This window comes from Aplidium turbinatum, chromosome 6 (genome assembly GCF_918807975.1).
Source record: "Aplidium turbinatum chromosome 6, kaAplTurb1.1, whole genome shotgun sequence".
In the NCBI taxonomy this organism is placed as follows: Eukaryota; Metazoa; Chordata; class Ascidiacea; order Aplousobranchia; family Polyclinidae; genus Aplidium; species Aplidium turbinatum.
The window spans coordinates 32,757,988-32,820,875 of NC_137477.1; the positions used below are offsets into that span (position 1 = coordinate 32,757,988).

A 62,888-nucleotide genomic window follows, 5' to 3' on the forward strand; every position below is an offset into this window, starting at 1 on the left:
GGTCCAACTGCGAAGTATAGGCTGCTGTTGAAAATTGAATGAGTCTGTTCACCAGGCATTTAGTTAAATAACATGATGCGTTCTAGTGGTGCAAATTAAGATAAACTACCACACGATGACGATGTATAAAGTGACAATCTGCTTTTCTTCCGACGTTTCGTCAATCAGACACGACTGACTTCTTTAGGGAGCGAGACCAGGTAGTGGCTACCTGTCTAACATGGCAAAACACAGGACCATGTTGCTGAAATCAACTAAACACGCAAGAAATATATATAGGATACTGTGCAGTACTTGCATATTGTGTGAAAATGTTATCTAAAATTTTAAGTCGAGTAAAAACACAAGATTGTCCTTAGACTAGATAGCCACGACCTCAACTCTGCATTGCAATGTATATACCAAAATCATGTCAATCATACACAAGATGCAACCATTGCCTTTGAGGCTACATTTTTACACTTCTAAGGACATACAGTCACCAAACTAAGTAGACCTAAGCATTGAGAAAGCTGTTACTGTTGACACAGAAGTGAAAAGGCTTATGAAATTTCATTATTTTTTTTATCAACGCTTTACTGATTTGTGTTTGAAACCGATTAGTTTTGCCCAGGAGACATGACAGATCTGTCATATACTCTCCAGAAAACGGTTGTGAACGCTTAGGTAATGATAAAGGTGTAACAGAGGATACTAGACAAGAACTTGCACTTTTCGATGACAGCATTGTCAGCACCGATATTATCTGGAATAGCCTTCAACTCCGACTGAAATTGCTGAAGGATTATTTTTTCTGGCGATAACGGACGAAGTATTATTAGCAACCGCCAACCCCTCCTTCGATGGAAAACACGTTTTCAAAAATATTTCAACAAAGTTTATACTGGTTTGGTCTGTGATGAAAGTAAAGATGAGGATCGGATCCAACGCTTAGATTCATGAATTATAAGCAATGGGTCCATAAAGAATTTCCAGAGACAACCATGGCCATGAGACAACAAAGTCCAACTCCTAACTTTATGAAAGATATGTGTAACAAGCTTATTGCATGTTGACAATAGCATTGACAGGGGGGTCCAGAAAATACTTTTGGACGCCCGAGATGATTTTAGGGGCCTGTAACCTACCTAAGGGCCTGAGAACTTGAAGAAACCACCGAGATTTGTTCGGATACAGTGCATTTTGTTTCTTAGAAGTGTCCTGATTTGGGGATTAAGGATCTCATTGGTACCAGGCCTCAATTATCCTCTCAACGGCCCTGCAGTTGATGTCAGTTTTTGTTTTATTTCTACTTTTTGTTTTGCATGCGATGTGTTGTTCTGTCGCAGGCTATTACTTATATTTGTGAATGCAGTTATACAAATATTATCCAATACTACCTATATAATGCAATATTACCTATATTAGCTTCACAATTTGTTGTTTGTAAGCTAACTGGGGCTATTAGAAACAAAACTACAACATTTCAAGAAACGTTAGATCAAGCAAAATTTGTTTCCTCTCCCCTACTATATTATGTACGAAAAACGCAAACAAGTCCAACCAAGCTATTTCGTTTTGTCAAGTTATCAGTTCGAAACGATAATGCAAATCATGAGAAAGGTCTGAAAATTACGAAATCGTTGTAAATTGTGATTTGTTGTTTTTGGAGACCCCTGATGTCGAAGTAAGTAAAAACAACTGAACAGAACTGATGTTAAAACAACAGCCTTCCAAGCCATCTGTGATTACCAGCTAGCTCAATACGACGATACAATTAAAACACGTTATAAAACGTAATTACTTTGTATACGAGCCTTACTCTGTATACGAGCGAACAGAAAATAAGGAAAAGCAGAAAGCAAAAGAGATTATAATGATCACGCCCCAGATAGCAAAATCCGTCGTTTTTACATTCCACGTTTACAGACTTTGAATCAATGTAAAAACGACGGATTTTGCTGTCTGGGGCAAGAGCTGTTTCGGCGGAAAGCTGATAAATCGATTCGCTCCGGGAGGGTTCTCAGTGTGTTATGAAAACAATGAATTAGCTAAAATGATTACAAAGTCTACCAATCCTTTGTAAAAACATGAAAAGAATCCAGTAGTCAAATATCGAAAAAGAAATGAGGTCCACTTTTGAATGAAAAGTAGGGTAGGAGGTATTATTAAAGTTAATCGTGACGCTGTTGGCATGCTTTGTAGGATTTCGTCTCATTGAAAACTTAATCGTTATTCCTTTTTTCGAAATTTCATTTCGTTTTAGAAGAATGTCGTTTTCAGGTATTCTGAAAATACTCTGTTCAAAATCAATTCTTTGAAGCGATGTTTATCAAAATGTTGATGGTTCAAATCAAAATTTTCATGTTGCAGATAGAAACATTAACTTGTAGTATTTCTCGCAACACATAAAGCTCGACTAACATAAATCTGTTTCAGTCTGATTGTATCTTATGCAGTGTGCGTGAAGAATTCAATAAGGTGATATGTCATGACCTTCTTCTTTTTGCAAGTAGTAAACCTAATAAATTCTTGGGTATGGATTAACGTTTAGAGTCGTTTTTTTTTCGATTCTTTCAAATTTACGAGAGATCTCGTGTTTCGGAGTTTGTAATCGCTGATCGTCATTTTGCAAATGAAAAATTGTTCGCAACATCATTCTTCATGTCGTGCATGTCCTATGGGGAAATCGTTATAACAAATGTATATTATTTTCTTTGTAAAAACTTTCTTCCCCAGTCTAAAGGTTGGAGGTCTGCTTCTTTTCATCTTTGTTGCTTGGATTAAATGTCAAGGTAAATGTTTAACAGCTGTTATGTTGTTCTGTGATAAAAATCACGGGCTCTGGGGCAAAAAAGATTACTGACAACATTTTGTAAGATTTGAGCTGATGTGTTTCAGCAGAACATGGTTTTCCATAGGGATGGTGAGCAATAGGCTTTGGTAATCAATATTTGTTTTGGTCTTGATTCTGTAATTTCAAAATTAGTCATTCGATATTTACATAAATTCACAATCCTTATATTTGTTTCTCTAAGTTCGTTTCGATCACTCCTCATTTCTAAAACTATTAAGCTGCCCAGTTTCTACAATTGTTCACAAACGTACAGTAAATTTGAGTACTGCTTAAAACAAACTTATTTTAAAAAGACATTCCAGTGAAAAAAAGTTTTTTCATAGAAAAAAATTTGTTTTGAACATTTCTCATAAATTTGTTATAGTTGAACTCGTTTGTTTGCTCCGACAATACTTTGGAAATAGTTTACCAAACTCAAATTTCTCGAAATCAAAGAGCGATGATTCAGCTGTCGGAACACGTCTTTGAGCATTGCGCTACACGAACAGCTTTCTTTAGCGGCACCAAGAGGATGAAATAATTTACAGGCAACAACACAATAAAAGTGGCAATTCATACTTTTGACCCTGGTGACGTCCTGTCTTTGTGATTGAAAATATCTGTAACTGTGAAGTACTGCTAGGAAGGAGTTTCCAACAAGTTTTCTCACTCAGATAAGATTTTCAATGAAATTATTGCTTGTGTTTGTTTTTGCCAACATTTTGATTGGATATGATTACATTGCATGCCCACTAATTTTTCATTTTGATTACTTTTAGCAAGTTCTTTCTCATTGAATCGTATTTCCAAAACGGTAATTTCGATAAACATGCTTGTTTTTTTTTAAATATTAGTTCAGTCTCAACTGCAAAGCAGTAAACAAGAACTAATATTTTGTTTAAGCAATGCAAAAAGCGTTTGGTGCGGTATATGCCATTATTCATAGTGTTTTACCACTTAGCTATTGTTAACACAATATTTTATAGGGTGACGTTCTGATTAGGACGTCGAAATGAAAAATAAGTTGATATTGTTTGTACATCGTTTTCAACTTTCTGGAAAAAAATCCTTTTTTTGAAATCCATGCCCCAGCCCACAAAACTGGTCTTTTTTACATTGATTCAACATCTGCAGACATTGAATCAATGTGAATAGAACCAGTTTTGCTGGTTGGGTAGGCCTACTTTTGTTATTTGTATTAGTTTGAATTATTAGTGGAACTCATCAGCACCGTTAAACATAGAAAGTACGTCGCTCAATGAAATAGTCTATAAGGTCTTTCATAATCAAACTTTGTTTTAAAATAAATTTTTAATTTTATGTTTTCCCTTTATTCTTTGGTATTAGCCTAATGTTTACAGATATTTCAATTCAAACTGCAGATTATGGAATAAAGCTTCTTTTCATTCAAAGAAATTCATTTCAAATACGCTTTAAGCTTATAAGCTATAGCCTACACCAGCAATCTAAGCATTTTTAACAACACACATGTTATGCCACAGACGCTACAAGTAAATAATCTTTAACCTACAGTACCATCTGTATTTATCTTTGGGTTAATGAGCTGGTTTAGCTTATTGCAGAAACAATGCACTTAATTTGGCTACAAAGGCAATTGAAAAAGCTTTTGCAACTTTTTCAAATTAAACAGTGTAGAAAGCTTCTCTTCCTACCATACCGCAAAGCTACTGATGCTATACGCTAATTATCTCTATTTTGACATTTGAACAAATTTGAGATGGGTGGAACAATCCACCCTTTCCTTCGTTCCACCCTTGCCGCGAGAAATAACCACCCTCAATAATTTCCAACTCAACCTTTCCACCCTCCTTGTTAACAACGTGTGTATTTCCACAGTTTAGGGTGGATTAAATTCTAGATGGTGGAAATATCCACCATTCTTTTCGCTTTCCACCCTTGCCGCGAGAGATTTCCACCCATGGAAATTTCCACCCCAAGGTTTCCACCCTTTTGATTAACAGTGAACCTTCTGAGCTTCGTCGCAAAGAAGTCATACTCTGTCTCTCGGTCAACGGGCACTGGAGTCCAACCATCTTCTTCAAGTTTATTGCTTTCCCAAACGAGCATCCCGTCGAGTGAAATCAAGACACTCATTCGTGCCAGCCACTCAACTCCGGATCAACTAAACTGATGAACATGACATCTCTGCGGCTGATTGGGCGGACCACAAATGGAACTCTTATTGGAATGCTTGGTATCTTCATTGACAAGAACCTTTCTTTTCTTTCTCATATTGATGCTCTATCTTTCAAACTCTCCAAATCTGTTGTTATACTCCCTAAATTGAAACATTGTTTATCAACCAAAGCTATGCTTCAGCTTTACTATTCTCTCGTGCATCCTTACCTAATATACGGACTGACAATTTTGGGGTCGTCATACAAAACACATATAGGAAAGCTTGGTGTTTTGCCAAATAAAGCAGTCAATGCTGTTGCGAAAAGCAAATGGGCTGATGTGTGTATACCAATTTACAGTGTTCTTCTTCTTCTTCTTCTTCGTTTGAACCTTCTTCGCCACTCCAAGGGTCGAGGGGCTCTGCCTTTTACCAGTGTTCTACGGGTCAATGAAACAAATTGACGGCGTCAGCGTCAGCGTAAATTGCCTAAAAACTTTACGGCGTAAAGTACTGCGTAAGCTCTTAGGGAAATTGACGGCATCAGCGTTAGCGCTAATTTATAGCGCTAATTTAGCCAGGGTCTCACAAAATGGAAGTATTTCAACCAAGTTTAGGCGAACAATAGCTATAAATAAAGAGCAGGTTTTATGTTTTGAGACTGTATTGTAACTAGCTGCTTTAGTTTATTAGTTATTTCCTTGTAGAAACACAAGCATTTCAAAACGTTTGTAACAATCTGCTGCATTTGGGACGCATAATGTCCTTTCCAAGTGAAAACATGCGTTCCACAGCAGTGCTGAATGGTATTGGTGTGTTGTATTTCAAAAACAAGTCTTGAAAACGTTTACTCGGAAAGGTATCACTGTTCCAAACGTGCTGTGATGGCTTAGCATATATAAATCTTTTAACGAGGTCCACTGCACCAACATCGCTCTTTTCAAGCGCATAGAGCTCTTGAAATAAAATACCTTCAACCACCCAATACCAACGCGATGAAATTCATTGATTTTTCGCTTTCTCTCTCTGATCCCTCGTTCTCGATACTGATCACGATATGAGTGATCACTGATCACCATTTGGCGAACTTCTTCCGCTTGTATTCCAGGTAGCAATTCCAACCAACGCGAAATCGGGTAGTTCGGATGAGTCGCGCAGGCCAGAATACATTGTGAAACTCTTATTGTGAAACGAGATTTTCCATGAAAACGAAAAATGATGCATGCGCTTGACGCTTAAAATCGGCAAAATAATTGACAGCGCTATCACTTCCGTCAACTAAAAAATAAACTGACGCGCTAGCCTCAGCGTCAACGTACAACACTGCCAATTTAAGTACCAATTTAGTTTTAATTCATTACTCGCCACTTTTCAAAACTACTTTAAAAAATGCAACAAAATTCACAACTTTACTACTCGAAACTCGACTATAACCTATAGATTACTATTATTATCGATACTAAACTATTAAACTACAACGCTCTATAAAACACTTTGGCGCAAAAATTTGGAATAGTATGCCAGTTAAAATTTGCAAATCCTCCTTAACAAGTTTTAAAAGAATGCACAAAAAGAAAATATTGACACATATTAGGAAAATACTAAATTACTAATCAGACTTGCAATTGCAACGTAGGCTACGTTGGCCTACCTAAATTTTGAATTTCTTATTATCTTAGACAGCTTCACAGTTATTCATTTATTTTTATTTATTTGTCTCAATTAGCCAATTATAATTATCATTGATGAGTTTGACACTGGCTGCTTGACTTGAAGACCTTGAACGGTCACTTAGCAGCCTCCCGCTGCTGTGATGCTATTGTCATTTTCTTTTTTTAATTGTAATCTTTTCAACAGTTTTACTGTACACTGTGTTTTGATTTATCGTACATCTTTTTCGCAGCAGCCAATAAACATCTATCTAATAAGCACCACCAGACTCAATTCGTTCATTCGCAACGCCGACACAGCACGTTCCATCAGCCTAACACTGCAGCGACAGGCGTGGGTACGCTTCAACAATCTCCGTACGGGTGTCAGGTTTTTCCGCTCAACCAATTAGGAATGGCCTCTTCCTCCTCTTGTGAATGTGGTGTTGAGGAACAGACCGCAGATCACTTCATCAACGATTGCACTGCCTTCAAGCCAATAAATGGAGTGGGATGATGTCGCGCAGACGTTCTCACCACTCGGCTAAGCAGCCGACTTTAGTAGCCTTTCAGCATAGGCCGAAAACATCGTGAATCTAGGGTGATAAAAGAATAGATCGTCGGCCCCAGAGGCTTGCACGACGACGACGATGGCTGATGCGGTCTTTGATGTACTGGATGCTCATTGCTCAGTTGAGTCAACTTGCAAATTCCAGCGTGTCACAAAGTGTTCTTAGTTGGCTGATTGATTTATTTTGTTAAAAATTATATAAAAATATTATTTGTCGTCTGCAAAGAGCATGTCTCCTAAACGCTATCCAACCGTACTGAAGCCACTAGTAGTCTTTTTATCTGACTTGTTGATGAGCTTCGTTTTGCCTTTTCATTTGTAATTGAACTCGGCTACTCACAGGAGGGACCACGTAAAGGTGCTCATCCCCCCCACGCCGTACTGAAGAATAGACCACACTTAGAGAAAGAACCACACTAATAACCACAGAATAGACCACAGAATAGAACAGAATAGACCACAGAATAGAATAGACCACAAACCACAGAATAGACCACACTTAAACACTTAGAAGTCGCAACTTCAAAGAAATGGAAAGCTTACGATCTAATAGAATAGGTGGTGGTCTGTTAAAAACATTTTTAGCTTGGCCTATTCTTTTGCGCTGATTTCTGAAGTTTCGTCAAATAAAGTCGAATATTGTTTAATGAGATGCCGTTCACTAAAACTTTAAAAATCAATGTCTTCTATTTCTATAAGATTGCTATACAGATTACAAAGATCTGGTGACATTACACAGCCTCCTTCTGACCTTACGCTGAACTTCGAACCGTCTAGATCAGTGTTTCCTAACCTTTTTTGAGCCATTACCCAAAAAGACGTAGCGGTTTTGGCGTATTACCCTCAAAATTTCACTTTGTAAAAGAACCCAACCGTAATGCTCATATTTAAGCTATATCGTTTTATTCATTACTTCTCATTAACAGTTTTTAGAAACAATCTGTGTAAGAAAAAATATCGTTTCTAGTAGGCTACAACGGTTGCGACTGCATATGCGAGGTAGAGAACAGCATATATTTTTTGGGTGGTTGTGATGCCGCGTTGTTCCCGAAGAATTGCGTACTACCTCTAGGTTGTCAACCATAACCTCCCGGTGGGCGGTCTGCAGTTTGTTGTTAGTAATATAAGCTATATTCGTAATTATGCGCCGGCTCCTGTCATTAATGTTACTTTAGTTCAGCATCTCAGAAATGTCCTCATGACGAAATTTGTTAAAGGCTTTTTGAAATATGCATAATGCTAAGTAGAGGTCATGTTTGACTTCAATTACTCTTTTATGGTAAAGTTGGCGTTGATTCTTCCTCTGTCTTTCATGAAGCCAAACTGAAGTGCCTCCTATTTCTGGAAGCAATTGCCTTCTCAAACGTTGAAGGGTGATGATAAATAGTAGTTTTCTATTATGTGACATCGGACTAATTGTGAGTATTTTTGTCGCAAAGCAATCAAGTGTTCCTGAAACTTTGGGCAGTGAGATGAAAACTGATTTCAACATGTCCTCAGGAATCACAACCCTTTTATATTTTATACTCTATCTAAGAGCTCCCATATTGAGCTTCCGTCCGTTTTTCGTCATAAATTTTCCAACGAGTAATTTAAAGGGAAGTTACTAACACAGAGTAATAGCATCTAATAAAAATTACAATACACTCATCTCTTGTTTCTTGTACGCGATTGTTTCCAGAGCTAAACAGCAAACTAACTTCCGGAATGCAAAAATGCGCGCTTGCTCATCTCTGTGCGATGCGGTCACGTTTATGGAGCAAACATAAATGTTCGAGTTGATTCAGCTCTTTTGACAGACGTCATGGGCGGCCAGGTTTAAAAGCACCAATTCATTCGTTTTTCTGTCAGTGTTCGAATGAATGTTGCTAGGGCTTTTTGTAGTTATGTAGCTCTATCTATTATGAAACTAATAAAGGTTAAAAGAGCACAAAGCGATGCAGTAGTTTGCCTGCTTCATGCGATACCATAAATTGTAAACGTCTTCTAGAATAGTGCTACTCAAACTGTGTTATGCGTATCGGTGCCGGTAAGCAAACGTTTGACTGCCGGTACGCGATTACTTTGAAAATAATTTATTGAGTTCTGTTTTGATCTGAATGTGTTTTAACAGGTGCTCAGGTTGTTTTTCTTTCTCGACATAATTTCCCGAACTTTTTTATGCTGTTAAAGTGATATAGTTTATAACAATATTGACAAGCCACTGACCTACGGGTCACGAAGTGACCGACTACCCATGTTCTGTGATCCACTTGTCTTTATCTTTATGAAAATAACAATTAAATATTTCAGAAAAAAAAAATGTTTTACTCTGTGGTTTCACTAAACGTTTGGAATAAGGCCCACTCTATTTTCATCTACAGTGTAGTAGCCTGCAGAATTGCCATATAACAGTCTGACTCAAGTAAGGCCTTTGGTAGTGCATTATATGGGTGCTCATAACGTATTGAAGCTATAACGTTCTTGATCGGTAGCAAATCCTTTTAAAGAGACTGCATGCCTCTCAGCGGGTTAGAATTAGAGTATAGTTTGTAAATAAAAACGAGCTAATAACGGACATGGATGGTTGTAGCTTTCCTTCTGTTGAAACTCGTTCTGAAAATATAATTCTTACAAAGCGGAATTTCCTGTCAACTTTCTTTTAAACCAGTGGTTCCCAACCTGGGGTTCGCGGACCCCTTGGGGGTCCGTGAGAAAGCATTTGGGGGTCCGTGATGACTTTGATGAATTTTGGAAAAAAAAATGTTCAATATGCACGGATAGAGCACCAGCTATGCTCGGGAACAAATCCGGATTTGCTGCTTTAGTAAAAAACAAAGCTCCTCGCGTGGTTGTTACCCATTGTTTTTTGCACAGGTACGCCTTCGCAGCAAAAACTTTACCAGCAAGTCTCAAGAAAATTCTGACGAATTGCGTGAAAGTTGTTAATTTCATCCAAAGCAGAGCTGTAAACCACCGTACTTTTAAAGCACTCTGTCAAGAAGTAGGGTCAGATTACGAAGTACTTTTGTATCATTCTGAGGTACGTTGGTTATCTAGGGAAGTTTTAAAACGATTGCAGCAGCTAAAAAATGAGGTATCAACTCTTTTGAGGTATCAACTCTTTTGAAAGCAATAGGAAGTCCCCTCTTAAAATTGTTTGAGAGTAAAAGTTTTCTATGCGGCATGGCCTACTTAGCCGATATTTTCGGTCATATTTACAATGTTAATCGTGGTATTCAAGGACCAGGTGTGACAATAATTGATGCAGCTGAAAAACTGAAAGCGTTTTTAGCCAAGTTGCCGGTTTGGAAACGCAGATTGAAAGCAGGTAATTACGCTAACTTTTCAATGTTAGAATATCTTGTCTTGATGGATGAAACTCAAAGAAAATGTACTCTTTTGATCTCTACGAGAGAAAAATTTTGCGCACACTTGGAAACCCTGCAAATCTCATTTCAACCTTATTTTAATTTAAAACAGCTGCCGCACGAAGTTGAAACATGGATTCGAAATCCTTTTCTTTTTGACTTGAGCAACATTAGCGATGACGATCTCAGTAAAGATGTCCTACTTGATTTGAGATCAAAAGAGTTATTACGCATTGAATTTCATTCAAAAACTGTGGAAGAATTTTGGTGCTCACAACTGCAAACCTACCCATTCTTGGCTAAGCAAGCTATTGTTATTTTGTTACGATTCATAACCCCTTTCCTTTGCTAGGCAGGATTCTCAGCTCTTGTTACAATAAAAACTAAACATCGAAATCGCCTGGACGTTGAAAATGGCATGCGTGTTGCATTGTCAAAAACTTAACCACAGTTCAGTCGTTTAGTTCAGGAAAGGCAACAACAACCCTCTCATTAAATTTGCTTACGTTGAAAAAGTTTCGACATGGCATCTTCAGTCACCTTAATATTCAAATACTGCTGACATTTCTTGAACAAATCATTCATTTTCTTATTTAAGCAACTGTTTAACCTGATATTTGCCGCAGGAGTCATAGCGGCAATGCAATATGACACAGTACAGTAGTCGAGTAGCATAATTATTACAATAGTCAATAGTAGCCTATGTTAATTGAGTTTCAGGCAAAATGTAGGTAGGGGTCCACAGAATTAATAATTTGTCTAAAGGGGTGCGTGGCTACAAAAAGGTTGGGAACCACTGCTTTAAACCATGAAAAGATTTGCGGTAATTTGTTAAAGTCATTCACATTCGTACGACTTCTTATTTTTACACTTGAATTTTATACAATCAAGCACACCGAACAATCTCACTTCAAATATGAGTGCTGCATGTTGGAAGCTAAAAACTACGCATCAAGTTACCAGCCAAGAATCATAAGACTTGCAAAGAAGATGCAGCAGCAAGTGTTACATTTATAATAAGGTGTCTCAAAAAAACGACCTTCTCTGAATGTGCTGTCAGTGGTTTCAAATTTGCATTTAGGTGAAAAAACAACTCTGTAAATTTTTTTTTTGAATCCGACATCGTTTGACGCCCTAGAAGTGAAGTCATATGTTGGAAAATTTAGAGAAAGACAAAATTAGCTAAAAATTACGTTTCTCGAAAAGTACTCAACATAGAGACTTGGTTGATGACTCATTTGAATCAGAAGATACGACTTAAATACATTTTATAGGTCTAAATGCTCTCATTAACGTGTTTTTGTCAAAAACTGTTTTTTCATTAATTTCTTGTATTTTCAGTCTGTTTTTCAGATATTTTTTCAAGAACCATTGTTATGGTCATTTTCAAAAAGCCATTTTCTTTCAAAGCGCCCGCAGCTGTTCATCATGACGTTGTTGGTCAAGGTGTTTTACACTTTGAAGATAGCTCTTTTTAACCAGCAACTTTTTAACAAAGCCTCTACAAAAATGAGAAACTACCAGGAGTGACCTATCAAGGCTTTGTCAGTCCGAGGGTAAAAATTCAAAATTCAAACCAAAAGCAAAAAAAACTTCTGGCAACTGGGTTTGCAAGTGAAAAATTTTTGACGGAAATGTTATCCTTGGCATCATTTCTTGCACTATTTTATGTAAAACACTGGTGCACAGCATGTCAAATTGCAAATGCCCCAGTTAATGACCTTCAACTCTGGAAGGACTTGGGCATGATCAAAAGCTCTGACCAAAGCACTTTAAAATCACACCCTACCCTGTATTATGATTTTGCTGTATCAGCACAGAAAAAATTACAAAAGCACATGTGGTATCTCTTTGAAAGAAATGTCGTGTTTTTACTTTTCAGCAACCAGGTATCAATATCAGAAAATGTTGCGGCGATATGGAGCAAGCTGAAAGATCACAAAGTGAAGCAAAATAAAGGCACTGTCGGCAAAGGGTTGATCAAAATGCCAGAAATTAGGCACACAACACATTATTGAAGATTTGACTGGTCAAGATTCATATGCAATAGCATAATTAATCCCAAGTGCATCACGTTTCTTTCAAAACCATCTCAAAGAATGGTCTCAAAATCCTGAATACATAACCACGAAAAAGCTTATCGAAAAGTTGCCGTGCATCAATGATGCTGCTGAAAGGGCCTTGTCGCTTGTGACAAACGCACATTTATCACCATCAGCCCCAAACCTAAAAGGCAAACAAGAAATATTATTTACTGTCAAGCATGCACACTTGCACAGGTTACAACCATTCAAAACCGGGATGCTGCTTCTAGTAGTAAAACGTTTCTGCGTAAGTTTAACTTTTAATTGTTTTGCTTCAAAATCAAATTACATTCGGTGATCTATTCTGTAAACTGGGATTGGAGAGGTTAAGAAAAGGGTTGCGATTTACTCTTAAGGAAAAGCGAGAGCAATTACTATTCAATTTTTTAACACAAATTTTATCAATACTGTAGTTTTCATATTTTATCTCAATTTACACCAGAAATTTCGACTAACGGTGTGAGTATTTTGTGAAGTTTTATCTTATTCCTGATCTTGAGCAATCAATTGCTGTCTTTCAGTGCAGGCCGCAGGGTTATCATAACTCAATTTTTAGCTTTGGCTACTCTTTGTTGAAACTTAATAGCTCGGACAGCAACGTAAACTTAATCTTAAATGTGTCAAATCAAAACAGTTAACCGGTACGCCGTGACATTGGTCAGTTAATGGTAAAATGGCGGTACGGGTAACAAGAGATTGATGAGAAATAGTTTTTTTTTTTTTGACAAAAACACGTTAATGAGAGCATTTAGACCTATAAAATGTATTAAAGTCGTATCTTTTGATTCAAATGAGTCATCAACCAGATATCTATGTTCAGCATTTTTCAAGAAACGTAATTTTTAGCTAATTTTGTCTTTCTCTAAATTTTAAAAAGTATGACTTCTTTTTTAGGGCGTCAAACGATGTCGGATTTCACAAAAAAGTTACAGGATCATTTTTTCACCCAAATGCAAATTTGAAACCACTGACAGCACATTTAGAAAAAGTCGGTTTTTTTGTAAGAATTCCTTTGTGCCAAACTAAAGAGTGACGTTTTGAATTTTTGTGGTCGTGTTGCGAGGGAACCCAAGTTTGCTCCCGCTTTTTATGTGAGCCATGATAGAGAACAAAGACAATGATTGTTGGTAGATGAGCTCATGTGACATCATCATCATCGTAGGCAAACTTTTAATATCAACCAGGAGCAGCTCCAGGCTTCATTGGGAAAAAAGTAGAATAGGAACTTATTGACTTGAATATCGAATAAAAAGTATCTGACCGTTAAGAAAAAATGATTTGACGACAATCTTCTTAGACCGGAAAGTTGAGATGTTGACTTATAACTTTTTGTCCTTGAACAAAATTATCTTTGCTTACAGATCCTGCTTTAATTAGTTTTATAGTAATAATATACATATAACAATTTAATGCTTTCAAAAATGAAAATCCCATGGTAAGTAAATATAAATAGAATATTATTTTTATATCAGTGTTGCAAAGTTACTGGTTTGTTTGAACAAAATATTACATGCATCACTTAGTTTGGTAATTTTGTAATTTGTTTGATGTACACATTCTTTACATTACTTATATCAACAATTAATTCGACAATTTGTAAACAACATTTAGATGTATGAATGGCATTTTTATTCAATCATCATGTGCAATTTTAAGTGTTAGTTTCAGTGCGTATGATATATCATACGCTCAGTGACGTACGCGCATACAGAAAATATTGACGCGGTCAGCGTAAACGCAAACGTTCGAAAACCCTACGCCGTATGCGTCAACGTAACTTGTAACAAAAGTTGGCGGCTTCACCGTCAGCGCATACACTAGCGCAAACTCATTTTGTTTGCTAGGTGCCAAACATTCACACGGTATAAACTACTCGAAACAAACAAGTTTTATTTTGAATTTCCACGAAGAAACACAAGCATCTGAAAGTGTTCATCTGACATTTTGCTGCGTTTTGGTTTCAATATGTCTTTGCCCATTGAAAACATTCTTTCAACTGCAGCGCTGAAAGGTATTGGCGTGTTGTAGCGAAAAAAAGACATTAAAAAGTATACGTTGACGCTATACGCTAAAAAACCGCGAAAACTTTACGGCATAGCCTCAAACGACAACTATCCAAAAAAAATGTGGCCGTAAGCGTTAGCGTAAACAAAAAGTCTACGCCACAAGTCTATGGCGTAGAATTTTCCGCTTATACGTACATCTCTGCATACGCTTGAAATTAACATGAACAGTAGCCTAAGCGTATTTATAATCAGCAGGTCGTTGCAGCAGACAGAGTGCTTTGATCGGTAGTCGCTTTACACATAGGGCAATTTTTTTCATGATTCAGCTGACTGCAGTCCTTGTGAGCCTTCCAGCATTCAGCCAGAGAGCTGATTCTTGCTTTGAACTGTGTTTGATATTTACAGAAGAAAAATGAATAATGGCAGCAGTGGGAATCGAACCCTCGCCATCGAAGTAACCATTTCCTAGCCCAAACCCTCTCGGCCACTCTGGCTACGGCGGAACGTTGATTTCATTTCCATTCTAAAGTGCATGAGTCGCATGACTGCAATCAGCTGATCTAAATCTTGCATTCTGATTGGTTGATAAACTTCAGCTGCTGGAGCGACCGGCAGATGACAAACACGCGAAACAGTGAAAATTCACATATGAATCTAAAATACAATTAGGTAGGTAGCCTATAATGATATAAGACTACCTTGTTGCAATCAGCTTATTCAAACGTTATTACATCTTGATGGCTATTGACTATTGACTAGTAGGGTACTTTCAATTATTATAACTTACTGTAGTTGCACTCAGTCAAAACTCAACAGCATTATAGGCCTATAGATACCATTATAAAAAAAATTGCTGTCTGCACCATAGAAAAAGATGCTGAAGAGATTTTTTTAACAATTTATTCCAGCCTCTGTCCAAAACAACTTACCTGATGAAGCAATTGAACTTTAATGTGGCCGTCACTACATGAAGCAGTTCATTAGAGGCAAAACAATTCGATTGGCAAAACTATTCGAAACTTTGGTGCTGGACAAGTTCACAAGGATAGCCTACTTTATAACGATTAGGCTAGCTTTATAATGGTAGTGACAAACTTATTGAAAAGCGAGTGGAAACAAGGGTCACAGAAAGCTTCTGCTTTGGCCTTGTTCCTATACATGGGTAACCCCCACTATTTCACATCACTTTCACTTACCGATACTTTTACAAAGAAAAATCTTTTTGCAATTGGCACTACAAAGACTGATTGCATAATAAAGGTGTTATTGGAAGACCTCAAACGAAAAATTGAGAAGACGTGGATTTGGCTATGTTTAGGGAGAGAGAGATTACACTTGAGAGATTAACAGAGATTACAGAGATTACACTATTACACTTGTGCGATGGAACGACAGCAAGTCATCGATCACTTATAGGCAATAAATAAACAAAGTGTTGTTAAGGACGTCACTATCTCAAACTGCCAATGAAAAGTAGCATTGTGTTTCAAAACTGTTACAACTTTGCAAAATGTATTGAAACAAAGTGTCCACCACTCTGCTCATGCAACATTTGTTTAGGTTTGCCGGTATTCTTGCATTTCTATTCTTTGCTGTTTCAAGCACACGAGGGCAATGCACAGGTGAGTGACCAATTGTCTTTTTTATGAAGACTGCAATGTCAGTTTGCTTCAAGCTCAAGTTTGTCTTTAACTCTATTCATCGGCGATGTAATGTTTCGATGATGACAACTAATGTGTCTCCTGAAATGATCAGCATGAAAAATGAAGCAGTACGCAAGTCTTTGATTGGAGTTTCCGCGATTTCTTTAATTTTATTAAGAAGTATAGGAAAACTTATAAGTTGTCAAAATATATTTGAAATCAATCATTGAAGTGTTGTGAGCCAGCACATATCCTTAACCTAACCCTAACCCAACTTCTCTTCGACAAATAAAAGATTTTCAACTGTTCAAAAACATGAATCCTTTTTTTTGTCTATTTAGGGTCACAATTGCTGTAGGGCATATATTTTGACTGCACAAGAACAGCCACACTGTTGTGTTTGTCTTTATAAAGAAGTTAAGATTGAAAAGAAGCTACCGGACAGCAGCATTTTTTTGTCTTCTGGTGTTTTTTTTCGCGCCAGTATTTCCGTCACGAAACCCGCATTTCACTGTTTACCAGATCATGTGTTTTTATGACAAACTAGTAAAGAATGTGGATATTGTGATTAAAAATGGGATTTACGTATCTCAAAGTAAAAAAGACCGAAGTAAGTTAGTTTTTGTCAAATTTATAAATAATTAGGAAAAAGATTCAGGATCCTTGGTGTTTAGATGTATCAGGTGTGCCTAACTTTTGCTGGGGGCAATGACATATGACATTTGAATCAATTGCATTATAAATCGTGAAATTTTCACATATGATTCAAAATTAGCTGTCAGGGGACCTTTCGGGCATACGTTTTGAAAGGCGTCTGAAAGGTCTCGTCTGCAGGATAAAGAATTTTGCAGTTGTATTAATGCGAAATGAAAGAAATTTGTTTAAAAGGCATTCATGTTCATAAAAAGTTAAGACTTAAACGTTTGATTACACATATGCAGCTTCAGATGAGTATTAAAAGCACATTTTAAAATAGGTAAGCATCACCCACTCACCCAGCATCATCTATTTTCTTTTCAAAATGGACATCATCAGACTTGCTCAAATTCAATTTCACCAAATAAATTTGCAAAAACACAGGTATTGAGTGCGCGACTCTTAATAAAGTTATTAATTTCCCATCACCTTGCACAGAAGTGCAGTAGCCTACTGCAGTACTTTGTGTAAAATTGGTATACTCTCTGCGACCCCTGAAGTTCGTTACGCGACCCCAGTTTGGGAAGCCCTGTCATAGAGTATGCTAGTGGCCTGCCAGACTGTTCTAATTACTGAGATTTTACATCAGAATGCGTCAATAGAGATGAAAATAAAAAATGAAACATTCAGTTGTCATCTCCGCTTGAACCAGATTGCGCATCAACATAGGTTATCTGTTTCGATGAGTCACGATTTTGAACAAGCTCGCCCAGTGTGGTCAAATTGAATTTGATCCATGCCTGGATGTTGTCATGCTATTGTCTTGGTGGTATGCCTCGTTTTTTTTTGGCACCATAAACTCTGCTCTGATAAAAGTTGGAGGTTTATTTTACTACACTAGCAATGTACGTCATATCTCTAATCAGCCCGGTAGCCACTTTAACAAGATATCACCGTCATTAAAAAAAATAATTATTTGCCTCTAATTAGATGTTTAACGATTAAATAAAAGTTAGAGATTTAATTTTGCTGTTCTAGCAATGTAAGCGATTTATCTGAAAAACAATCTCAAAAAAGCTAACCAGTAATAAGGACGACAAAAATAACATTTTTGGTTTAAACGTCAGTGCATAATGAATCAAGTCATTTACTGCCATATTTTTTTCTTGAAACAACATTTTCCAGCTATACCTTGTTTTTATAAATTACTTTGTGCATCTCACGGCATTTGTAGTCTACGTTTACATTTACTTGCAACAGAGATTTTAACTGCCCTTTCATAAAGGCTGTTTGTTCACAACACATGTACCCTACAGGCAGAGACGGGCAAGATCACCAGTATTGGTGATCTTGAAGATCAAGATCAAGGTCACTTTCAAGATCAAGTTTTGTGTGCTTGAAAAAAACGAAGTTTTTAATCAATGATGTTGCAAAAAATAACTTAATTACTATAAGCAACCTGGGTAAAGGTATATAGTTGGTATTGCTAACTTTTGCTTTTAACTACTCGACAGCTGGCCAAAGAATTGTAATAAGTTAGTGACTGTTGCTATTAGGCTTATCAATTGTTGACGTAGTTTGCATAGAGTCGCAACGTCACACCCAAGGCCGAGGTTAACCGCTACATACTCAGACCCTAAACAAGTCTTGGTCTGGTTGATTTGCTGAATGGCAGATTTGCACCGCCATTCTAGACTTTTGAAACATCTAAAATTGGGTCAAAGAAAGCAAGCATTTTTTAAAATTTACACATGGAAATTGTGAACAAAGTTAAATCATTTTTTATAATACGTCAACATAAAGTACACGGAAGTTGACTTCTTTATTATGACCAACACAGAGAACTATTTCAATTTTGAAATGGCAACACTGACCAGATTAGATGAAGTCTTTAAATCGTCTTTTGCTGGACACATATCATATTAACAGTGGCTAAATGTTAGCAGTTGCCACTAACTACTTTGTACAGTACGAGTTTTAAAAAAATGCCTCCATCTAGTAAGTAAACTTCAATTTTAAAGTGATCTTGATCTTATTGTTCTTCAAGATCAAGATCACACAAAAAAGTGATCTTAGATCAAGATCAAGATCACCAAAAAAAAAGTGATCTTGAAGATCAAGATCACTTGTGATCTTCAAGATCAAGATCACGCCCATCTCTGCCTACAGGCCTACACCAGCGGTTTTCAAACTTTTAGCTTTGTGACTGAATATTGCGGTCCGCCCCGATTGCTCAGTTGGTTAGCGCGTGGCTTCGTGAACGAAGAAGCTTCAAGATCAAACGGCGCTGGTTCGACTGTCGAGTCTCGAGGTGTACGCTTGAGCAACGCATTTCAAGACTGCTCTCCATTCAGCTACACTTAATGAATGGAATAATTCCCCGGCAACAACACTTCAACAATGGGAAACTTTACTCGTCAATCTCCATAACTGGCCCTGCGTCAAAAGTTTCTACAAGTACCGTATGCGAAACTACCAGGAATAACCTATCGAGGCTTTGTCAGTCCGAGGTTAAAGATACAAAGCTAACCAACCGCAGGACATTGCGCGTTTTCAATTGTGTCATTTCTTTTTCAGCGTCATTCTCTTGTAGAGATTGTGAGGATTGGTGTGGCAGCTATGAACACCTGTGCTCTTCCCTGTCAATTGTGAGGGACAAGTGCAAGAAAACATGCAACATGTGCTCCACCAACAAAAGTAAGCGCACCTTCATGCACCGTATGACGACAATTCGACCAGCCATCAACAAGGCGTAGCAATGCTTCAATTATAATGTTTCATTCCATAGCCCTTTGAACAGGTTCAGCTTTCTCAACCATCAAAACTATTGTTTTACTATTCTCTAAGCTTAAAATTTTAGTTGGAAGCTCGCTCAACGATTTTGCATAATCACAGCAATGAACTATCCATAGATGATGAAATAGAAACACATTTGTTGAAGAGAGCAGTTATGCTTAGGCATGTAAGAAGCATCCACCACTGACTCAACCTTATACTTGAAGATACTTTGAACAACTGAGCACCTCCGGTAATCGAGGTTGAAAATATAATATTATCGCTTGGAGTTAAAGCAACTGGTGATTGGGCAAGTATTTTGTTTTGAAGCGAGTGAATTACTATGAAGTGGAAAACTTTTTCCGCCGACAAAAACTTTTTCAAACTTTTTCCGCCGCCGAAAAAAACTTTTTCCGCCGCCGAAAAAAACTTTTTCCGTCGGCAGCACGAAGATTACTGCTTTGGTGCAAAAATATTTTATATCGTAACTGACTTGCGAAATCAAAAATTAAGGAAAAAATCATATTTATTTTTTATTGATTGGTAGAACGCCAAGCATGCGTGAAAATAAAATAAAAAAATTTTGCTATATCAATGGTCACTTTCAGTAAAATGAGCGCATTCTTCAAAAATCGCATCATAAGAATTAAAACCAAAATTAAAATTTTAAAATCATGTGTGAAATCAAGTTTAACCTACGGATGCGAATGTGGACGAAAGAACGAAATTAAGAAAAGATTAGAGACTGCTGAGATGTGGTGTCTCAGAAGACTGTTGAAGATCTCTTGGACTCAAAAGAAAAGTACTGTAATGATTAAGTTTTAGAATTACGTAAACAATTACTGGAATATTTGTCACATGTTTATATTTTACACTTCAAGCGGTCTGTTTCCCGCCGTCTTGTTTACCCAGAATCATGCTTGTATCACTTGTTGAGTTTGTGCTTTTAAGTTCGGACTTCGGAGTGTCGTTACAGTAGCTGTTCCAGCCAATTGTTCACCAAATCAAACGTCATATAAAAACCGTTATGGTCTACTTAACCTAGCTGGCATCTTACGTCATGGAAATTGCTAGAAAATGTCCAAATATTGCACCATCGGTCGTAAGACCTGATGAAATATTGCATCACTACCTTTGAACACCGGTTTGAATTGCGTGACAATGGGTTTCACTATTGCGTCACAGTACTGCGTACGTGAGTTTGAGATATTGCTATCTATTCTGGTCATTCGTGAAATGGTTGCTTGAGAGTTAGTCACACATTTAACTGTTGGCTTAGTGCTTGCTAGCTGGACAAAAATTCCGTCTTTTATCCAAGTAATCTGTTCTGTAGTGACAGTTTTAGAGGCGTCCGGTGTTGCGTCCCATTTTCGATAGCCGCGGGCTAATTTTACAGGAATACACTTTTTGAATAGACGTTTCGAGGAGTGTTTCTTTTTCGGTCATTACATGCAGACGAACGGATCCGGGAACTTTATGTTACAATTTTCCCACAAAGAGATTATGGTTTACCGCTGTGACCATAAAAAAATAAAAGACGTGACTTGTTAGCTGGTAGGCCAAGAAGCACTAGAAGCACATAAAAAAATAAAAGACGAAGTTGTTGGTTGGTAGGCTACAGAAGCAAAGAAATAATAAAAGAAGATCTTGTTGGTTGGTAGTCTACAGAAGCAAAAGAAAATTAAAGACATTTCTTCTCAGTTTGGTACTGACGAAAAATAACTTTGACATTCATTGGCAAGAAAGAAGATTAAAGACAATCCATCTGTGCTTGAAGATTCAAGTCGAAGAATCCAAGCAAGTTTTGTGGACTTTTGGACTTCATATACTCGTACAGCTACGGTATCGTGCATTTAAATTCTTTTTTGTATTTTTACGGTCTTTGCAGTTAAGTTTTTTATAACTACTGTAATAATTTTGTGTGTTTGTGTAACTTAATTTTTTAATTGTTAAATTTAGCCCCAACATTTAATATGTCTACACTCGGTGGCGACAGGGACTCGGCCGCCGTCGACTCGACTGAGTTTAAGCCTGATGATGTTCTTTGCGGTCGGGCAGGCCATTCTGGGGGGGGACCCAGTAACGATGAGGCTAAGTCAGTTCGAGAGGCCCGGCATCTTAGAAGGGATATTTTGACTCAAATTGGGGAACTTTCTGTAGCCCTAGGTTCTTTGAGTGATAAGCAGGAACTGTTAATTTTTAGATCTAAGTTTTCTACTTTGGAAGAGGATTTACGGCATTTCCATGCTCTTTTGACTAAAATTTTTAACTCTGCAATCTTGGCAGAACTTCGTGATAGGGTAGATCCCGAATTTAACTCGTTAAAAAATAACTTCGAAGAAAAAGTAAGAGAGTTCTCAGATATGTTGGACGCTGACATACATCCTGAGGATAGCGCCTCAAATGTAAGCACTAGGATGTCTGAGAGCTCGTCTCGGATAGTTGCACAAATTAACCTGCAGCTAAGACGAGAGGAGCTCCAGATACAAGCCGAGGCCGAAGCGAGAGCTGCTGAGGCCACCGCGAGAGCTGAGGCCGAAGCGAGAGCTGCTGAGTTTGCACTCAAAGACGCCCAGTTGAGGGCTGAACAACGTAAGGAGGTAGCTTTAGCTGAATATCGATCAGAGGTGGGCTCCCGGCGTAGCTCTAAGAAGGGCTCTTCTAGCCATTCCAGAAGTGAACATCATTCGCAGTTTAATTTACCTAACCTTTTCCAGACGCCTGTTCAATCTGTAAGTGGACCAGTGCAATCCACACGTTTTCATACTGTTTCAGGAGGTCTCGGGACCGCAGCTAAGGGTCTTCCGAAGGATCTAAAACCAAAGCCTGCGAATTTTAGTCGAACTCTTCCCCCAGAGCGTACAGGTCACGGGGCCGCTGATAGCAGTAATGCTTTGCCCCCTTCACAGTTTTCTGCGCCGCTAGTTTTTGATCGCCCAGCTACACGTAATTTGGGTGGTTGTGAGAGGCGTATCGCGTCTTCTGATTTTAACGTTTGTGAGGATCGTGATCGGGCTGTGCATGTGACTGAGCCCCCTCAGCCCCTTAAGGGATATACCTTGTCTTCTCCCGCTAAATCGAGTTCTCAACAACAGGATTGCTTTTTTGAATACCAAAATAGTAGGACGTTTTTCGATAAGGCGGCCTTGATTGGTTACGATGGTAATAATATGCCATTTATCTTCTTTAAAAATCGTGTTACGGCCTTAATGGCAGCTTCACCCTTTAAAGGAACTCGTTTGACTTTGTTACAAGCAGCTTGTGTTAGAACAGCTGCGCAGACGATTGCTAATTTGGTTTCCGACACTCCTGGCTTGTCAGAAGAAGACAGGATAGAAATGTCGTTAGCTCGCTTGTCCCAGCGTTTTGGGGTTCGTGGATGTCTTTTCGCCGAACCGGAAATTAGAAAGTATCGCTATGGTAGCAAATTGACTTCGATCTTTTCCAGTGATTTGAAAGAGTTTAAAGATGAATTGTCGCAGTGTCTGCTTTACGCGCAAGCTTATGGTCAGCGTGACAAATTGGAAGGACGTTTTGTTTTGGATTTGGCTAAGCGACTCCCGTTTGACGTTAAGCAGCGTTATCTTGACTTTTTAGGTGATCAGTATGGTGGCACTGATGAGCCTACTTTTCAGAGTTTGTTTGAATTTGTAGTACGGGAGGAAACGCGCAAGTCGACTGATTTTAGCATTATGCTAATGGGCGATTCTGGTGAGTCACAGCATTTTAAAAAGTCTGGCAAAGGAAAATTGCCTTCATGTCCGGTTAGGCAGACGTCGGTAAAACCCCACGATAATGTGATTTCAGAGAGTTCGCAGTACTCGACTGCTGTTGGCGCACCGCGCGGTGGTGTGGCCAGACGTAGTGACATACCGGCATGTTTTTATTGTTCGTCACGTGGTCAAGTTGAATATCATTTTTTGTCTAATTGTAAAGAATTTTTGCGCTTGACACCTAAAGATCGGAGAGATGTCATTGTGAAAGCTGGCAAATGCTTGAATTGTTTGCGCCAGCATATGGTTAGAGATTGCGTTCATGCAAATAACTGTCGTAAGTGTGGCCCTAACAACGATAGGAAACACTATTTTCTTCTGCATGATTTTTATGTGACGTCACGTGATTCTCTGGATTCGATTGGCAAAGATGATGCTGGTGCCAGAGTTCCTGTGCGTAATGTTAAGATTGGAAATGTTAAAGCAGCTTTTAACCGCGTTACTGCTGCTCGTGTTTTGAATCCAATAACTGGCAAATCGAAGTTGGTGTATTGTCAGCATGATCCTGGTTCGCAGTTGACGTTTGTTTCGAGTGATTTGGTGTGCGAACTTGGCGTTAAACCGTATGATAAAACGTCGTTTAAAATGGAAACTCTGGCTGGTCAGAAACCTACTTGTGCTAACCTTGTTAAACTCAACATCCAGTCGTTAGAGACGAATGAACTGTTTTGTGATATAACTTCGGTGGTTAACCCAGCTTGGGCTGACGATTATAAAACTTTACCGCACAAGCAGGATTTAAGTGGTTTCCGTCATTTTCATGACGTGAATATGTTTCATTTGAATGATTGTAGTACTGTAGATGTACTGATTGGCAACGACAACGCTTATTTGATGTGGGCCAAAGAGGAGCGTGTTGGTGAAAATCGTAGTGAACCGCATGCTTTGCTCACTCCTCTCGGTTGGTTGGCTTGTGGTGGTAAGTCACCCTTAGATGAAAGCGTTGCTAATGTGTGCAGAGTGCAGACATCTTCAGAGTCGGATGTCATCTCTGGCTTTCAGCGTAAAATTGAGTCTCGTGATATGGAAATAGCAGACCTGAATAAAGTCATTCAGGATTTGACGTTGCAAAATGAAACCTGTGAATTGTCTCGCAATGATAATTTGGCTAGAGAACTTGTTGAACCGAATATTGAGTTGAAAGATGGTCGATTTGAGATACCTGTACCGTTGAAGGAAGATATTGATTTACCTAACAATTTTGTGTTGGCGTCAGATAGAGCTGCTACTTTAAGGAAGAAGGCTTTAAAACAACCTGAACTTTGTGATTTCCTTACTGACATCATGAAGGATCTTAAATCTAATGGCTATATTGAGCGTGCTGGTGAAGCAGAAAATGTAAAGGGATTTGAATGGTATTTACCATACTTTGTGACGTCACAATTAAAAAAGCGTATTGTTTACGATGGCAATTCTGAATTTCGAGGAACTTGTGTTAATGATGTAATGTTTTCGGGTCCTGACTTGTTAAACCCTCTGGTAGATGTCTTGGCTAGATTTCGGCTTGGTAGATTTGGTCTCATGGCTGATGTGACTAAATGCTTCTTTCAAATAAAGTTACCTGAATCGCAGAGGAATTTGTTTCGTATATTGTGGTTTGAAGATGATGACCTTGAAAATGGTAGAATGGTACCCTTTCGTTTTTGTGTACACCCTTGGGGAATAAAGAGTAGCCCATATATCGCTTGCTTGGCTATAAAGAAAATGATCGAGCAGAATCCCAGCGGTGCTGGTGAACTAACTTTCTGCAATATTGCAAATAATATGTACATGGATGATTTTATATTTTCGGCTGATAGCTTAGAGGAAGCTCAGCAAATCACTCATGAATCAATTGCTTTGTTTGATAGCCGTGGGTTTAAACTTGTTAAGTGGAGTGCTAACAAGGAGGCTATGATTGTCTTGTCAAATTTGGATAATGAGATGCTTTCACCTTTGATTCGCGACATTGATTTTCAGACTGAAAATATGACTTTGCCATCAGCGAAGACATTGGGTTGTGTGTGGCAAACCGAGTCTGACGAGATGCGTATCGCATGTTCTTTAAAGCCCTTAGCTAAACACACGCGCAGAAGTATGCTCAGTCAGCTTGGACAAAATTTTGACCCGCTAGGCTTTGGAGCGCCATTTTTTCTAAAAGCACGCCTGATACTTCAGCAATTGGCGATAGACAAGTTTGATTGGGACACCGAGGTCCCTGATAGCTTTCTTAAAGAGTGGGAGTCGTGGCTTCGCTCTTTGGACCTGCTTAAGGATTTTTCGTTACCGAGATGGTATTTTGCAAACTCTGGTGTGTGTAGTCCGGATGATGTTGTTTCATATCAATTGCATGGGTTTAGTGATGCTTCGAATCAAGCTTTCTCTTCTGTTGTTTACTTACGTAGACTGGTTAATGGAGTTCCTAGTGTGTCTTTCGTTTTGGGTAAATCTACCATTGTTGTAAAAAATCAGTTTTCTTGGCCGATAGCTAGGAAAGAGCTTGTTGCCGCTTTGAATACAGCAAGACTCGTGAAGCAGGCCTACGAGGCATTGAAGATGCCCGACTGCCTTAAGTATTTTTGGTGTGATTCTCGGACTGTGTTGCAGTGGGTTAAAAACCCTGATTTACGTTTGAATAAGTTTATCACGCGTCGAGTTGAGCATATTTTATTGTTGTCTGGAGCCCAGGATTGGCGTTTTTGCCCTACCGATATGAACCCAGCTGATGTTGGCACACGACCAAATCTTACTACAAAGAAAGAATTTCGAGAGTTGTGGTTGAATGGTTCTAGTCTTCTCTATCAATGTGAAGAAATTCCATCTGTAGAAAATGTCACTTCAGTACCTATCCATAGCCTATATCTTCGTGACGAAGAGGAGTCGCTTGACGTTGGACAGGGTGGCCTTCACAGATTGATAGAGGCCGCACCTTCTTTGTATGTTATGAAAAAGAGAATCGCTTATTTGGTTGCTTTTGTTGAATTTTTGTGCTGTAAAACGAGAAAGCGTAGCTTTGTGAAGCCAAAACTGGACGCCTCTTATCTTAATAGAGCCTTAGACTTAACTGTGAAGTTTGTTCAGAAAAGCGTGTATGGCGATGTGGTACATTTAATGACCAAACGATCGCCGGATGCCCTTGAGGAAGTGATAAAGCGGGGTAGTGTTGGCGCTTCACAACGTGAGAAGGAACGCTTGAAAGAATTGCGTTCACTTAAAAAATACAGACCTTGTGTAGATGATGCTGGTGTAATCCGCATTGAAGGGCGCTTAAATAATTCTCCCGATATTTCTCTAGAAGCAAAGCATCCGATTGTTTTGCCTTCGAAACACTCCTTCACTAGGCTTGTTGTACTGTCGCATCATATTCGAAATGCGCACTGTGGAGTACAGCACACTTTGTTGTCTACGCGACAGAAGTTTTGGATCGCTAATGGTAATGCCTCCGTGAAGAGGTATCTTAATGATTGTGGTGTATGTGCGATTGAGAAAGCGCGGCCTATAAGGCAGCTCATGTCTGATTTACCTTTGTCTCGCACAACTGCCCATAGGAAACCCTTTTTTGATTGCGGCTTAGACTATCTTGGACCTTTGACCTTTGTTGAAGGTAGAAGTCACAAAAAAGCTTGGGGACTCTTGTTCACATGTATGGCATCTCGCGCTATTCATGTTGAGCTGGTTACGTCATTGTCGCTGAGCGATTTTTTACTTGCCTTTACTAGGTTTACAGATTTACGTCGGCAGGTTAATGCTATCTATTCCGATAATGGAAGTACCTTTCAGGCAGCATCTAAGAAGTTACCCGAGTTGATAGAATCAGCTGAATTTCACAACGCCCTGAGACAGAGAAAGATAAACTGGGAATTTGTACCTCCTTATGCTCCGGCGCAAGGTGGCGCCTGGGAGGCAATGGTAAAACAATTTAAAATTGCATTTTTTCACATTTTGGACTCTTCAGTACGTAAGCCCAATTTTATTGAACTGCTTACGTACACAGGCAGTGCCGTTCGGATCGTGAACGAACGCCCTTTGGTACCTTTGAGTGACGACCCTAGGGATTTTACTGTCATCACCCCTGCCTCACTTTTGACCCCATACTTAGACCCATACTGTGCTGTTGGGCAACCACATGATCGTGACCAACTAAGAAGGGATTATCGGTTCAATTTGTCACTTTCTCAGCAGTTTTGGAGTAAATGGATCGATTTTTACTTGCCAGGGCTTCAGGACCGGAAAAAATGGTTAAAAATGGCCGAGAATTTGGAGCCTGGTCAACTTGTAGTGGTAGGTTCTCTCCAAGACATTGGTAAACGTGGGAAGTATCAACTTGGAAGGGTGCATGAGGTGGTCCCACAAATTAGGAAAGGGAAGCCTGTGGTTCGTAGAGCTAAAGTTGCCATCTGCAACTATGATGAGAGTACGGGGAAAGTGAAAGTAGACTACGTGTTGAGGGATATTTCGTGCCTCGCCCCCGTAAAGAACACCTAAGTGTTAGGGTTTGAGCCTGGTTTTGTCTGCGGTGGCCGACACTTGTCTGAGCCCAGAACAGTCGGTTATTATCGCAACCATTGTACACATAGCGTCATTTTAGCATGTACCTATGGTACCAATTTCATGTATCGTCGTGTATTATTCCGTATTGTTGTTCATTCTTTGCATGCCCTTTGTATTTACGTATTAACTTAAACGTGAATGATTCAAACAATTTGTGTATCGTGTGTTTTTATTCATTGGCTCACAATTGTCGTCAATTCTTTTTTAGTTATGCCATGTCAGACTGTCATAACTAGGGGTCACTATGTTCCAGCCAATTGTTCACCAAATCAAACGTCATATAAAAACCGTTATGGTCTACTTAACCTAGCTGGCATCTTACGTCATGGAAATTGCTAGAAAATGTCCAAATATTGCACCATCGGTCGTAAGACCTGATGAAATATTGCATCACTACCTTTGAACACCGGTTTGAATTGCGTGACAATGGGTTTCACTATTGCGTCACAGTACTGCGTACGTGAGTTTGAGATATTGCTATCTATTCTGGTCATTCGTGAAATGGTTGCTTGAGAGTTAGTCGCACATTTAACTGTTGGCTTAGTGCTTGCTAGCTGGACAAAAATTCCGTCTTTTATCCAAGTAATCTGTTCTGTAGTGACAGTTTTAGAGGCGTACGGTGTTGCGTCTCATTTTCGATAGCCGCGGGCTAATTTTACAGGAATACACTTTTTGAATAGACGTTTCGAGGAGTGTTTCTTTTTCGGTCATTACACGCAGACGAACGGATCCGGGAACTTTATGTTACAATTTTCCCACGAAGAGATTATGGTTTACCGCTGTGACCAGTAGCCTACATAGTCAGATTCATCTTATAATTTTTAATACAAGGACTTATAGTTTTCGACACAAGGACGTGTCGAAAAAGTTGGAGTTTATTTTATTTTAATTATGTTTTTGTTTTTGTGTAACCCGTTAAAGTTAGGCTACTTTGTTTTGTCTGTCTATGGTTCAACAAAGCGAACTCTCTACCAAAGAATTGCCAGTTCTGGAATTGGCAAAAACAGAGAGGAGATTAATAAAAACAGTTAGAAGGCGCCAGATGGAACTTGTGTGTTACATTTACAGATATGGAAATTTGGAAAAAATTAGCTCCATTGGACATGTTACAACAGAAAAGAAGCAGAGGTCGGCAAAGATTTGGACATGTTACAACAAAAAAGAAGCAGAGATCAGCAAAGATTTAAACTTATTTTAACAGCTTGAACTACAGCAATGGGCCACAAACGTAACAATGAAAACTAACGATATACGGTTGTCAAATGACAAAGAAAAATGTGGAAGACCATGATCGCCAACGTCTGAATCAGATCAGGCACATAATCGATCAATCAGTGCCTTGAGAAAGTAGCTTAAGTACTTACTTGAAAACTTTTCCTTAAATAATGTTCAATTTGTTGAAATGGTGACGTCATTATTTGAATTATCTGGAAAATAAAAGCGAAGATTTATGCTTGGTCGGGACGTGTCTAGGGGTCCATGTTATTACAAAAGTCATGGCAGTTGTTAAAGTTTCCTATGGAAGCCCTCTTCAAAACAATTTCTTGCAGAGACAATGTGAAGAGCAGAATGCAAAGAGATTAGACATTAAAACACGTTGGAACTCATTAGCCTACTGTGGTGCAACGATACGTAGAAATGAAGCCAGTAATTGAGCACACGATGGCAGAACGTGATATGGAGAAGAGTCTGAACAAACAAAAGGTCAGAGTTACTCGAGATTTGGCAAAGAGTTTTGATATCATTGAAGTAGGAGCAAAATCCCTTTACCAAAAAGACGTCAAAAGTGAGACGGTGTTTGAATACGTCCTCAGAAACTTACGAAAAAGAAAGGTCCATATCAATAGAATTGGAAGCTGCAGCGACAGAGGGGATCAAAGTAAGTTAAATGAGAAAATGTTTGCCTTGTACTTGAAGTCCACATCACTATTATTACAAGGTGGATTTTTTCTCTTGAACTATCTTGAAAAATTAAGGATCTGTGCGAAATTGCTAAAGATACTGCATATACTTCAGACTTTGCCCAAAAAAGGACATTGGATTTGATGAAAGTGATCATGAGGAACTGAAAGTTTCCACGAGGAGCCCTAGGAGAAAAAATCCTAAGCAAAAAAATGAATGAAATTCTGTGTGCAGGGTTACAAATTCTCTTTCTATCCAGCCCAAGAAAAGCAGATAACTTTTTACAAAGCCACCAAAGAGTTTCAAAAGCTTTTGGAAATCTAAAATCCCACATTTGCCTTTCTCCCCCCATCTTCAGTTGAGGCTGAAAGACGCTTCAATAGAGCTGGATCGTTGTCTTTATCTCTTCTCTTAGTGATAGTAGGAATGATTCTTTTTGTTTTCTGAGAAGTCACTTCCAGAGCTTGTGAGAGAGGTACAACTGTAATCAAACTGGGATTAATGTAGGCTAATTACTAGGGCCTTATATTTTCAATTGTAAAGGTTTTTTATGCTCTTTTTACATTTGACTGATTACTTTTGATACTTAGTAATAACTTTATTATTATTAAGTCAACGTTAAGTTTTCTGCCGGTACTATCAGACATCGCCCCGCAGGTAGACTTCGTACGGAAAACCATGTAGGCCTATGCAGTCTGGTCCTACAAGCTATGCTAAGGGATGACCACCTCTTCAACCAGATTGTCCTAAACTCACACTCCCAAAAGCCCCAGCGCTTGAAATCTCGACGCCCTTTTTCCCAACATGCTGCAGCTATCTGTAAATCCAACTTCCACATTTCCCAAATTTAGAACAGTGAATGGAGAGAAGTTGCGAGACCAACCCAATTCACAGTCCTTCCCAATACCAACACTCCACCTAGAGCAGAACTACTTCGGAAGGAATTGGTGAAGCTCAATTGCCTGCGGACTGGGGTGGGCCGTTTCAACAGCAACATGTTCCAATGGGGTCTCGCCGACTCACCATCTTGTGCATGTGGTTCAGATTCTTAGACTTCACACCATATTACTTACTGTTGTCCTGTATATCGACCTCAGGACAGATATGTGGACCTCACAAAGCTCGATGAACACACAATCCATTGGCTGCTGCGCCTGGATGTAACAACGTGATCTGCGGAGACCTCAAACGCAAGAAGAAAAACGTGATATTGCAATTGTTCATCCTGCCAATACAATATCGGCAAAAAGTGTCATGATGTGAACATTACAAATATCTATGTACGCCTACTTCTTTTGCAGCTAGAAGTTTTTATGCTCGCGTAAATTGCCAATTTTTGTTACTTGAAGTACTTAAGTATCTTAAGTAATTTTTTAATGTTTACTTATTTTGTAAAAAGAATCCTTTACTTGAATCTAGCCCTATTTATTGAACAACAGAAGTATACATTTGCACAGCAAATACGTTTGTGCCTATCCAACCACAAATAAAAGCTACACGAAATCAACATTGGAATTCAAACACTTCGTTTAAAATATTTGCAAAGTATCGCTCGATTTCCAACATACATTTATACAGTGGCTGTGATTGTGTTCGCCCGTTTTCATTATTATTGCTGATGAGAAAAAAAGACTTTTTCACACTCACAACCCAGTCTCATAGGAATCATCGCGTTTACCTCAAAATGTTTTTTTGCAGAGTGTTTGGAGTTGAAGTGCCAGCACCGTTGCTTGCTCGAGAACGTGAACGCGAGCTATGTGGAGGCTTCTTGTCAGTGCTTCCCAGGCTACACTACTACCGATGGTGGAAGGACATGCGAGGGTAAGGACAAACTAATTTCTATGAAATATAACACGAAATATAACTAAATATTTGTTTAGAGCTTTTTTAATAATAATATTAAATTGCGAGAGAAACTCAGCGATTCGCTGTGTTCAACTTTAACTCCCCTGCATAATCACGATCCTAATCCTTCACAATCAGACATTGATGAGTGCGAGCTACCAGATAATCCTTGTACCGAAACCGGACTGACAAATTGTAAGAACACGGATGGGGATTATGTTTGCACTTCCTGCGAAGCAGGGAATGCAAACAGGATACGGCGTTACTACAACAGCGACGAATGCTGCAAACGAGGTATGTAAAAATTTTTGTTAAAAGAATTGACGACAAATTATTTTTAAATAAAAGTAAAGTTGCCCTAAGTTTATAATTTATTTTATAGAAACATCATTAGTAGGCCACTGAAAGTCACATATTTATAAACAATACTATGTTATTTGTTGCTAAAGGTATTTTTCCCAGTGTTTACAAGCTTTAAAGCATGGTGCATTCTGGTTGTGCAAATATTATTTTAATTTACGCCAAAGAATGAAGGTATGATATACTGTACTCATGGGCTCCGGAACGATTTTTGACTGGGGAGCAGGATTATGAAAAAGGGCGCTTTTGCTGCTGAAAGGCCCATTTTTTTTATGTTTTAAGATGATATAGCGATAAATGCTCATCCATCAGCTCATTTAATTATCGAGTAATGATACAAGTGTCCGGTATACAATGAACAATAGACACGGAAGGGCATCATGCTATGTTATAATGATGTAACCTACTGTGATACAGAATTTTGTGTCGTGAATATTATTTTGAGGCAAAAATGAAAGATTAAAATTAGGCTAAAAGCGAAAAGCAGAAATTGTTATATTGCAAAACGTGCAATAGTTTAAACCCTATCTGTAGCGACAGGGTTTTATGAGGACGCCCCACTTTAGTAGTGAAATATTTCACAGAAGAAAATATGCTAGAAATGAGAAATTTCTTGACTTTTAGTTTTTATTCTTTGCAAATTTTCTAAACCTACACTGGTAATTTTTTTACCTTCCTGCCCTTCACAATAAGCATTTCGTCTCAGGTGGCTAGACATTTTCGTGCAGTGCTAGATATATATCCTTTAACGAACTGCAATATAAATGTTAGTGCAATTACTTTGAAATGTAAAAAAGCCCAAAAATGTCTTATATTTATGAACAAAGGTAATTTTTTGTTTAATTTAGCATTAATTTATGCTATAATTCAAAAATTTCAATTTTGAAGCTATTTTTGGGAAAGTAGAATAAAAACCGTCTTTCTGACGTCTTTTTATCTCAAACACTTTATTTGAATAAATTTGTTGGGTAAAAATTTAATTTCTATACGCACAATACACATGGCTATTATCTTGTAAAATATTTTGGCTCTGTGATTTTCATAGCTCCTGCTATTAGCGATTAATTAGCACGGGGCTACGATAGCCCGTGACGTGCTTTTCCCGTACGAAAACAGCTCGTATTAAGATAGGGTTTAAAGGGCACCATTGCCCCCCTTGCCCCTCTATCCACAGAAAAATTGAGGGCAGGAAGAGCATCCGCCCCCTTTTCCCCGCTTCCGGCGCCTCTGAGTGTACTTTTAATTACTGTAGATGCCTTGTGATCAGACAGTCTGTGTTTAAAGTTTTTCTAAAATAATATGTAATGGTTTGAAAAAGTGCCAAGAAAGTATTGTTTCAAATTGACTTGTTTGCTTTTGCATTTTAACCTTTGTGGCGACTGGATTTTCAGTTAATGTGCTGTGTGGTTTTTCGTTGCAGATCGATCAACGACATGTGGTAAAACCTCAACTATGCGAATCAGCAATGGTATGGATGCCAGAGTGAAAAGGTGGCCGTGGACGGTAAGCCACCTTTGCAATCTCGATAATAACAATTCTACAGTTATTCTTGTTGTGGTCGGCATGTCGTGCGCACAAACGGCAAATTTTATGGCAGAACATAATATTATGCTATTGCTACGTTGCATAAATCATATATTAGCGTAGCCTATTACTGAGAGAGAAGAGCGTTCGATATACTGTAATTTGACATTTTTTATTAAGAGTAGCCTAATACTACTTTATAATGTGACCAAGGTTTAAGGCAGACGAGGCTACTTATTGGTGAACTCTCAGTAAATCAACTTGCATTTTGGGTTCGATGTAAATTAGGTTTATGATCTTGATATCAACAGATCCGGAGAGTTATTGATATTCTTAATATCACTGTTCAGTTTGTTCAGAAAAGAATTGTATCCAGGTTTGAACCTAATATTACGAACCATTCTCAAACGGTATTAAAGCATCATTCTTTTAGGGTGAAGCAGGCTGTAGAGGTTTTAGAAAGTGATAACTATATTTGATGCTCTGCTTGGCTTTTTTGCTTGGCATTGAGCACTTTTTGTAGTAGGCTATTAATAGTATCTATTGTTCAAACAAATGGAAATGCAAATTCACTAAAAATTGGTATGATTGATGATTGAATGATCAAACTGATAATTGATCAAACTGACGACGTATAATCAAATTGAAATGATATATAACAAAACTAAAACAACTACAACAAGTTTCCCGAACTATTAGTAACCTCAACAAACAGTTTTTTACTTTTGAAAAGATCAAGAAAACAAAAGCAGGTCTTAAAGCTGCTTACAAAATGTGACATAACTTGCCGTAACTCTGAAGGCCATGTTGTCACTGAAAAGAGTTAGGGGGCTTGTCGTTATTTTTTTTATTAATTGTTTGTCACAGTCAATATGCGTTGTTCGGGCGGCAGGCTGCATTCATGTTTAGAATAGGTGAATTATTTTATTGTGTAATTCTGTTGTGGTATTTCGTCGAATACTGACTTATAATAACCTTTAGTTACGCAACCTTTTATTGTAAAATCTGCTTCTACAAAATTTTGTGTACGTGAGATTCTAGAAACTTCTTGGTCTTGTTCAGGGGTCACCAAACCTGTTATAAAGTGATTGAACCCGCCGAGTGATTTGAGTATGATTAAATAGTTTTTATTATAGATGTGATTTGAGTTGTGTATTATGGCGAGTAAAAGTTGTAACAAAAATATGTTGAAGTTCTAGCCGATATTGAATAGATTGTGAAAATGTAACTTATTGCCAATTGTAAAGTAGCTGATGCAAGTATGTTTATTTTGGAATCGAGAAAGACGTTTGATATTCAAAAATTTGATCTCTTTAAGTATAAGAACTAGAGAAAGAATTGTGACATTGTTGTTTAAAAGTGTATTTAAATTTTGCGTTTTCAGGCTTATATATCAATTGTCGACGCCAATTGTGGTGGAACTTTGATCGACGATATCCACGTACTAACGGCAGCGCATTGCTTGGAGTGAGTAACTTTGCTTGTGCATGAGTTCGTTGCTCTATTTACGCGTAGGCCTACGTGAAAAGCATTAGATTTAACAATTGTGACAAAATTAACATTTAGCATCTGAAAAATTACAAAATGAGCATCTAGTTCATCAAAGGTCACTTCGGCTCTGATACAAACCTACATACATATTTGTAAAAATTGATACTCTTTTAACAGTAGGCTATGTGTTTTGCAGCGGATTGGCATCAATTGAACAATTGCAAGTAACTTTAGGGTCATCTACCACGACGGAGGTGAGCCTCCATACACAAGAGTTTGATGTGCAACAGGTACACGCATTTAATGGTTGACAATACTTTTGTGCATTTTGTTATCTTAGTATACTTAACTCACTGTTCAAAAGGAAAGGTGGTTTTCTGCTTGATATTGAGCACTGCGAAAGAAGAGTAGATTGGCCAGTTCCCCTCTTTCAGCTGCCTTATCAGTTTTGCCATTCCAGTGAGGCAACATAAATACAGCAAGCAGCACTATACTATATAGTAGCCTACTTTTATAAAAAAAAAAGACAAAAAACCGCTCCTTCCAAAAGAGAAAGCTGGATTCCGGCACGGAAAATCACCGCAGATCAGGTCACACTCTTGACCTTTGACCAACTTACTGTAGAATCTGACCGAACAAAATTTACCGATAGGCCTATTATTAAACAATTTCACAATAAAATGCATATGCTAAAATTAAAGAATATCTTCAAAGTGACAGCTCTTTGATACTGACTCTCCCTACAAACTTCCCACAGTGTAGCATAAGTCGAACATGATAACCAATCACCCACTGTCTTCGAAAGAACTCTGCTATTAATATTATCATTTGCTGTGTATGCACATGACTTGTGAACCTTCATGGAATGCACCATAGTAAATGATACTTATTTACGCCTTAACCATGTCATCTGCATTGTGTGTCACCAGGGGCGCCGGAACGATTTTTGATTGGGGGGGCAAGATTACGAAAAAAGAGCACTTTGTTTACTAAAAGGCCAATTTTTTTTCAAGTTTTAAGATAAGATATAGCGATAATGCTAATCTATCAGCTCACTATGAATTGAGTAATGATAGCCTACAAGTGTCCGATATACAAAGAAGGGCATCATGCTATGTTATAATGATGTCACCTACTGTCAAGCCTTAAAGCAGCCTGCGGCCATGGCCGCTAAGTAGCGCTTGAATGACCGCCGGTGCTACCTCTTCAATCGGCCAAGTTTGGCCGCCGGTCTCTTCTAGCCAATTCTTTAATTTCGCAATAGAATGATCGTGGATTAACTGTCGAAAATATGTAGTATCAAAGAGTGACGCAAAATTAGGTCAGCGCGTCATAATCTTCACTGTTGCATTGTGCAGGAATATTTGTTATTGATGGAATAGGCTATATCCATCTGCGATCACCTGCGCTGTAAGTCTTGTTTGCAATTCCCGACGTTTATTTTAACAAAGTCTTAATCCGAAGTGCTAATTTACATCGGCTGGCAATATTATCGTTTTTATGTCGATTCGATGTTGTCGGACATTAAAAAGGAGAACTAGGTTAGTTAGAAAGGAGAACTAGGTTAGTTGACATCTGAGGGGAAAACATTTTTTGATCATACTTTGCAAAAATTATGCTTCTTTTAGTAATGTCCTTCACATCATTGAAATACTTATTTTATTACCTTGCCGTCATCGTCAACACAAAGAGAATCGTTACTAAAGAGAATTCTAAGGGAGTGGCGAACTTCTTTAAAATCAGCCACATTGGAGACACTCGTGCGAGTGTCGTTAGACGGTCCCGCAGTAGGCTACTGGATTACAATCCCGATAAAGCAGTTATTGCGTGGTGCAACGATTCTATTGTAGGACGTCGCCCAGGCCCAGACTTCAACAACGCTAAGTGATCATTTTTGCATTCTTTCAAATTTAATTCTATTTACTTGTGCTATCGTTATTTTAATTTTGTATTTTGGCCTCCAAGCACGCAGATTTGGCCGCCGAGAAGGAGGTCCCGGTAGGCCACGATGGCTGCCGACAAAAAACGAGTTTTAAGGCCTGTACTGTGTTGCAAAATTTTGTGCCGTATATATTATTTTGAGGTAAAAACGAATGATTATAATTAGGCTAAAAGCGAATAGCAGAAATTGTTATATTGCAAAATGTGCAGTAGCTTACATGAATTTAAAAGGGCACCTTTGCCCCCCCTGCCCCTCCATCTGCAAAAAAATTGGGGGCAGGGGGGGCGGCCGCCCCCCCGCTTCCGGCGCCCCTGTGTGTCACTGCACTATAAGAGAGTAATGAAGCAACATGCAGATCCTTCTTCGTTTATGCAATTGCATGCACTACATTATCTTCCCTGTCATTTTTTTTGGCCACAAATGTGCGTTGTAGGACTCACATTAACAAAGCCTTTTTTTTTTCTTTTTTTTTTGCGCAACGCTCAGAGTTCAAGATGGATACCACTACATCTTGCAGGTTTACAAACTTTCCATACAAAATGGATTTGTTTCCTGTCTCATCATTAGTGCGTCCGCTCCGGGAGCCGTCCACACACCCAAACACTCAGCAGGCACACCATACTTACATGGAAGATACCTACCAGGGAGGCGAGAGACTTACTCCGACCGAAGGGACCCACCGCGGTAGATGGTAATCTGTGGATGTAAATGTTTGGTTAGTGGCTGCCTCAAGCTGATCTGCCTGTCTCGACTTTCCTCTTGCTGATGTTGGAGCAGACTAGGAGATGGCGGGTCAAGCATAGAGAACTAGCGCGTTTTGGTAGAGAGTTAATTTTAATTTTATTTGAGTTTGTTTGTGTGTGTGTGTATCTTCTTGTTGCCCGCTTGAAGAAGGGCACCTGTTTGTAGAAAACGGGCCACTGCAGTCTGACATCTCATTTGGCGGAGATGCCAGAGAGGAGCGGCCAGAGGGAGGGTAGCTTTCGCTGACCCCAGAGTCATCTTGGAATGGGCCGCTGCAATCCTGTTATCCCATGGCGAGTGGGACAAACGGAGAGGGACGGTTAAAGATCTCCCGCTGCAATCACTCTTCCGGCATCAGGCCGTTGCAGATGAGTGAGAGGGACGGGTTAAAGGTGGGTTGTTACACCCTTGGCTGTCTAATCTTCTTCAAAGATGATCTATGACCGTACTGTGCTAGTGAGATCCACCGCTGCAATCAGTCATCCCTACCACCGAGGACGACTGAGGGGCGGTTGAAGAGTGGATCTCGACTGGTTCTTCTTTCTTCTGACCGTAGGAGGAGGTTTAGAAGAAGTAGAAATGTCAGATGACAAAGGAATGTTATGTTTTTGTGTTTTGTCTTTCGTTTTTGTCATGATGACCCACAGGGCTTGAATGGTGGACCGTTTTGTGTCCTGTATATATGTGTCGCCTATGTCCAGAGATATCTTCTTTTGGATGATGGTGTGCTTGGCGACATTCATCATGGTCAAAAGAATCGGGTTGTTCTTCTGTCCGTCAGGGATTTGGTTGTAGAGGATCATGTCCTTTGTTATTTCCATGTCTTCTTTGGTTAGGTCAAGATATTGTTGTTTGAGGCGCTCCCATATTCCTAGCGCAAAGGAGCACTTGGTGGGGACGTGGGTCACATTGTCTTCTGGTTTTCTGCAGAATTTGCAGCTTGTTATTCTGTCGGAATGTATTGATCTATTAAAATCTCCCCATTTGTATCCTCCATGTGCAATCCGAAAGGACATGGAGGATAGGTGAGGTGGAAGGAGGAGTTTGATTCCCTTGTTTTTCAAGAGGATCTCATTCCAAGGAATCTTCTTTCCGTTTTGATCAATCTTGTCAATTTTCTTTTCATTTTGCGTTTTCAGATTGAGATAGATGTTTTTGTAGGAAGTATTTTCCCAGTCGTGTTTCAAGCCTTTGAGGTTACAAAAGGACTTGAAGATGTCCGCGTACATTTCGTTTGGAATTGGTGCATGCGGAATGCTGTTGGAGAACAGATGAGGATTAATGTGTCTCATTCTGTAGCTCAAATTGAACATGGCCCTTTCGTGCCAGATTTCGGTGGCGTCTTCTAGTGGGAAGAGGTGTCGAATTCTGTCTATGCGACTAGTTTGGTATTTTGATTGGATGTCCACCATGCTGATGCCTCCATCTTTGACAGGAGGGAATGTCTTGCTTCTCTGGAGCTGTTCAAATTGCGAAGGATGCCAGAGGAAGCCGAATAGGATTTTGTTCAGTTCTTTGATGTGTTGTTTCGTTGGCATCAGCACTGAGACGCAAAGTGACGGGTATCAAGAGAGTGTTGATGATGGAAATCTTTCCATAGAGGGAGAGTCTTCGTGGTTTGTGGATGTTGGCGATCGTCTGTGTTTTCTTGATGGCGGTCTGCCAGTTCATCTTGTCAAGTTCTGTTTTGTTTGTGCCTAGCCAGATGCCCAGGATCTTGACGTTGTTCAAGATCGCAGCTTCTGGAAAGAGTTGCTGAGCTCTTTGGGCCAGGTCAGGTTTGGACGCCAGGATCTGGGTCTTTCCCTGGTTCACTTTCTGGCCGGACATCGTCTGGTAGATGGCTAGTTCTTTGTTGATTTCCTTGAGAGATGGAATGTCTCTTGTGATGAATGTGGTGTCGTCCGCATATTGCTGGATTTTGATTGTCAGCTTGGAAAAGCGAAAGCCGTTGATGAGATGGTTTTTCTCTATGCGTCGGGTGAGAACGTCAGCACAGATTATGAAATAGAGCATGCTGAGGGGACAACCCTGTCATATGCCCCTTTTAACGTTTATTTGTTTTGTTAAAGCTCCATTGATTTCTATCTTGCTTTTTGTTTTGTTGTAAACTAATGACAGGTAATTCATCATTATTGGTTTTACTCCGAGTTTCTTCAAGATTCCATAGAGGAAAGAGTGACTAACTCTATCGAAAGCTTTTTCAAAATCAGTTATCATGATGTACAAGTCCCTGTGTTGTGTTTGAGAAGCTTTCAGGGCAGCTTGTATATTCATTGTAACATGCTCTATTCTGCGGTTTGGTAGTCCACATTTCTGATTCGGACAAATCAGGTTTGTGATCATGGGTGTGAGTCTGTTGGAGAGGATTTTGCTCAAGATCTTGTAGTCTGTGTTTAGCAGAGAGATCGGTCTCCAATTTTTGAGCTTTTCTTTTTCACCTTTTTTAAAGATTAACTTCACTTTTGCTTCTCTCATTGAGGGAGTCATTGTTTTTCTCAAGTAGCAATTTGTAAGCATCTCTAGAATGTCGTGTTTCAGGAAATGCCAGCATTTTTGGTAGAATAATGAGCCGAGACCATCTGATCCAGGTGCAGAATCTTTGTTAAGAGAATCGATGGCGGTTTTTACTTCTTTTAGACTGATTAGCTGTTCCGCTTGTTCAGCTGCGTCTTCCTCAATTTTGGCCTCTCCAAGAATGTTTAAGTAGTTGTTTTGTTCTTGAGATTTTATGTTGTCTTTTATACCCCATAGGGAGTGGTAGAAGCTATGTACTTCTTTGAGAATGTCTTCTTTCTTGGTGAGAGTTGTTTTGTTTGCGTCGTGTATCTCAGTGATAGAGCTGCTTTTACAATTTTGTTCTTCTGCTTTGAAGAAGCTTTTGGAAGGCTCTTCATCGCTTGTTGGAGTTGTTCTGGATCTGATTTGAGATCCAATTGCTTTGTAGTCATAGAAATTTTGGATTTTCTCTAAGAATTCCGGTCGACGTTCTTCCAAGTTAAGGTTTGGATGAGCGTCCAAAGTGAGGAGCATGTTTTTGGCCTGATTGTAATCTTCTCTACGCTTGAGTGCGACATCTTGCGAGAGTTCGATCAGTCGATGATGAACTGTTTTATTTTGGTCAACGACGCACGAGTACAAAATAATTGACACGGCGAGAAGAACACAATAAACATAGCCAGGTCAGAGACTTTAAAGAACCGGCCTGCCACGCCCCGTGGAGGCGGGGAGCGGCGTGATTATGGGGTGGCGATGCACCCGGAAGGGAAGTCCACCAGCTTAGGTCGCGGGGGCCAGGCTGGGGAGTCTAGGTACCTGTGGAAGGAAAGTGTGGATCGAGATTTTTGTGCGACTCGTCCGCAAAAGTTAGAATGGCGGAACGGCCAGGGAGACGGGATTTGCTTTCTGCAAACGCAAAAAGGTCAGCTCACGACGGGCCGGGCGACAGAAGTTTTATAAAGCCAGGCAGCGCCCACGTCTCCATCACGTGACCGTAACACAGGTACGTTTGACTCCTATACCCGGTCTGCCCGTAGGCAGAGCGGATAAACTTTGGGGTCTCCCACGAGGAAGAGAAGCTTAGCTACAAGGACGATTTGAATACTCGTGGGAGACGAAAATTATATAAAATCTGGAGCAAAGACTCAATTAATTGGTGTAAAAAAAAAGATGGTAAGTGGGAATATATTGTATGCTTTACCTACCGAAAAAGTGTTGACGCTGAACCAACGAGCACGGATGTGCACTGGCCAGACGTTGAGGCAGGTTCGCCCAGATGGGTCGGGGGGACTAGCGATCGAAGCGTAGATATGACTAGGCTACGTTACCAGGAAAAATATAGAATAGTGGGATGAAACTTTGGAGGTTGCATCGAGTTGATCGGGAAATCATGATTATCGATGAGTTAAAAGCAACGCGAGGTTGATCCGAGCGGGAAAGAGCAGCATATCGGGAGAAGGTAGTGTGTGATAATCTAAAATATTGAAATATGAAAATACAGATCCAGTGTTGTTAATGATATTACGTCATTGATGATGATATGAGTCCATTCACGATATGCAATATATACTTAATTCATATATTGCTATTTTATTTTATTGATGATGATTGTATTCTTCATTGAGCTGCAGCATGCTGATGAAACGACAATTGTTTACAGGTAAATTGATAATGAAACAATGGATTTAACATACTATGACGTCACACAATTACTGGCGGGTTTTGAGGTTTGCTGTCTTGCGCGCTCGGATGCTTACTGCAGAGCTTCTGCTGTTGGGGAATTGAGCTTCTGATCGCTGGAATCGTCTTTTCTATGGCGTAGCCCCTCCACGAGTGAGCCCGGCGTTCCAAGCTTTCCAGACACGGAGGGAACCTTCGATTGAGAGGGAAGCCACTTTTCTAGCCACCTCTGCTACCCCACGAGCAGGAACACCTAAGGCCGCCAAAGCCCGAGAGCTCAACGGAGCATAGCTCCCGAGGGAGCCTACGACGAACGGAAGTGACAGGACGTCCCTGCAAGGGCGCTTCCTGTCTTCCAATATGTTTACACATAACTCGCCGTACTTGTCGTGTTTCCTGTCGGCGGCTTTTCGAAGGGAATCCGCGCCGTAGTCGAACGGGCAAGTGACGTCACATACAACCGTGACACCGTCAGGGCGTTGCAGGACAATGTCAGGGCGCAGATCAGCACCGCCCGCGTGGTTCTATTTGTGGTACGTTTATAGTCCAATTTTCCCAAGCCGTTTCGAGCTCTGTTATGACGTGAGCATATTCTAATATGCTGTTATTGATTTTGTATGAATATTCACCCCAATTGGTGTGTTGTTGATATTGGAGATGAATTATTGGTAATGTGCAGTGGTCTGATGATGTGAAGTATTCATGTTTGATGTTATGATAATTTTCAAGTGCATGTTCATTTATGTATATTCTATCTATCCTGGTCTTACTGTTGTGGTTTTGGCGCGTGAACAGTCTTTTGTAAGGATATTCTTGTCTGAATATATCTGTCAATTGGTTATGATGTATTAATGTTCTAAGTGCTGTTTTATCCGGTGTAGTGAAGAAAAATTGCGGCTTAGCAGTGTCCAACGGATCAAGGATCACGTTAAAATCACCAAGTAAGACCACATTGTCATGTTCATATTCCAGCATAGCCTCGGAGAGCAGTTCAAAACATGACTTTCTCTCTCCGCTGCTCTGCGGAAGGTATGCGTTGAATATGTTTATGTTATTTTTACCACATTTAATGTTGAGGTGATGTATTCGATTTTGTACTATGTTGTGATGTGTGATTTCGGACCTGTCGTGTATGTCTTTCTTAACGATGAACATTGTTCCTGCATAGAATGGAGTTCTGTCAGGTTCTATGTTGGTGTATGTTATGTAATTGTTATGTTGAGCCCACGTCTCGAATTGATCGGTGGGGATTCTATGTGTTTCTTGTATTGCCAGTACAGAGAGTCTGTGAGATGTAAAGAAGTTTTTGACATCTCGCATTTTCTTGGATATTCCGTTGATGTTCATTGAGCCAACCTTGAGGTTGCCCAGTCCGGCGTCCGAATCGTCACTCTCCGTATCTGCGAACATGATTATCGATAAAGAAAAAGCAGATTAAAGTTTAAGAGGTTGGACTAGACCGTGACGTTGGGTGGGATGCCGTCTGAGTCCGTGAGCTCATCTACCGAACTGAAGACATTTCGATAGGGAGGAGAGGTCCCGGTCAGTTCAGCCCGCGTAGACTCTCTCGAAGAAATGGACTCCGAGTCAGTTGACGAGTTGTCATTGTCAAATGAGACCGGCGTATCCTTGGAGCTGGCGTGGGATGCGTCGTGGTCTCTGGGATTCGTCGTCCTGGGAGATGCTGATTTGGAAACCGATCTCCGCTTGTGCAATGGTTGTTTTGGAGTCGATGTCTTGGACTCTGTGTTGGACTTGGGCTTATCCACTATCTCAGCATCTGACGAAAAGATGCTGCGCACGGAGGTTTTGGGATTGTGTTTCCCTCCTTTGCCCACGGTGATAAAGCCATCGTCGCTCGTGGTGGGGTTCTTTCTCTTCCTACAGTTTTCCCGGAATTTCGCTCTTGCATTGCAACCAGGTTTGTGCCAGCCTGTTGACCGGCATACAGGACAGGCGAGCTGCTGCCTGGTTGGCGACGAATCTGACACATGCGTTTTTCTTGGTCTGGAATGCAGCAAAACGCGGTCTGGACTTCTCGGCCTGCCTGGCAAGGAAAGCGGCCTCTGATCTTTGGCAGAATAGTTCGTTGCTTCTGTCCATAGAGCGTTTTGATCTTCTTGTATGCGTCCGTTTTCTGGTCGGCTTGGACGCCTGGTCACGGGGTGGATCAGTTTTGGACGCCCCGTCTCGATGTGGATTGGCCTGGGTCTTTTTAGGTTTCGTGGGACACTTTGACGTTAGGTGTCCCCGGACTTTGCAAATTTGGCAGAGTGGCAAATGTCCTTCTCCAGGCTTGGTGATTGAAATCCATTCACCGAACATCTGCACCTTTTCTGGGATGTTTTCCAAATTAGAGTTCTGCAGGTAGACATGCAGAAACTCGTTGCAGATGGTGGGGTGCTGCTTATGTCTACCTTTGGTCATCTGATAGACTTTCCCCCAGTTTGCTTGGCAAGCAAACTCGTTGATTAAATCCAGATGCCACTCGCCTGGCACTGGATATAAAGTAATCACGTCGCATGGTGGCATAGGGCGCCATGCTTTGATTACGTAATCAATTTCCTTGTGCTTGTAGGTCACGTGTGACTGATGGTCTAGCGCCAGCTGTTCCATCAACAAGGATTTCGTTTCGTTCTCAGAAGCTGAGAAAGTAACGGTGAAAATGTGCTGCCGCAGGCTCTTGGCACGCACAGAGTTTAGCTCCTTTCCATATTTGGCAAGGAAACCGCCTTCCATAAAGAAACCTATGAAAGTGCTTACATCAAGCCAGGACTGGCTGGATGCTTGCACAACCAAGGTTCTTTGATACTGAAACTCGTTGGCCTTAGAGTCGCCCATGAGTATAGCTGGTGTTAAGAGTATAGACTATATTTTAAATATAAAGAATTAACAAAGACTTACCAAAGTCCAAGCTTTTAAAGTTTTAAATTTTCCTTCTGAAGGAAAATTTAGCTAATTCTGACTTGACCACACCCTAAAAGCTGGTCACGTACTGTCTAGACTCGCTGTAGCTAACTGGCTATTCTCACCTGACCTCTTTCTACGTGGCAATCAGCTGATTCCCTTAAGGGGAAAAGGCTGATTCCAAAAAAAAATCTAGGGAGGGAAAAAAGGCTAACTACTCGCCTAGATCAGTGGTTCCCAGCAAGGGGGGCCACTGATCTAGCTGACTTAGGCTATTTTCTAAACTTTCTAGTTATTTATTTATCTAGCTGACTTTAAAAAAAATCTAAAAAGGCTAGCAAAAGTTGGGCCGGTGTCGCTTTCACTCGCTCGCTCTAGCGAGGAAAGCAGAAGTTTTCACTGAAGTCGCTTTTTGGCAGCACTGTCTCCAATGCCACCAGGTCACCAAATCGTTCGAACTTTGAATAAGGCTCGTGAGACTTACCTTATTCAAATAAAATCACATTCAATAACAAAGCCACTTTAAGCTCCCGATGTTGGATTTCTCAGCGAAGGCAAGTCGACCCTTGTGCTCTACCAGAAACAATTTAGGTTTGTGGTACGTAACGAAGTAAAACAAAATCCCGAAAACGGATTTAGCTGTTTCGTGCCACACTTGTACTGCAAACATCATTCGTAGAAAATACAATAATTTTCACATGAAGCATAATTTTTGCTTTGATTAAAGCCACAACCAACAAAGCAGTAATTGCATTATGTTCTGTTGCATTTATTACTTTTTTGATATATTGGAATAATTTGATAAATCCGTGAAAAAAAATCTCGCCCTAACTTGGCCACCTACCTGCGTGATTTCACTTCCAGTCTATCTCTATGAAGCAGGCCATGGTACATCTCACAGCGACACTGCTTGACGCGAATTCTATTGTATTCCTATTGCAGCGTCTAGATTTTTTCGTCGATCTTACCAATCCGATTAACGCTTCATCACCACAGCATGCCGGTGGCTTGTTTGGCTCGAACCTTGGGCATCTGTTGATCTATTTTAGAAAGCCTCAACAAAGTAATCGTCGTAAAACTTCCCAATCCAATAAGCTATACCGTCATGGCTGCTTATTAGGGTGGCTGCTTATAAAAACACTTTTTGGGAATTGTGTTGGTGCCAGGCGTTTAAAGTGTTCTATTTGGTGAAAAAATATCACATGCAAAATAATTTTAAGAAATTTTTATGTTTAGAAGTAGCTCAAGCTCTTTCACTTTTCTGCAGGAAGGCAAATGGCTCCAACGTCCATATCTCATGAACCTCAAATGGTAGAAGCTTCATTTAAGTAACAAACGATGCAGAATGAATAGTTTCCTATCCAAATTTAATGCATGACATAAGTCTAGCTAATCTTGATTTCAATTCAGGTGCAAAAAATGCATTTTCCAATAAAATGGAGAAAAATGCTGATATTTACGTCACATTAGTGATGTCAACACACAGATATCCCTTCATCAACATAATTGCACTAAAGTAACTGGCTACTACTTTTATGCCACACCGGGATTGAGTTTGTGAAATGACAATCAATTAAAGCAATTTCCAATGCATTTGACATTGCAACTAATCGATATATTATTTGCCACACAGTGACATAGCCAATTTGATGAAAATAACTAGCCATGAATTTTTGCGTCTATAATCTACATGTGCATTTACCAATAAGTACGTTATTGCGGCAACAACTGGTTGTAAAAAATTATATCATCATGTTTACGGTACTATTGCCTAACTGCAAAAAGAACAGCTAAAAGAAGATTACCCGGAGTTTTTAGAGTTGGCTATGATTTGTCTATGTAAAGTACCCCCAGAGGCCAGAAGGAACAAATTCATGACTATTGGACCAAAGCACCATGCCAGATAGATGGTTAAAGTAATTATAGGCTACCTTGAAAGTTCAAGTTTTTTTTAAGCCAAATGCAACTCACTTAGCGAGACAAAAGAAATAACAGGAGTGGGATTATTTGCAATGCAAATTTATCTCAAAGCTTGGATAGTGACCTCATTAACAGCGTGCGCTCTTTGCAATGACCTACTTCTCATGAAATCGTTGATAAATTATAAGAGAATCGATGAAGACTTTTCCAAGGCTGCTTTAACAAAGCTGGCAGCTCATATTTCGTAAGCTATTAGTCTGAAAAGGTAGTCTGCCCGGCTTTGTTTTTTATTGGAGTGTGCCAGGCTCTGTGAAATGTCAAACAATTCAGTCAAACTAGAAATTGTAGCAGAATACGATCCACCATAAAAAAATTGGAATCAATCAATGACTGTGAGCTAACAGACTTCGTAAAATTAAATTTAAAGGTTTTTTTTCAAAAAACTGAGAATCCTTTGAGCTTTCTGAAGAAAGATCGGGAAACATAAAAAAATTACGACTATTTTCAAACAGTCTTATCGGTGTCCGACGTTTTTTTCGTAAACAGTTGTTCGTAAAACAATTGTTCGTAAGCAATTGTTCGTAAAACAATTGTTCGTAAAATTAATTCTTCGTAAAACAATTCTTCCTAAAGCATTTTTTCGTGCATGCAGTTGAAATTTGATGTATACGAAGAAATGCTTTACGAAGAATTGCTTTACGGATTTCATTTTACGAACAACAGTTTACAAACAACTGTTTTACGAACAGCTGTTTAGGAACAATTGTTTTACGAACAACTGTTTACGAACAATTTGCCTATAACCGTCTTATCAATAGTAGGAGTAGTATGAGCACTCCAGCAACATGTGTAGCAGTATAAGTTGTGCAGCAGCGTAGGAAAATATTTCCTGACAGCAAGAAGGGTGCGGTACTTTTACACAAAAAAAATATTTAGGTGCAAGATGAACAGTTTCAAAGATCACGCGGCGCAAGTTCGACTTTCAGGGTGTGCGCTTGAGCAACGCATTTCAGGACTGCTCTCCATTCAGCGGCACCTAGTGAATGGAATAATTCCTCGGCAACAACACTTCAACAATCGGAAAACTTTACCCTGCTAATCTCGGTAACCGGCCCTGCGTCAACAGCCTCTAGAAGTATGCGAAACTACCAGGAATAACCAATCAAGGCTTTGTCAGTTCGAGGATAAAGATTCAAAACCAACCAACCAAACCAATGACACTCGTTGTTTTGCATGTTGTGATGTTTGTATTATCGGCCATCATTCTAGGGATTTGAGGAAGCTGCGACCCCACACCGAGCAATATGCCACGAAAATCCAGTCATGCACTGAGTAGCTCGAAGAAGCAATGACCAATTCAGTCCATTAGAGTGTAAGCTTACCAAACTACATTGTAGGCCTAACACTAGCACGGCAGTAACCATTGTTGAGTTATGGATAGTGAGTAACCTTCGTCTAACTCTTATGACACACAGAGTGTGCAACACATTACAGCTGCTGTCCAAGTGAAACCTGCCATGTGTTCATGTCAGGCTACAGTACAGTATTTGTTTATTGTTATTTCACAAAATCATTCCGCTGCTTGTTACATAAAGTAGTAGCCAGTTACTTTATTGCAATTGATTGATATTGATATCACTGACATTATATTGTGAGCATGAGCATTTTGCTAAAAAATACAGTTTTTTTTAACTAACATGAAATCAAGTTTAGCTAGACTAGACCTATATGATGCATTAAAGTTGGATAGGAAACTATTCATTCTGCACCTTTGGTTACTTAATGAAGCTTTTACCATTTGAGGTTCATGAGATATGGACGTTGGAACCATTGTTCCCCCTGCAGAAAAATGAAGGGACTTGAATTACCCATAAACATAAAAATTTCTTTAAATTATTTTGCATGCGATATTTTTTCACCAAAAGCAACACTTTAAACACCTGGTACCAACACAATTTCCAAAAAATGTTTTTAAGGACCTCCCTAATGCTTATGTTTGTAATATTGTATGGTAACAAATTTTTTGTTTACCAATCAAAACGCGCCTCCTCCCCCCCGAATGCAAACCGCACAAAAAAAAACATTATGAAGCACGGTTTATCGAGAAAAAAAAATGACAAGACATTTTAAAAGTGTTCTAAAATATATATGGTCATGCGTGTCGCCCAAACTTATCTTGTTTGGGAAACGAGCGAAACTGTGAGAAATTTCTTAAGTTTAATGAAAGAAACTAAAAAAGAATTATCGAATGGACATTTCATTTGAAATATTTTGCTTCACTTTGCTCCTCAAAGGGAGGCCAGATTTGGCATACCCCCCTATATTTTTTTTGATTACTTGAAGCACAGTAACGCCATGCACTTGGTTTTTCTTGACTTTTCCTAAAATTGCCAGGCGGATTTGATGATATTAAATTTGATGCTAAAAGTTGTGTAGTTTTCTTGTAAATTCAAGATTTTGATGAATTTTTGCTATTTCTAGCTAACTTCCAGCAAAGCGTGAAATGGATTACTTTGCGATAACAAGCAATAAGCTCATAATTGCTTCGTGCATCGATATGCGCGAGCTGAGAGAAACATCCTCTTGTTTTCCTTTGTTTGGTTTGACCTCAATAATACAAAGCGCGATATTTCTTATGCTGGCCTACAGAAGAACAGCCAGTGATCACAAAGCTTTTAATTAGAAACAATAATAGCACACGTTTTTTGCGTTATCAGCTCTACGAAGAATAGCAATCCATGATCAAAATAGTTGGTTATGTAGGCCACAAACTATTCAAAATAGTTGTTTCAAGCAGATAATATTCATTGACGAATAAAAAACGTTACAATAAGAAATCTTCCCTTGGGTAAAGACACGAAAAACCTGGTTTCGAAATAAACGTTCTACGGAAATGCTCTCATTGACAAAACTTGCAATTGAGGAAATGTATCACACTGCAAATGCTTTTGGGAGAAGCCGGAGAAATAGCGTTTTTGCAAACAGTAATTGTGAGATATACTCAAAATTATGAGATAGGCTCCATTTACACGTAGCAGTTAACTCGATGGCTACATGTCCCTTCCCTGCTTCATGTCGCCTACTTGTTATGTCCTGCATTTTTGTTTCACAGTGCACTGTGTGTTGTTCCAAAGAGCGAAAAATAAAGATGATAATGCCTCGTCTACACTACAAAATATTTTGTAATGTAGACGAGGCATAAAGCTAGGCGTCACATAAGACAAACAACAAATCAGCTTTCTTGATCATTGATTCAACATCTGAATGCGTTGCGCCAATGTATAAGAGGCTGGCTATTGTGAAGACCCGCCATTTATGAACGATTCGATTATACTAAAAGTGGAACAAACTAGTGGATCAAAGAATGAATAAACAATGCTGAGAAAACTAAATCTAAAGTGACGAACAATACCGATGTCTTCATTTATCTTGGAAAAATGTTGCCTAAACTTATCAACAAAAATACCGTAAATAACGGCAAGGATCCCGAAAGCAGAATTTGCTCGACTTTGGCATGAATTTAGTCAGACATCTAATAATTCCACACATACAACAACGGGCTCTCAACGGCTGTAAGATACATAATCAACCTGGTTCTGGGCGGTTTGTGTAACAGTTTAGGGGAAGGCACTACTTGAAATGATGCACCACACAAAAGATTTTCAATGAAGATTGAGTCTAAAAACCGAAGTGGATTGTGCTGCACAGTGACTTCAAGTTTAGGACAGAAAAGGCACAAAAATATCACGATAAATATAAAGACCTTGTGGGAAATTTTCGAGAATCATAACAGGATGCAAATACCATGAACGCGTAGTTTGCATGCTGCTATAAGCTGGCCGGCAACCACAGAGGTAGACAATACAGTCTGTTTATAATTCGATAACAGCGCAATAAACATTATAAATACGTAAACCGACAATTTTCTTTTGCAAACGTTTTACGTCTAATAGTAAATTTTTCCCAACAATTTTTTGTGAAGCGCTTGCAAACCACGGTTCTGTAAAATAATTCATCATTATTATTTTTTACTTCTCGGATATTGTAAAACGTTATCAGCAAAATCACAAAAAAAACATTTCATTACTTCAATGTAGTAGGCCTAAGAATTTTTTATAGAATTGTAGCCACGTTGTTTCAACAAAGAAGCCATTTTTTGGCAATATAAAGTTATAGAAAATAATTTGCAATCATGCAAATGTTTGGAAAGAATCTAGGAAGTCTTCTCACAATCTGGCACAAAATGATTATGTTTATTGTATCTCTGCAATATTTTTTACGACAAACTTTGAAGCTTCGTTATAATCATTTTTATCTTTGAAGTCAAAAGTTAATTTTTTTTGGCCAGAAACATAATCGCTGCCTTGCTGATGTTGTCGCCTTTACGCCATTTTTTGTCTTTCAAACAATAACGACCCAGTCAGCAATTCAGTCCTTTTATATTGATTCAACATTTGTAAACGTTAAATTTATGTAGATTTTCTGATGGTGGGTTATTTCAAATTTCCTTTGTTTACGCATGTTCCTCAATTCGCTGTTGCATTGTTTCGACGCTGGCGGACTATAAATGTATTTTCAAATTGATTGACACAATCTTCAATAAAAAGTGAGCTTCGAACTTAGCTTTGTTGATGTAAATGCTGTATTTTTTGTGGATGTAATTTATGAGTCATGTTTATAAACACCCGTAAGAGAAATGACTTATGATGTAGCCTGCATGATATTTGTGATGCGACTTCATACAAATCCACAATTTCAAAAGCACCTAATTTGAACTTAGAAATTTCAGATAATTTCAACAGCTTGTTCAATTGTCTTCTCTCTACTAAAAATATTCATACTACAAACTCAATTGTAGACCTAAAATATACAAACCAAGATGTAAACAGTTATTCAAGCAGACTAAGGTGTTACTTATGAGAAGTTTGGTTCCATAAAACTAGAAGCTAGCCATGAGTTTCGGAAAGCATTGGCTTAGGACAAAAATGTAAAACAACAAATGCCGTTTTGTTTTTTTCAAATTCGTGTAACAATGTTACTCTGATTGTAAGTACTTTAGAATTAATGAGTAGCCTATAATAAGATTTGCTCGCAAGTCATAAATCTTTATCAATGCAATGATTCGGCACACCGCACATACACTTCGTGAGTTGATCGAGCTCTTTGTTCTTCAGAACTGTGCATGAAATGGGATTAGCACAGTAATTAAACGGCGGCAAGATAAATCAAAATTGTCGTTTTTGGGTACCTTTGCAAAAATTGAAATATCAAGTTTAACATATAAAATTTTAGAATAATGACTTTTCAAACTTATAGACAAATGATCTTTTTTCACACCAGTGTAACTTCTGTTGAAATAGCACCAGTGAATAACACGTAATAGCTGATCGGATTTGATCCAAAAACGGCCCCCCCTTGAGCAGTTAACTTCCAAAAAAAGGTTGAAAAGCAAAGGGTTAATGGTCCCAGCATACAATAACTCTAAAATACGGTAACTTAAACATAGATTTTCTACACAATTTTTGCACCATCACTCAGTTTTAATAAGCTACCCTATAATAAAGTTACTATAAATTTAAAGTATAATTAAGCAACTGCACAAAAAATGTGTTGACAAAGTAGTCTTTTGTGTAGCTTAGCTTGTGTTTGGTTGTTTCAAATACAGTACTGAAGTGTATATATGTTGAATAACTTTTGCGTCACAGCAAGTACCTAGTGAAAAAAATACGATAGAAAATAAACAGTAGTAAATAAAAGTATCTGTAGAAGGCAAGATGGTATGCTCAATGGTAAAATAGAATTCGCGGTGAGATGTCGGCGCGACAGCATGTCCTGATCCTCAGCCAAAATATTGTCAATCTATCCAATATTAGCTTCGCGCTCGGGGTTCATCACTGATTTTTGCTGACTTTATTTCTGCAGGTGTTCATCCACCCTGAATATGTCTTTCCAAACGTCGATGCTGCCATTCTCAAGCTTGATCATCCAATTGCTTATGGCGCTTTCGTTACCCCCGTTTGTTTGCCTGGAGGTCACCAACCCGCTACTGGGGAAATTTGCTATATAACTGGCTTTGGGAGCACGTGTAAGTACAAAAATGCAACTTTCCCGTTCCCGTTTTGTTTCAAACTGAATTTTGAACTTTTCTTAAGCTTAGCTATTGTTGTGACATAGGCTATTGTTTGTTGGGGTAGACGTTACAACGCAACCACAACGAGCTAAATTCTACTTTTTTGTAATAAAGCTTTTTTCGGAGCGTCGGCGGCTGTTCTTCAGGAAGCCAGCGTTCCCATCACTGATGATAACATTTGCAAAGAAGCTTACGCAGCGGCAGAGTACCAAGTCAATTCGACGTACCAAATTTGTGCTGGTAGGGGAGAGGGTGGACAAGATGCATGCCAAGGTAAATTGTTGGGCCACATCAAATGTAGTTACAGCCTGATGCTGCATGAAATGTCATCAGTTTACAAATTACAAAAAATGAAAGTTCATCATTATCATCCAAACTCGTTTGTGTCTCATTAGTGAGGGTGGCCGATTTTTTTCTTGCAGCGATTGCTTTCATTCCTATTCTCTATCTCGTTCTATTGATCGCATCTTCCTGCGTTCCGACTTTGTCTATCTCAATCTTTACATGTTCTTTTTGGACATCTTCGTTTCTTCTCATATACCTTTAAAGTCAATGTCTTTCGAAGAAAACTTCTCCTTTTGCACATGTTTATGCCACCTTGCTCAGTTTGCCCTGGCAGATTGTTTAATAGTCTCCCTCGTGTCTGTAGCATATCCATTAATTCTTCAGTCTTTTTCTCTCTCCTAGTTTTTGCACCACTTATTGCTCTCACTATTGCCCTTTCCGTTCTTTTCAGAATTGCAAGTTCATTTCTCTTACTATCCCTGTTTCGCTGCGGTGCAATATTGCAAGCCGCACACAACTCTGATAGACTTTCTCTTTTATTTTTAACGAAAACGTTTTTACGTACAACATTTCTTCATACTCCCTCAACATTTCCCAACCTTTTTGTCACAGCTGCTTCGTATCCACCACTTCCATTTATTGGATAATCCAAATAACATAAGTTGGCCACTATTTCAATTCCATGACAGAAACTTTCTTCGCAATCCTCAACTAAATCTTTTCCCTTATCATATTTCTCACAAATAAAACATTTGCCAGTCTTGGTTTAGCTCTCCACGTATTAACAGATGGTGCATAAATCCACTTACTACACCCATTGTGTTTAATCAAATCTTCATCACTCTCTTTCCACATATTGCGCGTGGGTCGACTTTGCTCGTTACAACCTTCCGCTCCACTCATCATCACTTTCGTTTTTTTTCTGTATTTGCCTTCAAACCCTTTGTCTCAAATGCTTCCTTCTTTTCAAAAACTTTTTTTCTAATTCCTCCGTACTATCACTGGTCAAGACCAGGTCATCTGCATACAAAATTTGCTCAGCAAACTCTCCCTTCTCCCTTCAGTCACAACATCAATCACGATAGCAAATATAAGAGATGACAGCATTAATGCTTGGTGTGCCCCCGACTTTCACAAAAAATCATCCGAGTACTAACTTGTACCAACTTTTACTTTTGTCCTCGCACCTTTATACATCAACAAGCAACGTCACTGCCCTTACTAGCACCTCGGCTGCCTATCTATCCTTTTCACATTGCCCATTCCATCACTTTTCTTGAGACTCTGTCAAACACCTTCTCTAGTCAACAAAGCACATGTACAGTCTTTTCTCTTTTTCTTTGTAGGTCTATGCTTCTTGCATTCTTCTCAAAATAAGCAAAGCAGCTGTTGTTCCCGTCCCCACCATGAACCCGTGTTGCATATTAGCCTATCTAATTCTACCACATTTCTTAACCGCTTTTCGAATACTCGTTTTACAGTTTTCATTTCATGATCTGACAATTTCACTCCCCTACATGCACTGCAACTTTTTACATCCCCTTTTTCCTTAAATAATGGCACAACAATGCTTTCTTTCCACTCTTGTGGCATAGTATAAAATACAAAAACAAAGTAAGTAGGCTAGTGAAGAAATAGTATTACTAGACGGTTTGTTTGCTTACGTGTTGTTTTAATTCTTCAATCTGTGCATTAAGTATTATCTTTAAATCAAATAAGTTATAGTTATTACTATCTGAAGCCTTATCAGCCTGTTTCACCTTTAACGGATCATCAGAAGAACTTCTGGTTCTTCTGATGATCCGTTAAATTACTTAATTACTTAAGTACTAATTACTTAATTCCTAATTACTTAATTCCTAATTACTTAATTACTAATTACTAATTACTAATTACTTAATTACTAATTACTTAATTACTAATTACCAATTACTAATTACTAATTACTAATTACTAATTACTTAATTACCAATTACCAATTACTCAATTACCTAATTACCTAATTACCTAATTACTAATTACTTAATTACTTAATTACTTAATTACTTAATTACTTAATTACTTAATTACTTAATTACTAATTACTACATACTTAATTACTACATACTTAATTACTTAATTACTAATTTACTAATTACTACATACTTAATTACTACATACTTAATTACTTAATTACTTAATTACTTAAATACCTACTTGCTTAACATTTATTTAATTACCTACTGTATTATATTTTTTAATTACGTTGTACAAATAAATCTGTTTGCTTGTAGATGACTCCGGCGGCCCATTGGTTTGTCAGCGATGCAATAGTTGCGACTGGTACATTGCTGGAATTGCGTCATTTGGAAGGGACTGTGGTATTTCTGGTAGTTATGGAGTTTACACGCGACTTTCGTACATTGAAAAATGGGTTGCTAATATCACTGGTTCACCATTCGTGCAAAATACTTGCGTCAAGCCAGGTAATAAGAATTCAAAATGCAATTTATATTTGATGTGCTCACTCACAGAAATATCTACGAACTACTCACTGACTTGTAGAAGCATGTTTTCACTTTGGAAGCTTTAGGAAGCTCAACTACGGATACAGGTTTTCATTTGCGATCTGTATTAGTATCAGGAGCTTATTGACGACCGGACCAGTCACAATTACCAGTTTAATCTTATTCTTATCTTATTTGATCTTTCATATTTATTTATTTTAATATTTATTTTTATCATATCTTATTTGCGCCAAGCAAGATAAGCATTCAAAATGTAATATAAACAATAAATACTATTAATAGTACAAAAAAGTGCTCAATGCCAAGTAAAAAGTGAAGCAGAGCAAATTGCATGCAAAATGTAATATACATGTGTAGGCTATATACATCACTGCATACCTTTCATGGCCAGCAAGCTTTATGTTCTTCTATATTAGTTTTACCAGTTTATTCTCATCTTACTTGAATAAAGGTTTCCTTGAAACCAAATTAAGGTAGGCTACTGGATATAAACTTGGATTTGGAAATTAGGTTTTTAATATCTTGTGATGTGAATGTTCTTTGCAGTTTGGGACGTTTGGTCAAATTGGGGAGAATGTTCAAGTACTTGTGGAACTGCAACAAGAACACGCGAAAGGAGATGCTTAAATGGGGAGGTTGGAGATCCCGGATGTACCGGACAAGACATTAAAACTCAACAATGCAACTTGCCAAGTTGTGAGTGCACATGGCTGGTCCTGGCCACTATCATGGATTGGATTTAATTTGCGTGAACAACTTTCAAGATATTCTAAAATCCAGCCAAACCCAGCTTCATCATTTTATATCGTTAACGAGTGTTTTGTGGTAGTATAATTTACTTTCGCAATTTAACACTAGAACGGCCGAAAAAAAAGTATACCTCCAACGGCCGCTCGTATCGAAATCGACACTTTTCACAAAAACTTTATTTTTCCGCAAAATTAGCAGTAAGATTTCGTTTTATGTTACAGTGATAAAACTATCTGAAGCACTTATTACTTTTGTCACCTATTTGCGCTGTTCATTTGTTGGTTTTAGACAAAAATTATGACGTAGGCTACCAGGTTTTGATCAGTTCGAAGCTTGACTGTATCTGTATCTTGACTTTGTACGATGATCTAAAAATTCAACAGAGCGAAGACATAATTATCATAAAAATAGCACAAAGTTTTCTTATTCAGGAGAAGAAAAAAAATCAAACAAGCCAACAACACTTTACGCAGTGCAGCCTTTGCACTCTGTAACTTTCCAGTCACCATTACCACACTTCCCACTTTTCGATAGTGGCCGCAAATGGTAACTGTATTGTTTTTGCAATAATATCCAGCACATTTTTCCGCGTTTTTTAGATAGTCGTCCCTGCTCTTCTTCTCTCTGCAGTGTCGCCTTGCGTTTCAGCACATGAGCAGTTCTCAAGAGCTCTCAAGGAGCTGGAGGATAAAATCACGTCGGCTGATGTTGCTGCTGGAACGTTTTCTAAAAATAATCCAAGAGTTCAAAGCTGCAATATCTATCATATTTGTCCAAACTGCAAGAAGCCATTTTTTACTTGCTGCACGTGTGGTGTACTTTCTTGCCATTAGATCAAACACATCAACTGCTACTTTGTTTTGGCTATAAAGATGAATCACAGAGGGTTTCTTTTTCTCTGTTGCATCAATACTGGAGCTGTCATGCATAGTCAAAAGGACATTTGCATTTTTTTGCACAGATAGTTTACAAACATGCAGCTGTTCGTTGAATTGTAGAAGAATTTACTGGAAAATCTTTCTCCTCCACCCTTGGTCATCTCCTTTGTTAGTCCTTTACTGTTAGCTCGAACAGTTCCAACAATGGTTATATTTCTTTTCTGTAGTAAACCAGCAAGATTCACCCTAGTAAAGAAGTTAACTGTTGTGACGTTGTACCCGCTTTGTCTGTGTAAATTGGTGGTGATCTTGATCATTACATCCTCGGGGAGAAGCCTTCCATTTCGTTGCTCTCTTTCAATAGTTCCGAGGTACGATAAGTACGGTACTGTATTGCATACGTATTTTAAATGAACCTCGGCTAATACCCAGAATTTCATGCCAAACTTGTCAGGTTTGTTTGGCATGAACACAATAAAAGGACATCTGTCTTCCATTGGAAATAGCTGTTCATCGATTGGTAGGCTCCAATCCGGAGTGTAATTGTTGATGCAATTAGCAACAAGTCCTTCCAGTAGCTCTCGAATATGAATAAACTTATCTGTTGCAAATCGCTGATAGATTTGTGAAAGGTATTTCTAAACTCAGTAGGATGACCTAAAATCAAGCCGAGCGATAGTACACATCAAGCCAAGTGTTGAAAAATTACCATGAGAAACGCTATAAGTAACTGTGAAAACTATTGAATTAGTTTTTTCACACAGAAAATCTTTTATACTTTACAAATCTTATTAAATTTGTATGAGGTGTCGATTTCGACACCTCGGCCGTTGGAGGTATATTGTAGATAACATTGTAGATTGTAGATAACATAAAAATATTTTTTAGAAAAATATTACTGAACTATAAAATTTAAGCATAATTGGGAAGCTACTGAAAGTTTGAAAATGATTGCGATAACAATTGCGATAACGTTGCGCTAACAATTAAGGCCCAAAATAGTGAACTAAATTTCTAAAAGTGTCGATTTCGACACCTCGGCCGTTCTAGTGTTAAGTTGTGGTCACAGCGGAAAATCATATATCTTCATGGGAAAGTTGTAGGATAAAATTTCCAAATTCTTCGTCTGTATGCGATGACCGAAAGAAACACTTTTTTGAAAAAGTCTTTTCACAAATTGTATTTCAGCGAAGAATAGTCACAGGCTGTTAAAAAATAGAGCGCAACACGGTACGCACTAACGCACAAGACAACTTGTCACCACAAAACAGATTTCTGGATAAAGAACGAAAATTTCGTCTAGCTCAGTGATTCTCAAACTGGGGTCCGCGGTCCTTTTGGGGTCCTCGAGACAATTTTCTGGGACCGCGAAGCACCTTCCAAAAAATCAACACGAACCCGAAGAAAAAAATTTTGTGGGAAGTAAAAATTTTCAGGCAACTTATTTTCCAAACCAAACTTAACAGATATATTTTAGTAAGCTGGCTTGGCATCCCTCCACACAGTTTTTTAAGCCTGACCTTTCGTTTGATTGTGATAGTCTTTGTTTCGTTTCTATCGCCTTTGTGACATCAAGGAGTGCATAGTGGTGACGTACTCCTATCGCGTTTACCAAATCAAGAACAGAATTACAAAATATACTTGACTAAAAAGAAGATAGGCGAAGTTGATTAAGGCTGTTTTTTTACTGATTTAAGTTTTGAATTGAATGCTTTTCCGAACTTTTAGCTTTTTTAGCCTTAGCCAAATTAATCTAAAATTAAGAACTTTTTAATTTTACTAGGCTACTTGAATTTTTAACTTAAATTTGAGTACAAAAAGTGAAAATGACTCAGCCCCGAAAAAAATTAAGATTCAATGATTCCAACGTTCAATTTGGTTTCACTGTGATACATTTTGGAGGATTCACTGTGATACATTTTTGTAGAAGAAAAGCCGCAGTGCGTGCTATGCTGTAAAGTTTTAGCAAGTTCTCTTCTAAAACCTAGCAAGCTGAAAAGACATTTGGTAACAAATCACCCAGATTTTCAAAACAAAGATGCGGAATTTTTTTAAACAGCATGCTGATAGTTTAGTTAGGTCAAGATTTAATAGCACTAGTGATCAATGAAAGGAAAATACTGCAGGGTTAAGGGCTTCCTACGAAGTTGCAAGAAAAATAGCTATCGCTAAGAAGCCTCACACCATCGGAGAACAATTGATCCTGCCTTGCTGCCAAGTTATTGTATCAAACGTTTTCGGAGAATCTGAAGATCAAAAGCTGAAGCAAGTGTCTCTGTCAAACGACTCTGTGAGGAGAATATCTGAGCTATCGGAAAACATTTTGTCGCAGGTGGTGTCAAAGATACAGAAGTCAATGTCACATTGATACCTAGCTCAAAACATGTTGGATGTAATGCATAATATCAAGATCATATTGAACCAAACGGAACCTATAACATAGAACTGATAACACCCAAGCAGGTGCACCCATTTGATTGACGTGTGCATTTTTAATTGCATGTAACAAATAAATTATTATTTACCGTTTTTACGCTAATTTGCCTTAAGTTTTTGGGGGACCGTGAGTCGTTGAAAAAATCGCAAGGGGACCGTTCAACAAATCTTTTGAAAAAGTTTGAGAACCACTGGTCTAGCTAGTACGCAAAGCAGAACTGTTTAATATCTGACATTCTGACCAGCTTTCTCATCGACAATCTACAAAATGACGAAACCGATTGCCACATTTCAAACGCACATAACTCGCCTCTATGACGTAACAGTTAATATGGTTTGTTGTGCAATTTCACGCGAGGTGAATCTGACTGATGCAATATTTCATAATTCACACGAGTTCAATCTGGCTGATGCAATATTTCATAATTCGGAATCATGCAAGACCTCATCGTTTACAGAAATATTCCATAACATAAGACGCCAGGTAAATTATGACGTTAAAGGTTTTATGTTTTATTTGGGGAACGATTGTCCGTCACAAGTAGAAAAACACTGTTAGGAAAAATGATTTTTCATAAAGCAAACCGTCAATTTATAGAAGAAAGAAATATCACAGACGTCATGAATTGTTTGTTCTTCAACCAACCATCAAATCAGTTCTTCTTTACATTGATTCAAAAGTGTTTCTAACAAATTTAAAAACGACTGATATAGGCCTACTGGCTGGCACGTCTTTAATATTGCAGACCTATCGAAAATTTGTGATTAAATCAATCAGTTTGTGATTAAATCAATCATTTTTGCCTTTTCCCAGCAGTTTGAAGGTTAAAGGTCAAAATTAAGTTTCTTACTTTGCGTAATGAGATTTTACCAACCACCTCGTTCTTTCCTTTTGTGCAGGTGCAAGGTGGTCAGACTACACTGTCGGTGTGTGCTCTCAAAGTTGTGGAGGAGGTACTCGAGTGAGCACGAGAAGTTGCATTGGTGGAAATGTTGGCGACGATGGGTGTATCGGTGAAGAAACCATGGAAGAGGTAAAAATGTAATGAATGTTGAAAAAGTTATGTGTTAAAAGGACAATCGACAAACGGATACAATCATTTCTGTCAATAACTCTTTGATGTAAGTGAAACGCTTAAATTAAAACTTCATTCCTTATTAAAAACTTGCCTATTAACACTTTTAGTCATAACAACGACTTTGATGCATCTTTGTGCTGAGAGTGATTTTTGCACGATGCAATTTATTATTGCGCGTTTTTTTAACAATTTTACCTCAACAACCTTATTGTTCAGAGTTGCAATACGTTTTGTTGCCCTCACTTTGGAGAATACACAGCCTGGTCAGCATGTACGATGACTTGTGGGGCTGGGCAACGTATGCGAACAAGGGAATGCATTGTGTGCCAAGATGAGACGGAGGGTAATTGTGAAGGCCCCAACCTGGATATCGAGGATTGCATCGAAGAAGACTGTGCATGTAAGCCATGCAAACTGTTAAAAAGTCTTATTTCAGTTTTTACTAGTAATTTTTACTAGTAAACAGCTTCTGCTTGTTATGTGCATATGTCCAGAGGAGGAGGGTTAATCGTTTTCTTTTTTCAAATTCAATTTTAGTCCTGATTTTAGGATACAGCAGTATATTCTAATACCTTTGGTAAAAAAAAATTAAATTTTTGTCCGTTCAGCACCAGAGTCGAAGGCGAAACAACTCGGCCACTGAACTGTCCAATACAGTGAAGTAAACTTTCAGAAAGTTTTCCCTTAAATCTACTCACAATGCACTCCAGAAATGGTTCAGGCTCAGGGAGCCGGAGTTGACACCCTGCGCATTACCACCATTGCGCTAGTTCATGCTCCAGCAGAATACTGTGCACCTGTCTGGAGCCGCAGTGCCCACTTCCATCAAATCGACACTGCCATAAACGACGCCTTGCGTATCGTGAGAGGATGCCTGCGATCTACACCATCGGACAATCTCCCTGTCCTTGCAGGCATCCAACCAGCTGAGCTTCGCCGCGGAGAAGCCATCCTGTCTCTTTCTCGCCGTGCTACGAACCCCAACCACTTGCTCCACTCAAATCTCTACGAGTCTACGAGCGTGTAACCTCGGCGACTGAAATCGAAACACCTATTTGTACGTTCCGCACAACTCCTGATGAAAACCGCTGAAGACCAATTATACTTTAGACCAGGGGTCACCAACTGGAGGCCCGCCATGCTGTTATGTGCGGCCCGCGGAAGGGGGAAGGTGGGGTTAGTTGATTCAGTTGGTTAGTTGAGTCACCATTGTTTTTTGACTAACCAAACATGACTTCGTGAAGATTAATTGCTTGAAGACAGGACCCTATCCTATAAGACACACCTAATGAAGCTTAAGAAAAAATTATCTGCTCGCAATAACCTTTTGCAAAAGCTGGGAAACTCAAACTGGGGAGCAGATGAGCACACACTGAAGCAAACAGCACTGGCTCTCTGTTATTCGACCGCTGAATACTGCGCTCCAGTATGGGCTAGGTCAAGCCACACCAAAGTAATTGACTCCGAATTAAACCAAGCATGTAGAATCATAACTGGCACACTCCGTCCAACACCAATCGCCGACCTTTATAACTTAGCAACTATAGCTCCACCTCATATCCGAAGAGAAGTCACTACAAAGGAAAGAGTAAAACAAATATCCGACCAACGCCACCCTCTCTATGAACACAAACTTATTCCAGCAAGACTCAAGTCACGCAAAAGCTTCATCAAAGTCGGCCCATTGGAACACACAAGCGCGACAGCTGCACGACTAGAAATGTGGACCTCTGAGCCCGATAGGACACAACATCCTGCCATCCCAAGTCCTTCCGAAAGTCTACAACAAACTCCCACCCTTGAGAGAAGAGAGTGGTGCTGCCTAAACAGAGCCCGCTGCGGAGTCGGGAGAAATAAAAGCAATCTTTTCCGATGGAAGATGACTCCTGACCCAATGTGTGATTGCGGCCTAGACAATCAGACGATGAAGCACATCCTCACCAACTGCCCCCTTAGCCCTTCATGTGATGACAACGACCTCAAAAACATCACAAACAATGCTCTTATCTGGCTCCGACACTGGCGTGACAAGCTATGAAT

General features: G+C 39.0%; 1 protein-coding gene across 1 annotated transcript; it reads left to right on the forward strand.

The window, feature by feature from the left end:
- The first annotated feature begins 33,521 nt into the window (after positions 1-33,521).
- Positions 33,522-46,203, forward strand: LOC145772147 (chymotrypsin-1-like). Its single transcript, XM_082583989.1, has 4 exons — positions 33,522-33,579; positions 34,985-35,067; positions 35,288-35,345; positions 46,131-46,203. The coding sequence occupies exons 1-4, from the start codon at positions 33,529-33,531 to the stop codon at positions 46,176-46,178; spliced, it is 240 nt and encodes a 79-aa protein (XP_082440115.1). The 5' UTR covers positions 33,522-33,528; the 3' UTR covers positions 46,179-46,203.
- The last annotated feature ends 16,685 nt before the right edge of the window (positions 46,204-62,888 follow it).

Excerpts from the sequence above, each read along its gene's own strand:
- LOC145772147 (XM_082583989.1), top strand. The coding sequence starts at position 33,529 with ATGCGAATCAGCAATGGTATGGATGCCAGAGTGAAAAGGTGGCCGTGG. Across the intron at positions 33,580-34,984 it reads TGAAAAGGTGGCCGTGGACG|GCTTATATATCAATTGTCGA; the intron begins GTAAGCCACCTT and ends TTGCGTTTTCAG. Across the intron at positions 35,346-46,130 it reads GGTCATCTACCACGACGGAG|GAAGGCAAATGGCTCCAACG; the intron begins GTGAGCCTCCAT and ends ACTTTTCTGCAG.